Here is a 72,089-nt window from a genome sequence, read left to right as displayed (position 1 = left end):
CTCATATGAAAAAGAGGGAACAAAAAAATAATAATAATAGGGATCCTTTTTACCCAGGTATAGAGGTTCCCCTGTGTGAGAAGAAGAAGAAAAGAATGTAATGTAAAGAAGGGAAGAAGAGAAAATTCGAACACAGATGGAAGAGGGGGTTCGAATTTGGGTGAGATGAAGTGTTAGTAGATGAATAAATAAATAGAAGGAGATGAGAAAGAAGGAGGATTTTTGAAAATTAAATTTTGAAAAGGGGTTAGTGATTTTTGAAAATTAGGAATGAAATCAAATTAAAATTAAAAATTGAAACAATTAGTTAATTAAAAAGAATTTTTGAAAAAGAGGGAAGAGATTTTCCAAAATTAGAGAGAGAGAGTTAGTTAGGTAGTTTTGAAAAAGATAAGAAACAAACAAAAAGTCAATTAGTTAGTTGAAAAAGATTTAAAAATCAATTTTGAAAAGATAAGAAGATAAGAAGTTAGAAAAGATATTTGAAAATCAAATTTTTGAAAAAGATAAGATTTAAAAAAAAAACGATATGATAGAAAGATATGATTAGAATTAGTTTTGAAAAATATTTGATTTTTAAAATCACAATTAATGACTTGGTTCACAAGAAATCATAAGATATGATTCTAGAACTTAAAGTTTGAATCTTTCTTAAAAAGTAAGCAACAAACTCAAAATTTTTGAATCAAAACATTAATTGATGATGTGATTTTTGAAAATATGATATAAAAATAAGAAAAAGATTTTGAAAATATTTTGAAAAATATTTTTGAAATTTTCGAAAATAAATAAAAAAATGGAAAAGATATGATTTTTGAAAAAGATTTGAAAAAGATAAGATTTTTAAATTGAAAATTTGATTTGACTCATAAGAAACAACTAAATTTTAAAAAGTTTTGAAAAAGTCAATCCAAATTTTCGAAATTTTAAGAGAGAAAAAGGGAAAGATATTTTTTTGATTTTTTGAATTTTTAATGATGAAAGAGAAAAACATAAAAAAGACTCAATGCATGAGAATTTTTAGATCAAAACATTGAATGCATGCAAGAACACTATGAATGTCAAGATGAACACCAAGAACACTTTGAAGATCAAGATGAACATCAAGACTTATTTTTGAAAAATTTTCAAGAAAAGAAAACATGCAAGACACCAAACTTAGAAATTTTTCATGTATAGACACTATGAATGCAATAATGCATATGAAAAACAAGAAAAGACACAAAACAAGAAAATATGAAGATCAAACAAGAAGACTGACCAAGAACAACTTGAAGATCATGAAGAACACTATGAATGCATGAATTTTCGAAAAATGCATAAAATTTTTAGAAAAAAATGCAATTGACACCAAACTTAAAAATTGACTCAAGACTCAAACAAGAAACACAACATATTTTTTATTTTTATGATTTTATGATTTTTTTTGGATTTTTCAAAAATTATTTGAAAAAGGAAATAAGGATTTCAAAATTTTTAATATGAATTCTAGGAATCTTGTACTCTTAGTCTAAAACTCCAATCTGAGGGTTAGACATGGCTTAATAGCCAGCCAAGCTTTAGAAGATACAAATCAGTCATACAACAGCAAGTGGAATAGGAACAGCTAGCTTCCTCTTGTGATGATGGTTTGGAAGCCTAAGTCCAAAAGAATTTAGACATGGCTTTACAGCCAGCCAGGCTTCAACATGCTTCATGAAACACTAGAATTCACTCTTAAAAATTTTGAAATAATTTTCGAAAACAAAGGGAAAATTTTTTGAAAGATTTTTGAAAAATTTTTTTTGAAAATAAAACAAAAAGAAAATTACCTAGTCTGAGCAACAAGATGAACCGTCATTTGTCCAAACTCGAACAATCTCCGGCAACGGCGCCAAAAACTTGGTATGCGAAATTGTTACTCTCAGGTTGTAAAATTTGTTCTTCGTTCTCTCCCTGGTAATGGCGCCAATAACTGGTGCACAATACCATGGTCCAAAAATAACTTCACAACTTCGCACAACTAACCAGCAAGTGCACTGGGTCGTCCAAGTAATAAAACCTTACGTGAGTAAGGGTCGATCCCACAGAGATTGTTGGTATGAAGCAAGCTATGGTCATCTTGTAAATCTCAGTCAGGAGGATATCAAATAGTGGTGGAGTTTTCGAAAATTAATAATAAATAAACAGAAAATAAAGATAGAAATACTTATGTAATTCATTGGTGAGAATTTCAGATAAGCGTATAGAGATGCTTTCGTTCCTCTTATCCTTTGCTTTCCTGCTGTCTTCATCCAATCAGTCTTACTCCTTTCCATGGCAAGCTTTCTGTAAGGGCATCACCGTTGTCAATGGCTACATCCCATCCTCTCTGTGAAAATGGTCCAAATGCTCTGTCACGGCATGGCTAATCATCTGGAGGTTCTCGATCATACTGGAATAGGATTTACTATCCTTTTGCGTCTGTCACTACGCCCAGCACTCGCGAGTTTAAAGTTCATCACAGCCATCCCTTCCCAGATCCTACTCGGAATACCACAGACAAGGTTTAGACTTTCCGGATCTCAGGAATGGCCATCCATGGGTTCTAACTTATACCATGAGGATTCTAATATCTCGGACTCGGTCCTATGTATTAGATATCCAAGAGATATTCATTCTAGCTTGTTTGCATGTAGAACGGAAGTGTTTGTCAGGCACGTGTTCATAAGTGAGAATGATGATGAGCGTCACATAATCATCACATTCATCAGGTTCTTGGGTGCGAATGGATATCTTAGAAGCGGAATAAGTTGAATTGAATAGAAAACAGTAGTACTTTGCATTAAATCATGAGGAACAGCAGAGCTCCACACCTTAATCTATGGAGTGTAGAAACTCTACCGTTGAAAATACATAAGAGATGAAGGTTCAGGCATGGCCGAATGGCCAGCCTCCAATGTCTAAGGACTAAATGTTCCAAAGATGATCCGAAGATGTAAATACAATAGTAAAAAGTCCTATTTATACTAAACTAGCTACTAGGGTTTACAGAAGTAAGTAATTGATGCATAAATCCACTTCCGGGGCCCACTTGGTGTGTGCTTGGGCTGAGCTTAAAGTTTACACGTGCAGAGAATTCTTTTGGAGTTGAACGCCAAGTTGTAACGTGTTTTTGGCGTTCAACTCTGGTTCGTGACGTGTTTTTGGCGTTTAACTCTAGACTGCAGTGTAGAACTGGCGTTCAACGCCCTTTTGCGTCATCTAAACTCTGGCAAAGTATAGACTATTATATATTGCTCAAAAGCCCTGGATGTCTACTTTCCAACTCCGTTGAAAGCATGCCATTTGGAGTTCTGTAGCTCCATAAAATCCACTTTGAGTGCAGGGAGGTCAGAATCCAACAGCATCTGCAGTCCTTCTTCAACCTCTGAATCTGATTTTTGCTCAAATCCCTCAATTTCAACCAGAAAATACCTGAAATCGTAGAAAAATACACAAACTCATAGTAAAGTCCAGAAATGTGAATTTATCATAAAAACTAATAAAAACATCCCTAAAAGTAACTAGATCCTACTAAAAACTTACTAAAAACAATGCCAAAAAGCGTATAAATTATCCGCTCATCAAAAACCAAATCAAACATAAAAAAGCATGTAAATCATAAATTGCATTGAAAGGTAAATGGAGATCTACATAAGAATTCATAAAGCGAAAGGAAAATTGAAGCAAGAGAAGAAGTAGATCTAGATCTAAGAAATTACCCTAAACATAATCCTAATTCTAGAGAGAAGAGAGAGCTTCTCTCTCAAGAAACTAGCTTTCCCTCCAAAACTAAACTAAACTAAACTAATGTGATGTAATGTGTAATGTGTGTGCTGATTCCCCTTTAATCCTTCGGTTAAATAGCATCAGAGATGAATTGGATTTGGGCCTGAGAAGCCCAGAAATTGCCCCCCGCGGATTCACTTTAAGTGGGTCACGTGCGATCACCGATGCGTACATAACGCGGACGCGTCGCTTGACAACTTGCTATCCACGCGTACGCGTCATGTACGCGTACGCGTCACCATGTGACCTAATCTTTTCATGCATGCGCGTCTGTTGCGCATGCGCGTCGATCTCAGCATCCTAAATCCTTGTTTCTTCATGAATTCTCCACTTGTATGCTTTTTCTCTTCATCCCTTTGATCCATTCCTAGCCTTTCCATCCTGAATTCCCTAACAAACACATCAAGGCATCTAATAGAATCAAAGGTGAATTAAATTTATCTAATTAAGGTTTAAAAAGCATGTTTTCACACTTAAGCACAAATTAGGAGACAATCATGAATCCATGCTATTCTAGTGGATAAGTGTGGAAAAAGGGTGATAAAATCCCCTAAAATTTAGCATAGGATGCTCCACCAAATGGTGGTGCATCAACCCTATGGAAACACTTACAACCCTTCATGGAGGAATCATCCTAACCTTTTATGGAAGGATCAACAGAAACCTCAACATGGTTTTAATAACAACCAAGGTGGTAGGAACCAGAATAGGTTCCATAACAGACCACCATTCCCATCTTCTCAAGAGAATATGGATACCTCTAAGCAGAACCTTTCTGACTTAGCCACTCTAGTCTCCAGCCTCACTAAGACAACTCATAGTTTCATTAATGAAACAAGGTCTTCTATTAAAAACTTAGAGGTATAAGTTGGTCAACTGAGCAAAAGAATCCCTAAGATCTCTCCAGACACTCTTCCCAGTAATACTGAGGTTAATCTTAGAGAAGAGTGCAAGGCCATAACCATGGAGGTTGAGGCCGAATTGGAGGAGAATGGGAAGGCGTTGAATGCCAGTGAAGAAGCCTTCACTGAACGTTCAATGCCCACAATGGCAGCAAGCCTAGCGTTAAACGCCAGCAAGGAAGCCCTCACTGGGCATTTAACGCCCATCCCGGCAAAAAAGCTGGCATTGAACGCCAGCCAGGGAGCACAGGCTGGACATTCAACACCCAAATAGGAAGGCTTTCTGGCGCTAAACGCTAGTGTGGAACCCCTCACTGGGTGTTCAACGCCCACCAGCCCAAGGAAGCTGGCGTTGAATGCTAGCAAGGACATCCCTGATGGGCGTTCAATGCCCAGAATGCTAGAGGGACTGGCGTTTAATGCCAGTCAGGGGTGAACAGCAAGGGCGTTCAATGCCCAATAAGCTGACAGAGTTGGCGTTGAACGCCAACCAAAGCACACCTTCTGAGTGCCTAAATCCCATTCCAGAACCCTCTAGCCCAGAACCAAAGGAAGCCATAAAGACTATTAAGGTTCCTTTGAATGCACTTCTGCAGTGCATAAGTTCTGATGACTACTCATCCTCAAGTGAGGATGAAGACACTAGGGAAGAGCAAGTTGCTCGTTTCCTAGGATTCCTAACAAAGCTGAATATCAAGTTATTTGGTACAAAGCCTCTGGAGGGATAACCTTCACTGCTAACCAAAGAACTCCATGCTTTGGTTCAGCAAGAGCTACCTTAGAATCTTCCAGACCTTGGACGCTTTCTGATTCCTTGCACCATAGGCACTATGACCGTTGAAAAGGCTCTATGTGACCTAGGTCAAGCATAAAACTCATGCTACTCTCTGTAATGGAGAAGTTGGAAATCCATGAGGTACAAGTTGCATACATCTCGTTAGAGATGGCAGACAAGACCATGAAGAAGCTATATGGCTTAGTGGAGGATGTCTTGGTTATGGTTGAAAACCACTACATCCCTACAAACTTCATTGTCTTGGACATAGGAGAGGATGAGGATGATTGTGTCATCATTGGAAGATCTTTCTTAGCCACAGCTAATACTATCATTGATGTGGCTAAGGGGGAATTAACCCTAAAGTTAGGGGAGGATCACATCTTATTCAAGATGCCTCTTTCTAATTCTCCCTCTAAAAGAGAGATAACTGTGCAACACCTAGTGTGCTAACCCTCTCTTTTTGTGCAGAGCTCAGCAGAGTCCCCAGACATCAATTCTAAGTTTGGTGTTCGGTAGCCCTCAACAAGCTCTAAGCACAAAGGTACTAAAAAGAAAGTACCTAAAGGCTGGGGGGACAAGAAAGTATGAGATTGGGTAGATCACCCCTGCTTGCCACAACTTCAGCACCTCTTTTTGCACCACTTCATTCATTGTTGAGTTTAGTCTTCTTTGTGGCTGTCTTGAAGGCTTAGCACCTTCTTCAAGAAGGATTTTATGCATGCACATTGAAGGATAAACCCCCTTCAGATCTGATAGTGTCCATCCTATGGCATCCTTGTATTGTCTCAACACATTGATAAGCTCCTCTTCTTGCTCTTTACTCAAGCTTGAGTTGATGATAACTGGATATGTGTTGTTGTCACTTGAGAAGGCATACTTCAAGTTTGGAGGCAGGGTTTTCAACTCCAACTTTGGTGCCTCCACTTCCTTCTTGCTTGTCTTGTCCAACATGATTGAGTCTTGTATGATTTCTTGTGGTAGTTCACCACATGCTTGTTGATCTTGCTCCATGATTTCTTCACATTGTTCTTCTTCTAGGACTCCTTGAACTAGCTTCTCCATTGTGTTCACCATCATGCATTCACCAATGGACTCCTTTGGGTAACTCATTGCTTTGAAGACATTAAATACCATCTTCTCTTCATGAAATCTCAAGACTAACTCTCCCTTTTGTACATCAATTATAGCTCCAGCAGTAGCTAAGAATGGTCTTCCCAAGATAATTGATGTGTTAGCCTCTTCCTCCATATCAAGCACAACAAAGTCAGCTGGGAAGATAAACTCTCCCACTTTCACCGACAAATCTTTCACCACACCATGGGGGAATTTGAATGTTCTATTAGCTCATTGGAGTGCCATTCTTGTTGGTTTGGCCTCTTCAATTCTCATTCTTTTCATCATGGCCAAGGACATGAGGTTAATGCTAGCTCCCATATCACACAATGCCTTCTCAATGCTTATATCCCCTATGATGCACGGAATTTGGAAGCTCCCAGGATCTTTCATCTTTTGGGGAAGCTTCTTTTGTATGATGGCACTACATTCCTCTATGAGCACTACAATTTCTTTCTCTCTCCAGCTTCTTTTCCTTGTCATGAGCTACTTTAAAAACATGGCATAGAGTGGCATTTGCTCTAATGCATTAGCAAAAGGTATATTGATTTGAAGCTTCTTAAAGATCTCCAAGAATCTAGAAAATTGGCTGTATTTTCCACGTTTCCTCAGCCTTTGTGGGTATGGTGCTTTTGGTACATATGGTTTTAGGACTTGCTTTGGTGGGGCTGGCTCAGGTGCCTCTTCTTCCTTCTTGGTTGTTGAGTTATTTGCAACTTCTTCATCTTATAAATTGTGGCTTGAGGATGTCTCCTCCACAACCTTCCCACTCCTTAGTGTGATGGCCTTGCATTCCCCTCTTGGGTTGGCCATGGTATCACTAGGGAATGTATGTGTAGGCATTGGTATCTATTTAGACAAGCTCCCTAGTTGTGCTTCCAGTTTTGAAATTTCTACCCATTGGTTCCTCATGTTGGATCTAGCCTCCTCTTGGATTGTATATATCATAACCTCCCCTTGCTTGTCTCTCTGCAATAGTGGCAATAGTCCCTGTCAATTGTGCCATAGTAGCCTCCAATCTTACAAAATTGTTGCTGATATCACGTGGTTGTAAGGTTGAGGATGATGCATCTTGAGAGTGGTTGTTGTATGGTTGTTGGGTGGAGTGGTAGGGTGCATTTTATGTTTTGTGGTATGGTCTATTGTTGCTTGATTGTTAGTTGGAATTGTGGTTGTATTGGTTAGAGTGGTATAGTTTGTGATCTTGGTTGTGGTTTTGTTGGTTTTTCCACCCAAAATTTGCGTGGTTCTTCCAACCTGGGTTGTATGTTTTAGCATTGGGGTCATATGGTGGTCTGGAAAAGTTGTTCACATAGTTAGCTTGCTCCCATTCACTTTTAACTTCTGGGGTATCTTCTTCTTGTGGAAGTGCTTGAGCTTGGATAGCTGAGACCTGATTCTTCTCCATTTGCTTGGTTAGAGCTACCAGTTGAGCAATGATCACCTTGTTTTGAGCCAGCAGAGCATCAATGGAATTAAGCTCTATCACTCCTCTTTTTTGAGTTTTATCAGAGGCATAGAAATACTCGTTGTTGGCAACAGTTTCTATGATGTCTATGGCCTCCTCAATTGTCTTCTTGTTGAGAGAGCATCCAGAAGAGTGATCTAGGGCCTTCTTTGACTCATATGATAGCCCCTCATAGAAGATGTGCAGTTGCACCCATTCATTGAACATGTCCGGAGGGCATTTTCTTGTCAACTCTTTGTATCTCTCCCATGCTTCATAGAGTGTTTCACCATCTTGTTGTCTAAAGGTTCGCACCTCAGTTCTCAATCTATTAACTCTTTGGGGAGGATAAAATCTTGCTAAGAACTTCTTCACCACATCCTCCTAAGTTGTCAAGCTTTCCTTAGGAAATTATTCTAGCCACTTTCAGGCCTTGTCCCTAAGAGAAAAGGGGAACAAGAGGAGTTTGTAGGTGTCTGGGTGAACACCATTAGACTTCACAGTGTCACATATCCTCAAAAATGTGGTTATATGTTGCTTGGGATCTTCTTGAGCATTCCCTCCAAATGAGCAATTGTTCTGAACGAGAGTGATTAGTTTTAGTTTGAGCTCAAAGTTGTTCGCATGTATGTTGGGTCTCAAGATGCTACTTCCACAATTCCCAGGATTGGGATTGATGTAGGAGCCTAGCACTCTCCTTTCTTGTGGAGTGGCATGGTTACCAATTGCTTCTTCGTGATGATTGTGTTTTTCTCCTTCCAGAGTTTCTACTGGATTGTCTTCTACTTCTTCTTCTTCACCAATTACTCTTTTGCCTCTTGCCACTGCTTCTCTTTTCAATCTCAAAAATGTTCTCTCCGATTCAGAATTGTAAGAGGTTACAGCTCCTCTTCTCCCTGTCATACACAACACAAGACACAATCTAAAACAAGTGTTATCACCCCTTTTGGAAGAGGGGTGGGTAAGTCAAAATTAATTGATGCAACTTATCAAACAGTTAGTGTGCTTTTTGTTAGGATGAATATATATACAATGAACAATTAAGACTGAAATTAAAGAAACTAACAAACTAAAGAAAATGCTTAATCTAAATGCTCATCAACTTAACCATTGTCAATTCCAAAATCAATCCCCTGCAACGACGCCATAAAACTTGATGACCGGAATTCACTCCCCATACAAAAGAAATCCGTTCTTTGGCAAGCCATCAAATTATCGTTAAGTAATAACCCACTAGGAGTGGGGTCGAATCCACATAGATTGATTGATTGAGCAATTTTAGTTGATGAGTGAATTTAGTTAAGTTAATCAATGTAGAGAGTATTGAATGCAGAAATTCAAATAGCAGAAATGTAAATGACTTAAAAGTAAATGAAAGCAATAAACTGCAGAAGGGTAAATGGCAAGAATGTAAAGAACTGAAATATAAATGACTGAATTGTAAATGGGGAATGGGTAATAGCAGAAATGAAAGAAAAGCTATAAAGAATAGGAAGATAGGAGTAGGCGAAATTTATTGGGATTAGGAGATGTTGCTCTCTTTGGATTAAATTTAGATCATCTCATCTTCAATCATGCAACTCATTAACCTCTTGGCAATCATGATTGATTGAACCCCAATCCCTTGGTGATTCAATCTCTCAAATCTTGATAATCAGCCAATTCCTTGGTCTAATTGCTCATGAAGAGAGATATGCTTGGTCCCTGATTATACCACACATCCTCATAGATCCAAATGGTGGGTGGATTATACGTCACCATATCCAATCCCAAAACCCATATCTACTCAAGTGTGAGAATGGATTTCAAGCATGGTTTTATGTTTCCATTTCCAAGGTTCCCATGAAACCCATTTTGCATTCAACCTCTTTCCTAAGATGATTGAACACTAGCATGAAGAACGAAATTCCTTCTAGCAAATCAAAGAGAATATGAAGAGAAGAAGAAATTCACTATCATTAATCCATCAAGTACAACAGAGCTCTCTCTTTCAATGAGAGGGAGTTTAGCTACTCATAGCTTAGAGAAAAGTACCAAAGATGGAGAAGATGAAGTGTAAAAGTAAAACTAAAAGTTAACTATTCAATCCCACTTGCTAACACACTTTCCAATCCAACCCCTTTTTTCACTACTTCTAGGGGTTATTTTTACTACTCCTGTTAGTAAAATTAAGAAAATACAAAAGAGAAAAGAAAATTACAACTAAAAAGGAGAGGAAGAACTCCTAAAATGAAGCATGTGCCTGGCGTGTGGCTGGCGTTTGAGTGGCGTGCCACGCCTAGCTTCTCAGCTTGGCTTAGCGCACCAGACCTGGCTTGCATGTGGCATGCCATCTCCATCAACCACCCTGGCGTGCCACGCCTTCGAGCCCAAGTGGCACGCCCAGGGTCTCTCCATTGCATAGTTAGCCTGGCGTGCCACGCCTTCGAGCTCAAGTGGCACGCCCAGGCTCTTCCCTTTTGCTCTTTTTTCTGGAGCCTTGGACCAGCGTGGCACGCCTAGGTCTTGGCGTGACATGCCCATAGTATACACTCCATCCATCCTCTCTGGAAAATAATACTGGCATGCCACGCCCTTGATAATGCTTCAATCTCCCTTTCTGGAAAATAATACTCGCGTGCCACGCCCAGTATGTGGCGTGCCACGTGCTTTGATAGTGCATGAATGAGAAATGATTGGCATGCCACACCCAGCATTCAAGTGCCACGCCCATAGTTATCTTGCCCTGGCCTGCCATGCCATAAGTCTCAAGTGGCACGCCTAGTCTTCTTCTCCCATGGGTGCCAGAGCTGGCGTGCCACGCCTTCGACATCAAGTGGCACGCCCAGTGTTGGTGCCTAAGCTTCTTCAAGCATTAGCGTGCCACGCTTGGGACCCAAGTGACACGCTTGGGACCCAAGTGACACGCCCAGCATTGGTACTTCCTCCATACTCCTCTGGTAAAACATATTGGTGTGCCATGCCTTCGAGTTCAAGTGGCACACCCTTATTGGTGTGGACTTCTTCAGGCTTGGGGTGCCACGCCTGGAACCCAAGTGGCACGCCCAATACATGAGTAGAGTTGGCGTGCAACGCCTTCGACATCAGGTGGCACGCCCAGTGTGGAGCCTTCAAGTCCTCTTTTTGGACCAATGAACTGGCGTGCCATGCCTTCGAGCTCAAGTGGTACGCCTAGTGTTTATGAGGGGGTTGGCATGTCATGCCTAGCTTGGCGTGCCACACCCCCTTTGTGGTCTTCAAATATGCTCCCTGGAAAGTATAATTGGCATGCCACGCCTAGCCCTGGCATGCCACGCCCATGTTAAAGCTCCAAGAATGCTTCTCTAGAAAATATAGTTGGCGTGCCATGCCCATAGTAAAGCTCCAAGAATCCTCTTCTGGAATTATCAACTGGCGTGCCACGCCCTAGTGCTGGCGTGCCACACCCAGCTCATTTTTCTTGTCTCCTCTTTCTTTTGTTGCTCTTTTAACCTGAAGTTCAACACAAACTCATTTCAAAGCAATTTACCATAATATTCACCATTTACTTCATGAAATTGCATTGATTGAATTAGATTATGCTTTTTTTATGGTCCTTTTAGATAAGAGAAAGAGGTAGATGATGCAAGTCATCAACTTCTATCTAGGAATTCTAGCAAAGCTGAGTCACAATTTGAAAAGGTTCACCCAGTTAAAATTTCTATGGCATGAATGTATCCGGTGGTAATACTGGAAAATAGAGTGCTTAGGGTCACGACCAAGACTCAGAAAGTTGTGTTCAAGAATAAAAAATACTAAGTCCTGCTCATCTGATTGTAACTAAGCTTCATTTGAAACTTAGAAATGTATTGTATCTTAATTTTCTTTTTCTATCCTACTGTGTTTTTAGTTGCTTGGGAACAAGCAACGATTTAAGTTTGGTGTTGTGATGAGCGGATATTTTATATGCTTTTTGGCATCACTTTCTATAGTTTTTAGTAATTTTTGTTTAGTTTTTATTAAGTTTTGATAGGTTTTAGTGTTAAATTCACATTTTTAGATTTTACTATGAGTTTTTGTGTTTTTGGGCAATTTCAGTTATTTTTTCGCTAAAATTTAGGAGCTGGAGCAGAAGTCTGATTCAGAGATAGAGAAAGCACTGTAGATGTTGTCCGGATCTGACCTGCCTGCATTCGGAAGAGTGTTTCTAGAGTTACAGAAGTCAAAATGGAGCTCTCAATGGCTATGGAAAACTGAGTTTCAGAGCTTTCCAGAAATATATAATAGTCTATACTTTGCTTGGGATTAGAAGGCCCAAAATTGGCGTCCAACGCCAGCTTCCTGCCCCCTTCCAGGCATCCAGCGCCCAAAGAGCAGAGCCCAACTTCAAAAGGCCCGGAGAGGACCCCCTAGTTGGCGTTCCATGCACAAGGAACCTCATAGCACGTGGATCTCATCAAAGCTCATCCCAAACACTCATCAAGTGGGCCCCAGAAGTGGATTTTAGCACTAAATAGACTGTTTTACCCTTATTAATCATCTGTTTAGTATTTAAAGTGTATTTTACATGATTTTCGTGTGAGTACCTAAAAGAAAAGCACGAGCCAACATCTATGTTTATAAATCTCTCAGACAGTTAATCCACGACTTCGTTGGAAACTTCTCGAGACACCAGTTCAGCCGATTTCTGGGGAGATTAGGGTCTCCGTGGTATAGGCTAGAATCCAAATAAGCAACGTTCTCTGATCTTGAAGATTCGTCCTTGTCTGTAGCGTTTTGAGTAGGATCGCCAAGAGAATTGATAGCTATGCACTTCACCCTTCGTCAGATTGAGTAACCACGGCCAATGGCCACGGCCGTGTTCATTCTGTAACAGAGGATATCAATGACCACGGGCAATGACTTTGATCACTTACATCATACCATAGAACAAGATCATTCACAAGCAAGGAAGACAGTAGTATCAGAGTTACTTCAGAAAGACAAAGCAACTCCGACTCTCAACTCTATTCCTATCCCTGAAAATACTTGTTTTACAAATACAAATTATGAATAGTTTCCTCTAATCCAAAGACCTTTTGATTCTTCCTGACTAAGACCTGCAAGACAACCATTGCTTGCTTCAAGCCACAATCCTCGTGGGATTGACCCTAACTCGCTCAGGTATTACTTGGACGACCTAGTGCACTTGCTTGTACTGCTGCTATACGAGATAGTGTGGGTTTTGCGTACACGCGCACCAGTATTCCTTGGGGATGAATCTTATGGCTTTGTAGTTTGCAATGTCTGTAAACCAAGGGGCTATCCTTATTGGAAAGAGTTGCTCATCAGGAAATGTTTCAGATACCTCAGTAGAGGGAAGCGCAGTCCCTGCTACTGGCTCAATCTGAGATAAGTGGTCTGCCACTTAGTTCTCTGACTCTTTTCAGTCTCTGGTTTCTATATCAAAACTCTTGTAGTAGTACACATCTTATCAGCCTTGGCTTAGAATCCTGCTTGGTGAGAAGATACTTGAGAGCCGCATGGTCAGTGTATACAATGATCTTAGACCCTATTAAATAGGATTTGAACCTGTCAATGGCATAAACCACTGCGAGTAGTTCCTTCTCTATGGTAGTATAGTTCTTCTGTGCGTCATTTAAAACACGACTAGCGTAATAAATAACATGTAGGAGCTTATCATGTCTCTGCCCCAGGACTGCGCCAATTGCATGGTCACTGGCATCACACATTAGTTTGAATGGCAAGTTCCAGTTGGGTGCAGAAATGATGGGTGCAGTGATAAGCTTGGATTTCAGAGTTTCAAAGACATTCAAGCACTCCTTGTCAAAAACAAAGGGAGTGTCAATAGTTAACAAGTTACACAGGGACTTTGCATTTTTTGAAAAATCCTTTATGAACCTCCTGTAAAACCTTGCATGTCCCAGGAAACTTTTGATTGCCTTTACATTAGTGCGTGGTGGTAATCGCTCAATTATTTCCACCTTATCTTGATCCACTTCTATCCCTTTGTTTGAAAATCGATGTCCAAGAACGATTCCTTCAGTCACCATGAAGTGACATTTTTCCCAGTTTAAAACCATGTTCATTTCTTGGCAGCATTTCAGAACTATGGCTAGATGGTCAACGCAGGATTTGAATGAATCTCCAAAGACAGAGAAGTCATCCATGAAGACTTCAAGGAACTTCTCCACCGTATCAGAAAAGTGGAGAGCACACACCTCTGAAAGGTTGTAGGTTGATTACATAAGCCAAATGGCATTCTCCTATAAGCAAACACTCCATATGGGCATGTGAATGTTGTCTTTTCTTGATCCTGTGGATCCACTACAATTTGATTGTAATCGGAATAACCATCCAGGAAACAATGCATGCCTTCCTAGCCTCTCTAGCATCTAATCTATGAATGGTAAAGGAAAATGATCCTTTCTTGTGGCGTTATTGAGTCTCCTGTAATCAATACACATACGCCACCCTCTAATTGTTCTTATAAGAATCAGTTCATTTTTTTCATTGTGAACTACTATCATTCCTCCTTCTTGGGTACAACTTGGACAGAGCTCATCCACGGGCTATCCGAAATAGGATAAATAATCCCAACCTCTCAGAGTTTTGTGACTTCCTTTTGCACTACTTCCTTCATAGCTGGATTCAGTCACCTTTATGGTTGCACCACAGGTTTGACGTCATCTTCCATCCGGATTTTGTGCATGCATCGGGTTGGATTAATGCCTTTAAGGTCACTTATGGTCCACCCAAGAGCTGTCTTGTGCTCCTTTAGCACTTGGATCAGTGCTTCTTCTTTCTGTGGTTCTAAAGCAGAGCTTATAATCACAGGATAAGTGCTCCCATCTCCTAGAAATTCATATTTCAAGGATGATGGTAACAGTTTGAGCTCAAGTTTAAGAGGCTCACCCTCTTTTTTAGGAGCCTTTTAAGGTCTCCTTCCTTTTTATGGCGCCTCTAAATCAGGCTCGACATCATAAAGGATGTCCTCCAGTTTTTCTTCGAGTCTCCTGACTATATTTACTTCTTCCACTAGCGAATCAATGATATCAATGCTCATGCATTCCTCTGAGGTGTCTGGATGCTGCATAGCTTTAACAGCATTCAACACGAATTTATCCTCATTGACTCTTAGGGTTACCTCCCCTTTTTGAACGTCAACGAAGGTCCGTCCCATGGCTAGGAAGGGTCTTCCTAAAATGAGGGATTCACTTTTGTGCTCATCCATTTCTAGCACCATGAAGTCTGTGGGGAAAGAAAAGGGGTCCAACCCTAACAATCATGTCTTCCACCACACCTAGTGGAAACTTGATAGATCCATCAACCAACGGAAGGCATATGCGGGTTGCCTTGACTTCTTGAGTCAAGCAGAGTGATAAACCACTATTTTATGGTTTATCTTGTGTTCGATTGAGTGGTTTCATCAACTCTTTGCCCCCTTATTCATATGATTTGCATGATTTTACAATTCCTTCCTAGTTTTGTTATATGGTTGAAAACTTGCTTCCTAGAGATCTTTGCTAAGAGAATTGAGAGAAAGCTTACAAAAATGGAAGGAACACAAAAAACTAAGGAGATAACCAGCGAGCATCGACGCGCACGCATGGCTCACGCGTGCGCGCGACAAGGAGAAATTCGTAGCGACGCGTTCGCGTGCCTGACGCGTACGCGTGAATTGGAGTTTGCACAAAGACGCGTGCGCGTGGATGACGCGTACGGGTGACACGCCAAAAAGACCAGCGACGCGTACGTGTGACTGACGCGTACGCGTGACATGCGCGATCTACAGATATAACAGAAAACGCTAGGGCAATTTCGGGCCGAGTTTTGACCCAGTTTTCGGCCCAAAAACACATACTAGAGCCAGGGAACGTGCAGAGACTCAAGAGACATTCTCATTAGCATAGTTTTTAGTTTTAGATCTGGATCTAGAGAGAATTTACTCTTCCTCTAGGTTTTCTTTACATTCATAGTTTTATAATTTTATGTTTTTTCTTTTGGATATTGAAGAGTCATCACCTCCGTTGAAGTTACTGTTCAAGTTTGTTTTCTTACTTCCTATTTATTATTCCATATTCTTAATTCTTGTTTAGAGTTACAATTGGATTGTTTTTAGAATTTATTTATGCAAAGGATTACTTTTTCCTTTAATTAATTTTCAATCCCTATTTTATTTAATTTATCATGTCTTCTTCTTTTATTTTTATGAGCGTTATATTCATGTCAACGGAGTAGATTTCCTACTTGACATGGGGGTTGATTAAGAGGAGACACTTGAGTTGGAATGCTCAAGTGATTAGTTAAGTTGGAAGTTGTTGGCTAATTCTTTATTTACTAACGCTAGACCTTCCCAAGGGAGAGAACTAGGATTTACGAATAAGAGTTAGCTTAATCACTTGACTTTCCTTTATTTAGTAAGGGTTAACTAAGTGAAAATAACAACCTCTTTACACTGCACTTGAGAGGATTCCAACAAGGATAGAACTTCCAATTAATCATTCCCTCAGTCAAGGTATTTTATTTTGAATAATATAAATTCCTTTTAAATTTCATTGCACTTATTTACAATTGTTTATTTTTTTGTCATTCAACTCTCAAATTTCTTGAAAACTTCTGATTAATAAATTAGCACCCTTTTTGGCAACTTGTTGGGAGACGACCTGGGATTCATACTCCCAGTATTTTTCTTCTAATTTTGTGACAACCTTTCTAAATTGATGAGCGTTTTTCAGCTGGTTAAGAACTATATTTGCAACGCTGTTCTTATATTATAATTTCTTAATTGGCCGACTTCCGCCACCACATCAATTTTTGGCGCCGTTGCTGAGGAGTTGCAATTGTGTGCTAAATTATTAGTTGGTATAAATATTTTTATTTTATTTATTTGCATATTTTTTTTAAATTATTACCATGGGCTATATGTTTTTCTCATTGAATGACGTGTTCACTGCCTGATCCGAGCTTAGCCGCATTTGATCCTGAAATTGAAATAACTATTTCACGTATTAGGCGAGCTCGGCGTCGGTTAGCCTCTGAGGGGGGTGAAGTAATTGTTATCGATTCACCAGTCTCATCTGAAGGCAAATCTAAACCACCATCTGAGGAGGAAACAAGCTCCGTTACTACTGATTCAGTTGATTCACGTGCAAATAATATGGCAGCACCTTGGAGGATTACTCTCCAAGAAGCTGGATCCCCAGATTTTACACTACAACCGTATCAAGTGCATCATCCAACTCTGGCTGTAGATTTTAAGCTGAAAACTGCACTAATAAACTTGATGTCCAAGTTTCATGGCTTACCTGCTCAGGAGCCTATCAAGCACCTCAGGGATTTCTAGACAGCCTATTCTACTGTTAGGTGTCATGGTGCAAATAAAACTTCTATTCTGTTAACCGCCTTCCCGTTTTCTCTTGAGGGAAAGGCGAGGGAGTGGTACTACTCCCAACCTGAAGCAACTGTTACCAACTGGGATACGCTCAGGAGAGAATTCTTGGAAAAATACTTTCCAGCTAAAGTTACAAATAGATTGAGGAAAGAGATCTCCTGCATTGTTCAAGGTGAATCGGAGACTCTCTATGAGTACTGTGAGCGCTTTAAGAACCTTCTGGATGCATTGCCCCATCAGATGATTGAAAAGCTGGTGTTGATCAGCTACTTCACTCAAGGCATGAAGTCTCGGGATAAAACTACACTGGATGGTGCTAGTAATGGTTCTCTGAAAAAGAACAAGACCGTAGATGAAGCATGGCAACTGATCAGCGATCTAGCTTAGTCAACTCGGAATCACAAGCACAGAAACAGTCATTCAAAGCCTATTACAAAGGTTTCTTCTAGCAGTCCATGACGCGTATGCGTCGCTTGCGAAATTAGCCCTCCACGTGTGCGCGTCACCCACGCGCACGCGTGACCATGCAAAATCGACGTAAATGGGTGTATGGCCAGAGAGTTATGATGGTGTGGGGCTGGAATTGTGCTGGAAGCACAAGCCCTATCACGCGTACGCGTCCTTCAAGCGTCCGTGTCATTTTTCCAAATAAGGCCATTCACGCGTGCGCGTCCCTCACGCGCGCGCGCGCGTCCCTCACGCGCACGCGTCACCCTAAATTTTGGCAATGTGCGTATTAAAACAGAGAGTTGTGCATGCACAAGGCTGCTCTCACGCCAATAGCACAATTCAGGTCACGCATACGCGTCACCCACGCATACGCTTCACTTGAAAATAGCGCAAACCGCGCGTCCGCGTGCTTTACGCGCACGCATCACCTGCGTCGCACAGTCTAGCCAGATCAATAGCAAAATTCTTATCTTTTCTTCCCCAATCCTAATTTTTTCTTTACCTCTCTTAATTCCTTCTTCTTCCTTCTTTCTTCTTTATTCCTTCCTACTTTTTCCTTTCTTCTTTCACTCTTAATCTTCTTCATCAAGGTTCTTTTCTTCTTTCCTTTTTACTTTTCCATTATTACTTTTATTTATGTTTTCTCCTTCTTTTTCTTTTACCTTCATTATCTATGTTTTCTTTTTCTTTCTTTTTACATCATTTTAATTGGTGTTAGAAATTTAATTGGGTGATTGTTTTCTTCTATATTTGGCTTGTGGATTATTAAGGAATTGTTTGACAATTAATATTACTTCTTAAGGGTTGCTTACATGTTCAAATTTAATACTTTCAATAACATATTTACCATGCATGCTAAGTGTTTGTGAAAAAGCCCATATGGCATTGTGCATTTTTAAATTATTCTATCCTTATACTCTAATGCCTGTTTTTCACAAAACCCCTTAATTATTTTAATAATTGAATATAATTGTCAATACAAACGTGCTTATTAGTTTGTTATGAGTGATAATACATTTAAATTATTGATGCTTGATCTATGCTACTCATGCCTTTGCCAGCGTGCCAATAAACATCTTGCATCTAATTACCATAACATGCACTTGCTATATTTCCAGTGATGAACTGATCACATGTAGTCGCAACCATGTGTTAACGACATCCTTCTTTACCTTGGCATTGATTATCACTTGTACCATCCTCTTCCTTGCTAAAACCCATAGCTTTACATGTTACTTTCTTCTTCCCTTTTCAGGATGGCCACCAAGAAGGGTAAAGAGAAAGCTACTCCCAAACCACCGGCAAGGAAAGGAACAAAAAGAGCACTAGCTGCGGAACCTTCCTCAACAGCAGTAAAGCCCTCAACAAAGAGAGTCAAGAGGATTATTAAGGTCAATGACACAGAGAAAGCTAAGCCTTTCCAGCAAGGGACACTGCACGATTCACCAACCGCTACTGTGAGCAGATGTTTCCCATCCTGGCTGAGTGAAACTGTAACAATGAGCACCTTATCATCCTCTCGACCCACATTGTTGATTTTGTAGAGCCCCGAAATGAACGTAGAAAATGGGGATTCTTACGGAGACAGCCACGGCAGGTCAATCTCTCATGGGTAGTTGAATTCTACTCCAATTTTCACATGCCAACACTACAGTCTGTCTATGTCCGTCAGAAGCAAGTCCCTATAACTGAAGAGGCTATTCAGCAAGCTTTAGATCTTCCACCTGATCTAGAAGGATTGGACGCATTCCAAGAAGTCTCTTTCAAGCGCCAAACATACCAATTTGACTGGGACATCGTCTTCAGAGTTATAACACAACCTAGCAGCAGATGGATCTATGGATACCATTGATCCCGACCTAAGGGCATATTGCTTCAGCACTTACTTTGGAGGCTCGAGTATGGGCACAGATTATGTCCCATTACGTCTTTTCGAGCACTCACGAGTCCTCCTTGACTTTAGATATGGCTGTTCTCCTCTGGTGTATCCTTATAGACCAGCCTCTCAATTTACCAAGACACCTTCGGCATGCTATGGGACATGTACAGATCGCGGGCAACTTACCTTTTCCCGCCTTGGTTTCAGATCTAGTCTCAGCAGCCGGAGTCTCCTACAAAGCTGGGGACACCAAGACCATGATTCCATGGGATGATCAGATCGTCCTTAACGGGAAGTACATCAGACCAACAGCAACCACTAGTAGCAGGACTACAGAACTGGCCAAAGATATTCCTTCTCCTTCCACATCATAAGCACCTTCAACAAATCAACTGCTCCATCAAATACTTGAGAGGTTTGACCGGCTTGACTGGCAGGGAAAGCGAAGAGAGCGCCATAACAAGCACCGATTTACATACCTCAAGGAGCTGCTTGTTGGTAACCACCCACCTGAAGAAGACCAGACACCCCGGACTCCACTTCATTTACCAGCACAGGGAGCCATGACGGTCCCGATTGTGGAGAGAATGCTACCAGCCCCCCTTTGTTCCTGACTGATGGCACCGAGGACGGTGCCAAGCTATACGTGTGGGGAGGTCGGTTAGTACCTGACTTCCGGAGGTATTTACTCTTTCTCAACATCAATAAGTTATTTTTCTTTTGTTAGGATAGGATAGATTGCATAGTAATAGGTGATTGCATGAATGTTTTATTTGGTTGAAAAATAATAAGTTTCTTTTTAAGACTCTATTTTTTTAAAATTTCACTAATTTAAATCAAAACTTTTGTGTTAAAACTTGTTTGAAGATTGTAAATTGGAACATGGTTTAAAGCTAGAACACACAACCTGTGAGATTTGAGCTTAATTATATGGTTACACTATTTAACCATAATATTTTATTCTTGTGTGTTTTCTTCTCTGTGATTGTAATCTATATTTTGTTCCATCCTATATGTCCAATGTTTAATATATTTATATGCATGCATATGATTGAGGCCATTATTTGATTATTAGCTCACTTATCCCAAATAGCCTACCCTTCCATTTATCCTTGTTAGCCACTTTGAGCCTTTTAATCCCATTTGTTCTATATTTTACCACATCACAAGCCTTAAGTGGAAAAACAAGTAATTACCACAAATTGAATTTTTGGTTAGCTTAAGATAGAGATTGTGTGTCAATTAAGTGTGGGAAAACTGTGGGAACATGGGTTAATAGGGAATGTCTTATGTTTCTATTTCATTTAAATATTGGGAATTTGGGTACCTACTCATGTGAAACCAGAAAAATCAAATATCCATGTGCATTGATAAATAAATAAATAAATAAGGGGACAAAATTACCCCAATGTTAAGTTAATAAAAGATCAATGCATATGTGATACAAATTAAAAGAAAAGTTGATGCATGAGTATGTGAAATATGCAAAAGTGGGAATTTTGGGTAGCTAGGCATGAATTTAGAAATATATAGAGTGTGTGTATAGGTGAAAGCTTAGGTTGATCACGGATTCAATTTATAGCTCACTACCCTCACCTTTACCTTAGCCCCATTACAACCTTGAAAAGACCTCATGATGTTTGCATTGGTACATTAAATACTTGTTGATTGGTTAGGTGAAGAACAAGGTTTAGAAAGCATGACTAGAGAAGAATAGAGTGATTATCCTATACACTTGAGTGATTAGACTGCATATACACCATCAGTAAGGGTTCAATGCTTGATTCTATGTTCCCTGCTTTCATGAGCTGTCTTCTTACAAGTTTACTTGTCTTTACTGTATGATTTTAATTAGTGATATCTGATTTATGTTTGTCTTGAAGAACTTATTTACTTTTAACCAAGTAGGCATAATCATCTTGGCATATAGTTTCATACATAGGTTGCATTGCATTTCATGAGTCCTACTTTCCCTTATTTAGTCTTTTGATCTCCTTGAGCTAAGCATGAGGACATGCTAATGTTTAAGTGTAGGGAGGTTGATAAACCACTATTTTATGGTTTATCTTGTGTTCAATTGAGTGGTTTCATCAAGTTTTTGCCCACTTATTCATATGATTTGCATGATTTTATAATTCCTTCCTAGTTTTGTTCTATGGTTGAAACTTTGCTTCCTAGAGATCTTTAATTTGTGTATTTTAATTCTCCTTTTATACCATATGATGCTGTGATCCGTGTGTTAAGGGTTTTAGGCTATATAGGGCAAGAGTGGCTTAGAGAATTGAGAGGAAACTTGCAAAAATGGAAGGAACACAAGAAACTAAGGAGATAACCAGCGAGCATCGACGCGCACGCCTGGCTCACACGTGCGCGCGACATGGAGAAATTTGCAGCGACGCGTGCGCGTGCCTGACGTGTATGCGTGGATTGGAGTTTGCACAAAGACGCGTGCGCGTGGATGACGCGTACGCGTGACAAGCCAAAACGACCAGCGACGCGTACGCGTGACTGACGCCTACGCGTGACTGACGCGTACGCGTGACATGCGTGATCTGCAGAAATAACAGAAAACGCTGGGGGCGATTTTGGGCCGAGTTTTGACCCGGTTTTCGGCCCAGAAACACAGACTAGAGCCAGGGAACGTGTAGAGACTTAAGAGACATTCTTATTAGCATAGTTTTTAGTTTTAGATCTAGATCTAGAGAGAATTTACTCTTCCTCTAGGTTTTCTTACATTCATAGTTTTATAGTTTTATGCTTTTGCTTTTGGATATTGAAGAGTCATCACCTCCGTTGAAGTTACTATTCTAGTTTGTTTTCTTACTTCCTGTTTATTATTCCATATTCTTAATTCTTGTTTAGAGTTACAATTGGATTGTTTTTAGAATTTATTTATGCAAAGGATTACTTTTTCCTTTAACTAATTTTCAATCCCTATTTTATTTAATTTATCATGTCTTCTTCTTATATTTTTATGAGCGTTATATTCATGTCAATGGAGTAGATTCCCTACTTGACATGGGGTTGATTAAGAGGAGACACTTGAGTTGGAATGCTCAAGTAGTGATTAGTTAAATTGGAAGTTGTTGGCTAATTCTGTATTTACTAACGCTAGACCTTCCCAAGGGAGAGGACTAGGATTTGTGAATAAGAGTTAGCTTAATCACTTAACTTTCCTTTATTTAGTAAGGGTTAAGTAAGTGAAAATAACAACCTCTTTATACTACACTTGAGAGGATTCCAACAAGGATAGAACTTCCAATTAATCATTTCCCCAGTCAAGGCTTTTTATTTTGAATAATATAAATTCCTTTTAATTTTCATTGAACTTATTTACAATTGTTTATTTTTCTGTCATTCAACTCTCAAGGAATTGTAGGGAAGTGTTTTTACTATTGGTTATGGAAAAGTATCTTTTTGGCGTTTTTAAATGTTAAACAAGAAATGTAAATGACAAGAAAATAAACTAATAATTAAGGAAGCTCTTAGCAAGGACTGAGATTTAGAAGTCCTATCCTTATTATCATCATCAAATGTGATGGTAAATGTGAATTGCCTTCACTTCGTTAACCTCTAACCAATGGAAGAAGGTCAAGTGCACACAGTTAACTTGAATTCACAAGTCCTAGTCAACTCATAGTGAGAGACTAGCTTCAGTGGAGTTTAAGCTAACCGGCAATCTCAATTACCAATCAACAAAAGACTTTTGATAACTCAAGAGTCTTTAATTGATCAACCCAAGTTAAGAACATAGAAATCTAAATTAAAACCCAACCAAGCATTTTGCCAAACACTTGAAAGGCATAACATAAAAACATAGAAACCAACAAGATATAGCAAAAGCTAAGCCTAACAATTGCAAGAGGAAATAATAACAACAAATTAAGAAAGCAATCATAAACATGAGAACATAAATTGCATTAATATAGAAATTGAATCTAACATGAAGAGTTCATAAATTAAATTGGGAAAATAGAGAAATCAACAAGAGAAGTAGATGAACTAGAGTACTAGAACAAATAAAAGTAGAAGAAAAACTAAATTAAACCAAGGAAGAATTCTGAAAATGAGAAGAAACAAAACTAAAAACCCTAAAACCTAGAGAGAGGAGAGAGCCTCTCTCTCTGTCTCGTTAAAAAACTACATCTAAAATCTAACTAATGTTATATGAAGTTTGAATGATTGATCCCCCCATCCAGCTCCACTCTGCAGCCTCTAATCAGCATTTTCGAGCTTGGAACTAGGCCAAAGACAGCCCAGAAATTGCCCCCAGTGTTTTCTGATATCTGCAGCACGTGACGCTTTGTCACACGTACGCGTCGTCCACGTGTACGCATCGCTGGACTATGCGCAAGGACACGCGTACGCATCATGTCATGCATACGTGTCACTTGAAATATGGCGCAATCACGCGCACGCGTCTTCCACGCATGCGCGTCGGCATCAGCTTCTCAAATCTTCGTTTTCTTGTGTTCCTTCCACTTTTGCATGCTTCCTTTCCATCCTCTAAGCCATTCCTGCCCTATAAACTCTAAAAACACTTAACACGCATATCACGGCATCGAATGGTAATAAGAGAAGATTAAAAATTAGTAAATTTAAGGCCAAAGAAGTATGTTTTCAATCATAGCACAAAATTCGGAAGGAAAATGTAAAACATGCAATTTATATGCATAAGTGTGAGAATAATGGATGAAATCCGCTCAATTCAATACAAAATAAACTGTAAAATAGTGGTTTATCATGTACATTCAGGCAATAAATAAAGAAATGAGAAGGTAGATGTCTCTATACTAGGGTATAGAACATTTCTAGTGAAATGTCCTTGGGGGGACAAGAGGAATGGAGGTAGAGAGATGGAATTCGAAAATTATACATAAAAAGGGGAACTAGAATTAAAATGTTCTTGTTTTCATTTTATTTAATTAATTAATTTCGAAAGAAGGAAAGAAATTAGAAGCTAAAACAATTAATTAACTGAGAATAATTGAAAAGTAATTATGGTTTTCGAAAATAGAAGAGAGAGAAAGAAGAATTAGAGAGATACCAAACTTTCAAGATTAAAATAAGATAAAACAAGTAACTAACCAACTAACAAGAATTGAAAACAAATTAAAAGATTTGATTTTGAAATTTAATTTTAAAAGAAAGTAAAGACTTAAAAGTTTTAAAACTAAAAAGAAGATAAGATAGGAAGGACTTAAAGCAAGAAGGTATGATAAAGATTTGAAAAAATTTGTAAAGATAAGATTTGAAATTTGATTTTTGAAAAAGATTTTTTTTTTTGAAATTTGAGATTTGAATTTTAAATTTTGAATTTTAAAATTGAATTTTGAAATTTGAAATTAAAGTAAGATAAGATAGGATTTTCTAAATTTAAAGAAAGATAAAAAGATAAGATAAATATTTGAAAAAGATTTGAAAAGATAAGATTTGAAATTCAAAATTTAAACTTTACTAACAAGAAACAACAAACTTAAAATTTTTAAATCAGGATAGGGAAAATTAGTGAAGATTTTCGAAAAATTAAAGAAAGATAAAAGAAAATTTTTTTTATTTTCGAAATTTAAGGAAAAAGACAAACAACTAAGAGACACCAAACTTAAAATTTTAAGATCCAAAGACACCAATTTTTGAAAATTAAAGGAAAAACATCTAAGAGACACCAAACTTAAATCTTTTAGGATCAAACAAGAAAAATTACTAAGAACAATTCGAATACCTAGATGAACACTGATGAGCGGATAATTTATACGCTTTTTGGCATTGTTTTTAGGTAGTTTTTAATATGTTTTAGTCACTTTTTATTATATTTTTATTAGTTTTTAATTAAAAATCATATTTCTAGACTTTACTATGAGTTTGTGTGTTTTTCTATGATTTCAGATATTTTCTGGCTGAAATTGAGGGAGCTGAGCAAAAATCTTATTCAAGATGAAAAAGGACTACTGATGTTGTTGGATTCTGACCTCCCTGCACTCAAAGTGGATTTTCTGGAGCTACAGAACTCCAAATGGCGTGCTCTCAATTGCGTTAGAAAGTAGACATCCAGGGCTTTCCAGCAATATATAATAGTTCATACTTTGCTCAAGGATAGATGACGTAAACTGGCGTTCAACGCCAGTTCCAATGCCTGACAACCACCTCCATTCTACCTTCGATTGAATGAATATCTCTTGGATTCCTTAATCAGAATCTTCGTGGTATAAGCTAGAATCCATTGGCAGTATTCTTGAGAATCCGGAAAGTCTAAACCTTGTCTGTGGTATTCCGAATAGGATTCAGGGATTGAATGACTGTGACGAGCTTCAAACTCACAAGGGCTGGGCATAGTGACAGACGCAAAAGGATCAATGGATCCTATTCCAGCATGAGTGGGAACCGACAGATGATTAGCCGTGCGGTGACAGCGCACCTGGATCCTTTTCACTGAGAGGACGGATGGTAGCCATTGACAACGATGATCCACCAACACACAGCTTGCCATAGGAAGAACCTTGCGTGCGTGAAGAAGAAGGCAGGGAGAAAGCAAAGATTCAGAAGACAAAGCATCTCCAAAACTCCAACATATTCTCCATTACTGCAGAACAAGTATTTAATTAGTGCTCTTTTATTTTTCGCAATTCTAACTGATAATCATAATTGACCTCCTGACTAAGATTTACAAGATAACCATAGATTGCTTCAAACCAACAATCTCCGTGGGATTCGACCCTTACTCACGTAAGGTATTATTTGGATGACCCAGTGCACTTGCTGGTTAGTGGTGCGGGTTGTGAAAAGTGTGATTCACAATTTGTGCACCAAGTTTTTGGTGCCGTTGCCGAGGATTGTTCGAGTCTGAACAACTAACGGTTCATCCTGTTGCTTAGATTAGGAAAAATTGTCTTTTGAGTCAGAGTCTTTTACTTTCTTTTCAAAAATATCTCAAAAAAAAAATTTTATTTTTCTTTATTAATCTGTGATTTATCTTTAAGTCTTTTATTATTGTTCTTGTTAAAATTTTAGAATCCTTATTTCCTTTTTCAAAAATTTTTCGAAATTTGATTTTTTTTACTAATAATTGAGTTTAGTTTTACATTTTAAGTTTGGTGTCAATTGCATATTTTATATTTTCCTTTAAATTTTCGAATTTGTGTCCTTTGTTTTTCCTGGATCTTCAAGTTGTTCTTGTTTAATTTTTTTGTTTGATCTTTAGTTTTTCTTGTTCTGTTTCTTTTCTTGTTTTTCTTGTGCTTTTTCAAAATATTAGCTTTCAAAAAAATTTTATTCTTAGTTATCAAAAATACTTCTTCAAAACAAGTGTTACATTTACAGCTCAATTGGCTAGAGCGTTGGTCTATGTACTTGGTAACTGGGTATCTTCTTTTTAAAATCTTTTTCAAAAACAATTTTTCTTTGATTAAATCCAGTGCCAAACCTTAAGTTTGGTGTCTTCTTGTTGATCTTTCTATAATTTTCGAAAATTTTATTGTGATTTTCTAAAAATTTTAAGTTTGGTGTTCTTTCTTCATGTTCTTGTTATTCTTGTGAGTCTTCAAAGTGTTCTTGAGTCCTCCTTGTGTCTTGATCTTCAAATTTTTAAGTTTGGTGTTCCTTGGTGTTTTCCCTCCAAAATTTTCGAAAACAAGGAGCATTGGATCTAAAAAGTTTTAAATCTTGTGCTATTTTATTGTTTTTCTCTTTCCTCTTTAAATTCAAAAATATCTTTTCTCTCTATTTTAAAGCAAATTTTCGAAAATCAATTTTAAAAATCCATATTTTTGTTTCAAAATTTAAAATCTTTTTCAAAAATCATATCCAAAGTTTTTCAAATCTTCTTAATTAAGTAATTATTTTAGTTTTAAATTTTTGTTCTTAATTTTTGAAATTTATATTTAATTTCAAATTATTTTATTTTATTTTATTTCATTTTTCTTATTTATTTAATTATTCGTTCTTTTTATTCAAAAAAAAAATTTAAAAATATATTTTATTTGCAATTCACATCAATTCCCTTTCCTTAATCATGGACCTACGTGGAATTGAACAGTCCAGAAGGACTCTGGGGTCATACGCTAACCCCACTACTGCTTCAGATGGGAGCAGTATCTGTATACCCTCCATTGGAGTCAGTAGCTTTGAGTTGAATCCTCAGCTCATTATCATGGTGCAGCAAAGTTGCCAATATTCCGGTCTTCCACAGGAAGAACCTACAAAGTTTCTGGCATAGTTTTTACAAATTGCTGACACAGTACATGATAAAGAAGTAGATCAGGATGTCTACAGACTATTACTATTTCCATTTGCTGTAAAAGATTAAGCTAAGAGGTGGTTAAATAACCAACCTAAAGCTAGCATAAAGACATGGAAACAGCAGTCAGAAAAATTCCTGAATCAATACTTCCCTCCCACATAGATGACACAGCTAAGGCTGGACATCCAAGGCTTTAAACAAGGAGATAATGGATCTCTTTATGATGCTTGGGAGAGATACAGAGAGATGCTAAGAAAATGCCCCTCTGAAATGTTTTCAGAATGGGTGCAGTTAGACATCTTCTATTATGGGCTTACAGAGAAAGCTCAAACTTCTCTAGACCACTCAGCTGGTGGATCTATACATATGAGAAAGACAATTGAAGAAGCTCAAGAGCTCAATGATACAGTTGCCAGAAATCAGCATCTGTACCTAAGCAGTGAATCTTCCATGATAGAAGAGGCTAAAACAGTAACTGCTGAACTCACTCTTGCAGAACAACTTACTGAATTCAATCAGCAATTAGATTTTCTAACAAAACAGCTGGCCGAATTCAAGGAGATATTACAAGATATAAGAATGGCTAATATAAATATGGAAGTGCAGTTGAAGCAAACAGAACAGCAGTTATCAAAATAAATAACAGAAGAGTGCCAAGCAGTACAATTAAGAAGTGGGAAAACATTAAATACCTCACTTCAAAGCAGCAGAAAGCCAAGAAATGAACAAACTGCTATTCACAATCCCTCTGAGGACAGTAAGAGCCTATTGAGGAATAATTCTGGAGTTCAAACACCAGAAACAAGCAATGATTTGGCATCAAACGCCCAGTGGAAGCTCAGTTCTGGCGTTCAAATGCCAGGAACAAGTAAGGAGTTGGCGCCCAATGCCACTCCAGCTTCTGACTCTGGCAATCAAATGCCAGTGAGGGATTAGACACACACAAATGCTGATAACAATCCCTCTAAAAAGGCTTCTCCAACCACCTCTGTAGGAAGTAAACCTGCAGGAACTAAGGTTGAGGAATACAAAGCCAAGATGCCTTATCCTCAAAAACTCCATAAAGAGGAGTAGGATAAGCAATTTCCTTGCTTTGCAGACTATCTTCGGACTCTTGAAATAAAGATTCCGTTTGCAGAGGCACTTGAGCAAATACCTTCTTATGCCAAGTTCATGAAAGAGATCTTGAGTCATAAGAAGGATTGGAGAGAAACTAAAAGAGTTCTCCTCACTGAAGAATGTAGTGCAGTCATTCTGAAAAGCTTCCCAGAAAAGCTTAAGGATCCCGGGAGCTTTCTGATACCATACACACTAGAGGGTAATTGCACCAAGACAGCTTTATGTGATCTTGGCGCAAGCATCAATCTAATACCTGCATCCACTATCAGAAAGCTTGGTTTAACTGAAGAAGTCAAACCAACCCGGATATGTCTCCAACTTGCTGATGGCTCCATTAAATACCCATCAGGCGTGATTGAAGACATGATTGTCAGGGTTGGGCCATTCGCCTTTCCCACTGACTTTGTGGTGCTGGAAATGGAAGAGCACAAAAGTGCTACTCTCATTCTAGGAAGACCTTTCCTAGCAACTGGACGAACTCTCATTGATGTCCAAAAGGGGGAAGTAACCATGAGGGTCAATGAGGATGAGTTCAAGTTAAATGCTGTCAAAGCCATGCAGCATCCAGACACACCCAAAGACTGCATGAAAGTTGATTTTATTGACTCTTTGGTAGAGGAGATTAACATGGCTGAGAGTCTCGAATCAGAGCTGGAAGACATCTTTAAAGATGTTCAGCCTGATTTGGAGGATTCAGAAGAATTGAAAGAACTTCTGAAACTTCCTCAGGAAAAGGAAACACCTCCTAAACCTGAGCTCAAGCCATTACCACCATCCCTGAAATATGAATTTCTGGGAGAAGGTGATACTTTTACAGTGATCATAAGCTCTGCTTTAAACCCACTGGAAGAGGAAGCACTAATTCAAGTGCTAAGGACACATAAGGCAGCTCTTGGGTGGTCCATAAATGACCTTAAGGGCATAAGCCCAGCTAGATGCATGCACAAAATCCTATTGGAGGATGATACTAAGCCAGTGGTTCAACCACAGAGGCGGCTAAATCCAGCCATGAAGGAAGTGGTGCAGAAGGAGGTCACCAAATTACTGGAGGCTGGGATTATTTATCCTATTTCTGATAGCCCCTAGGTGAGCCCTGTTCAAGTTGTCCCCAAAAAGGGGGGTATGACAGTGGTTCGTAATGAAAAAAATGAATTGGTTCCTACAAGAACAGTTACAGGGTGGCGCATGTGTATTGACTATAGAAGGCTCAATACAGCCACAAGAAAGGATCATTTTCCTTTACCATTCATAGACCAGATGCTAGAGAGACTAGCAGGTCATGAATACTACTGCTTTTTGGATGGCTATTCAGGTTATAACCAAATTGCAGTAGATCCTCAGGACCAAGAGAAAACAGCATTTACATGTCCTTCTGGAGTGTTTGCTTATAGAAGGATGCCTTTTGGTCTGTGTAATGCACCTGCAACCTTTCAGAGGTGCATGCTCTCTATCTTCTCTAATATGGTAGAGAAATTTCTGGAAGTCTTCATGGATGACTTTTCAGTATTTAGAGACTCATTCAACTCCTGCCTTAACCATTTAGCACTTGTTCTGAAAAGATACCAAGAGACCAACCTAGTTTTAAACTGGGAAAAAATGTCACTTTATGGTAACTGAAGGGATTGTCCTCGGACATAAAATTTCAAGCAAGGGAATAGAGCTGGATCAAGCTAAAGTAGAAGTAATTGAAAAATTACCACCACCTGCTAATGTTAAGGCAATCAGAAGCTTTCTGGGAGATGCAGGATTCTACAGGAGGTTTATAAAGGATTTTTCAAAAATTGCAAAATCCCTGAGTAATCTGCTAGCTGCTGACACGCCATTTGTGATTGACACAGAGTGCCTGCAAGCATTTGAGACTCTGAAAGCTAAGCTAGTCACAGCACCAGTTATTTCTGCACCAGACTGGACATTACCATTTGAACTAATGTGTGATGCCAGTGACCACGCCATTGGTGCAGTACTGGGGCAGAGGCATGACAAGCTTCTGCATATCATTTATTATGCTAGCCGTGTTTTAAATGATGCCCAGAAAATTTACACAACCACAGAAAAAGAATTACTTGCAGTGGTTTATGCCATTGACAAGTTTAGATCATACTTGGTAGGATCAAAAGTGGTTGTGTATACTGACCATGCTGCTCTTAAATATCTACTCACAAAACAGGATTCAAAACCCAGGCTTATAAGATGGGTGTTACTTCTGTAAGAGTTTGATATAGAAATAAGAGACAGAAAAGGGACAGAGAACCAAGTGGCTGATCATCTGTCTCGGATAGAGCCAATAGAAGGGCGTCCCTCCCCTCTTTTGAAATCTCTGAAACCTTTCCGGATGAGCATTTATTCGCCAAAATCACCATGGTTTGTAGACATTGCAAACTATAAAGCTGTAAGGTTCATACCCAAGGAGTACAGCAGGCAACAAAAGAAAAAATTAATTACTGATGCAAAGTACTACTTGTGGGATAAACCCTATCTCTTTAAGAGATATGCAGACGGAATAATCCATAGGTGTGTGCCTAGAGAAGAAGCATAGAAGATCTTATGGCATTGCCATGGATCACAATATGGAGGCCATTTCGGAGGTGAGCGAACAGCCACCAATGTCCTCCAATGTGGCTTCTACTGGCCTACCCTATATAGAGATTCTCGAGAGCTTGTACGTAACTGTGACAGCTGCCAAAGAGCTGGTAATCTGCCTCATGGTTACGCCATGCCTCAACAAAGGATCTTGGAGATCGAGTTGTTTGATGTATGGGGAATTGACTTCATGGGACCTTTCCCACCATCATACTCAAACACTTATATTCTGGTGGCAGTCGATTATGTATCAAAATGGGTAGAGGCCATTGCCACACCCACTAATGATACTAAGACAGTGCTGAAGTTCCTCCAGAAACATATCTTCAGCAGGTTTGGTGTCCTTAGAGTACTAATCAGTGATGGGGGCACTCACTTCTGTAACAAACAGCTTTACTCTGCCATGGTCTGGTATGGGATTAGCCACAAGGTGACCACTCCATATCATCCACAGACAAATAGGCAAGCTGAAGTCTCTAATAGAGAACTAAAGAGAATCCTGGAACAGACTGTAAGTGCCCGTAGAAAGGATTGGGCAAGAAACTTGGATGATGCTCTGTGGGCTTACAGAACAGCATTCAAGACTCCTATAGGGACCTCTCCATACCAGCTTATGTATGGTAAGGCCTGTCATCTGCCCGTGGAACTGGAACATAAGGCCTACTGGGCAACCAGATTCCTTAACTTTGATGCCAAATTAGCCGGAGAAAAAAGATTACTCTAGCTAAATGAGCTAGAGGAATTTAGACTCACTGCTTTCAAAAATGCCAAGCTTTATAAGGAAAAATCAAAAAGGTGGCATGACAGAAAGCTGTCATCAAGAATCTTTGAATCAGGACAAAAGGTTCTATTGTTTAACTCTAGGCTCAGGCTATTCCCTGGGAAACTGAAATCCCGGTGGAGGGGACCATATGTGATTGCAAGTGTATCACCATATGGTTATGTGGAGCTTCAAGACATTGATTCTGATAAGAAGTTCATTGTTAATGGACAGAGAATCAAACACTATCTTGAAGGCAATATTGAGCAAGAGTGCTCAAGGCTAAGGCTAGATTAAAAGCTCAGCTAGGTCCAGCTAAAGACAATAAAAAAGCGCTTGCTGAGAGGTAACCCAGCCATTGGGGAAACTTTTTCTGTTATTTTGCCCTATTCTTGATTTTATTTGTTTATATAAAGTTTACTATTAATAAGGTAAAGAGTCAATTGCATAGGTTCACAGGGTTACAGAAGGATTCAGCACACAAAACAGAGAAAAAGAGCTCACTGGCAAGAAAATGCCAGTAAGAGGCACAACTGGGCGTTAAACGCCCAAAAGGAGCATCTACTAGGCGTTTAACGCCAGTAATGATAGCCATCTGGGCGTTAAACGCCAGAAAGAAGCAGCTTCTGGGCGTTTAACGCCAGATTGACAGCATCCTGGGCGTTCAGAAAAACGCCCAGTGACAAAGGGGTTTCTGGTGTTTAACGCCAGCCAGAAGCAACAGCTGGGCGTTAAACGCCTAGACCAAGTAGCAACTGGGCGTTAAACGCCCAAAACATGCAGCAGTTGGGCGTTTAACGCCAGGAATGTGGGAAGTAGGCAATTTTGTTTTCAATTCAAATTTTTTCCAATTTTTATATTTCAATTCATAATTTCTTGCACAAACATGTCACAAACCCTAATTTCTAAAAACCCTAATTTCAAAAAAATTCAAATGTATCTTAATTCATAAGCCCTTTTTCAAATCATTTTCAAAACAAAGCTATCTCTTTTCACTCTAAAATCTTTTCAAACCATCAATATCTTTTTCAAATCTTCACATCATCTTTTTCAAAATTCATATTTATCTTTTTCAAATATCTTTCATATCTTTTCAATTTTAAATCATATCTTTTTCCTATTATACTTATCTTTTACAAATCATATCTTCTATCATATATCCTTCTAAATTTTCGAACCCACCCACCCTTTTTCCCTTTAAATCCTCATTCGGCCTCCTCCTCTCCTCCACAAGTTGCGCTTGGCTCTCCCTCTTTCTCTCTTCTTTCTTTTCTTTTGCTTGAGGACAAGAAAACCTCTAAGTTTGGTGTGTTTATCTGTGATCACTAAGCCAATACCCACTAAGATCATGGCTCCCAAGGGAAAACAAACCGACTCAAGAGGCAAGAAGGAGAATATTCCAAAACCACTTTGGAATCAAGGGAAGTTCATAACCAAAGAACATTCAGACCATTTTTACAAAATAATGAGTCTAAGATCGGTGATCTCAGAAGTTGAATTCGATCTGAAAGAAGATGAATATCCGGAGATCCAAGAGAAAATTCGAAACAGGAGCTGGAAAGTCCTAGCTAATCCTGAAACAAAGGTGGTAAGAAACATGGTTCAGGAATTCTATGCTAATCTATGGCAGACGGACAGGCAGAGAATTGCTGGAACCGTATTCTATGACTATAGAACTCTGGTCAGAGGGAAGGTTGTTCACGCCCACCCTGACAAAATAAGGGAAATCTTCAAGCTGCCTCAACTGCAAGATGACCCAGATTCCTTTAATAGGAGAATGATGAGATCAAACCTGGGATTGGACAAAATCCTAGAGGACATATGCCTCCCTGGAGCCAAGTGGACAACCAACACAAAGGGTGTCCCGAACCAACTCAAGAGAGGAGATCTCAAACCAGTTGCCAGAGGCTGACTGGATTTCATTGGACACTCTATACTGCTAACTAGCAACCGCTCTGAGGTCACCATCAGAAGACCAGTGATGATTCATTGCATTATGCTAGAAAAAGAAGTGGAAGTTCATCAGTTGATTGCTTGTGAGCTCTACAAAATTGCAAACAAGAACTCCAAAGATGCCAAATTGGCTTATCCAAGCTTAGTCTCTCTGTTATGTAAAGATGCTGGAATAAAAATGGGAGTAGATAAGTATATCTCAGTTGAACAACCAATCACCAAAAAGTCTATGGAAGGACTACAAGTGCAGGATGACCCCATCAAGAGAAAAGCAGAGCTCCTCCCGGAAATCCCTCAAATTGAATACTGGGAGCGCCTAGAAGCATTTGTCACCAAGTTGCAAGAAGTTGTGGATCAACTGAAGGAAGAACAGCAAAATCAAAATAGCATGCTATGCAAACTGCTTAAAGAACAAGAAGAGCAGGGGCGTGACATAAAGGAACTAAAGCGCCAGAAGCTGTCTCTTGAAGGGCCAAGCACTCCACAGGCTAAAGAGGCATCTACCTCCCAAAATAAAGGTTGTTGAGTCCTAACTCTGAGATAACCTTTTATCTATGTTAAAATTATATGAGTATTAGAGTTAGAGTCATTTATTTTTATGTCTTTGATTTCCTGTCTTTTATTATTAAGTATCTTCTTTTATGCCTAATTTATATTATTTCTATTAAATAATAAATAAAAATTAGAGTCTACGCCTTAAAGTCTTGAATATCCTATGAATCCATCACCGTTCTTAAATAAAAAAATGTTTTAATTACAAAAGAACAAGAAGTACATGGTTTCAAATTCATCCTTGAAACTAGTTTAATTATTTTGATGTGGTGACAATACTTTTTGTTTTCTAAATGAATGCTTGAACAGTGCATATGTCTTTTGAAGTTGTTGTTTAAGAATGTTAAATATGTTAGCTCTTGAAAGAATGATGAATAGGAGAAATGTTATTTGATAATCTGAAAAATCATAAAAATGATTCTTGAAGCAAGAAAAAGCAGTGAATACAGAAAGCTTGCAAAAAAAAAAGAGAAAAAGCAAGCAGAAAAAGCCAAAAGCTTTTAAAACCAAGAGGCAAGAGCAAAAAGCCAGTAACCCTTAAAACCAAAAGGAAAGGGTAAATAAAAAGGATCCAAGGCTTTGAGCATCAGTGGATAAGAGGGCCTAAAGGAATAAAATCCTGGCCTAAGCGGCTAAACTAAGCTGTCCTTAACCATGTGCTTGTGGCGTGAAGGTGTCAAGTGAAAACTTGAGACTGAGCGGTTAAAGTCAAGGTCCAAAGCAAAAGAAAAATGTGCTTAAGAACCCTGGACACCTCTAATTGGGGACTTTAGCAAAGCTGAGTCACAATCTGAAAGGGTTCACCCAGTTATGTGTCTGTGGCATTTATGTATCCGGTGGTAATATTGGAAAACAAAGTGCTTAGGGCCACGGCCAAGACTCATAAAGTAGCTGTGTTCAAGAATCAACATACTGAACTAGGAGAATCAATAACACTATCTGAATTCTGAGTTCCTATAGATGCCAATCATTCTGAACCTCAATGGAATAAGCGAGATGCCAAAACTATTCAAGGGGCAAAAAGCTACAAGTCCCGCTCATCTGATTGGAGCTAAGTTACATTGATATTTTGGAATTTATAGTATATTCTCTTCTTTTTATCCTATTTGATTTTTAGTTGCTTGGGGACAAGCAACAATTTAAGTTTGGTGTTGTGATGAGCGGATAATTTATACGCTTTTTGGCATTGTTTTTAGGTAGTTTTTAATATGTTTTAGTCACTTTTTATTATATTTTTATTAGTTTTTAATTAAAAATCACATTTCTGAACTTTACTCTGAGTTTGTGTGTTTTTCTGTGATTTCAGGTATTTTCTGGCTGAAATTGAGGGAGCTGAGCAAAAATCTGATTCAGGCTGAAAAAGGACTGCTAATGCTGTTGGATTCTGACCTCCTTGCACTCAAAGTGGATTTTCTGGAGCTACCAAACTCCGAATGGCGCGCTCATAGATGCGTTGAAAAGTACACATCTGGGGCTTTCCAGCAATATATAATAGTCCATACTTTGCTCAAGGATAAACGATGTAAATTGGCGTTCAACGCCAGTTCCATGTTGCAATCTGGCGTCAAACGCCAGAAACAGGTTACAAATGGGAGTTGAACGCCAGAAACAGGTTACAACCTGGCGTTTAACTCCAGAAACAGCCTAGGCATGTGAGAAGCTTAAGTCTCAGCCCCAGCACACACCAAGTGGGCCCCAGAAGTGGATTTCTGCACCATCTATCATAGTTTAGTCATTTTCTGTAAACCTAGGTTACTAGTTTAGTATTTAAACAACTTTTAGAGGTCTATTTCGCACCTCATGATATTTTAGATCTGAACTTTGTACTCTTTGATGGCATGAGTCTCTGAACTCCATTGTTGGGGGTGAGGAGCTCTGCTGTGTTTCGATGAATTAATGCAACTATTTCTGTTTTCTATTCAAACACGCTTGTTTCTATCTAAGATGTTTATTCGCACTTCAATATGATTGATGTGATGATCCGTGACACTCATCATCATCCTCAACCTATGAACGCGTGCCTGACAACCACCTCCGTTCTACCTTCGATTGAATGAATATCTCTTGGATTCCTTAATCAGAATCTTCGTGGTATAAGCTAGAATCCATTGGCAGTATTCTTGAGAATCCGGAAAGTCTAAACCTTGTCTGTGGTATTCCGAGTAGGATTCAGGGATTGAATAACTGTGACGAGCTTCAAACTCACAAGGCTGGGCGTAGTGACAGACGCAAAATGATCAATGGATCCTATTCCAGCATGAGTGGGAACCGACAGATGATTAGTCGTGCGGTGACAGCGCACCTGGACCCTTTTCACTGAGAGGACGGATGGTAGCCATTGACAATGGTGATCCACCAACACACAGCTTGCCATAGGAGGAACCTTGCGTGCGTGAAAAAGAAGGCAGGGAGAAAGCAGAGATTCAGAAGACAAAGCATCTCCAAAACTCCAACATATTCTCCATTACTGCAGAACAAGTATTTAATTAGTGCTCTTTTATTTTTCATAATTCAAACTGATAATCATAATTGACCTCCTGACTAAGATTTACAAGATAACCATAGATTGCTTCAAACCAACAATCTCCGTGGGATTCGACCCTTACTCACGTAAGGTATTACTTGGACGACCCAGTGCACTTGCTGGTTACTGGTGCGGATTGTGAAAAGTGTGATTCACAATTCGTGCACCTAACACTCAAGAACAAATTTGAAAATTTAAAGAAGAGATGAACACATGAAGGGACACTGACGTGCGGAAAATTGCCGATTAAGAATTTATATTGAAAATAGCGTTGCAATTACAGTTCTTAACCGATGAAAATTCCACTTATCAATTTAGAAAGAGTTGTCACAATTCAAGAATAAAATACTGGGAGTAGAATTCCCAGGTCGTCTCCCAACGAGTTGACAAAAGGGTGCAATTTATTGGTCAGGAATTTTCTGAGAATTTTTAAAGTTGGAGAACGGGAAATTAAAATAATTATTAATTAAAGCAATGAAAATTAATGAGAGGTTTTATATATTTAAAAGTAAAAAGCCTTGACTGGGAGAAGATTAATTGGATGTTCTATCCTTGTTGGACTTTCCCGAGTGTAATGGTAAGAGGTTATTGTTTCTACTTAGTTATTCCTTACCAAATAAAGGAAAGTCAAGTAACTGAACCAGCTCCAATTCACAAGTCCTAATCCTCTTCTATGGAAGGATTAGCGTTAGTAACTAGAGAGCCAGCCAATAATTTCCAATTTTCGATTAACACTTGAGTATTCCAACTCAAGGGTATCCTTTTAATCAACCCCCAAGTCAAGTTGGGAGTCTACTCCATTAACATGAATACCATTTTCATAAACAATAAAAGGGAAAGAAAAGAAGGCACAGAAATTCAAATAAAATAATAACAGAAAATTAATTAAAGGTAAAAATAATTATTTGCATTAATAAATTCCAAAATCATAAACATCCATATCTGAACAGGGTTAATGGGTGATTAAAAAAGTAAGAGAATAAGGAAACAAACTAGAATGATCGAAACTTCAACGGAGGTAGTAACTCTTCTCAAGATCCAAAATCAAAAGCATAAAATTCTAAAACTACGAATATGAAGAACCCTAGAGGAAGTAGTATTTTCTCTTTAAGATTCAAAACTAAAAAAACTAAAACTGTGTAAATGTGAATGTGTGTTGAGTCTCTGCTTGTCCCCCAGCTATAGTCTGTGTTTCTGGGCCGAAAACTAGGTCCAAACTCAGCCCAAAATCGCCCCCAGCGTTTTCTGCGATTTCTGCACGTGGCGCATGTTACGCGTACGCGTCAGTCACGCGTACACGTCGATGGTCTTCTTCGTGTGTCACGTGTACGCATCAGGTACGTGCACGCGTCGCCATGCAATTTCGCTTTTCACGCGTACGCGTCAAGTACCCACACGCGTCGCTGTGGAAAGCTCCAAGTCACGCGCACGCATGAGCCATGCGTGCCCGTCGATCCTCGCTGGTCATCTCCTTTGTTTCTTGTGTTCCTTCCATTTTTGAAAACACTTAACACACAGATCACGGGATCAAATGGTATAAAAGGACATTAAAAATACACAATTTAAAGGTGTAGGAAGCAAGTTTTCAATCATAGAAAAAAATTGGGAAGGATTTGTAAAATCATGCAAATTGTATGAATAAGTGTGCAAATACTTGATAAAAACCACTCAATTTAGCACAAGATAAACCATAAAATAGTGGTTTAGCAATCTCCCCACACTTAAACATTAGCATGTCCTCATGCTAAACTCAAGGAGATAAAAGGAATGAATGGGGGAAAGTAAGACTCATGTAATACAACCTATGTATGTGAATGCAACTAAATGCTAAGATGTTTCTATCTACCTGGTCAAAAGTAACCAAGTTCTCCAAGACAAATATAAATTAGATTCCACTAATTCAAATCATACAATAAAAGACAAGTAAACTTGTAAGAAGATAGCTCATGAAAGCAGGGAACATGGAATCAAGCATTGAACCCTCACTAGTAGTGTATATGCACTCTAATCGCTCAAGTGTCTAGGGTTAATCCACTCTACTCTTCTCTAGTCATGCTTTCTAAAACTTTGTTCTTCATCTAACCAATCAACAAATATTTAGTGTACAAATGCAAACATCATAAGGTCTTTTCAAGGTTGTAATAGGGCTAAGGTAAGGGTGAGGATACATGTATGGCCAAGTGAGCTGTAAATTGAATCTTTGACTAACCTAAGTTCTCACCTAACACATACACACACTCTATATAATTCTAAAATCATGCCTAGTTACCCATAATCTCACTTTTGTGTATTTCACATACTCATATATCAAATTTTCTTTAATTTCACCACATATGCATTGATCTTTTATTAAACTTAATATTGGGGTAATTTTGTCCCCTATTCATTTATTTATTTATATTGTACTACTTGTTTATTTAATGGAATTTTTTTTTGAACATGAAAGCAAACATAACATATCAATTTATTTATTTATTTATTTATTTATTTATTTATTTATTTATTTATTTATTTTGTAATTTTTTTTTTAATTGGTAAACATGAAAGCAAACATAACATATTAATGCATATGGTTTTTCTGGTTTCATATGAGTATGCACCCAAATTTCCAATATTTTTGTTAATAGAATATAATACTTTTTTCATCAACCTAAGTTCCCACAATTCCCCACACTTAGTTGACACACAATCTCTATCTTAAGCTAACCAAAGATTTAAATGGGATAATTAATTGTTTTTCTGCTTAAGGCTAGTGATGTGGTAATATAAAGAACAAATAGGGATTAAAAGGCTCAAAGTGGCAGACAAGGGTAATTGAAATGGTAGGCTATTTGGGGTAAGTGAGCTAATAACAATTGATGGCCTCAATCATATGTATGCATGAATATACACTAAACAATGGACATATAGAATGGAACAGACCATAGATTGCAATCATAGAGGAGAAAACACACAAGAATAAAATATTATAGTTAAATAATATAACCATATAATTAAGCTCAAAATCTCACAGGTTGTGTGTTCTTAGCTATAAACAATGTTCCAAATTACAATCTTTAAACAAGTTTAACAAATTTTCAATTTAAATTAGTGAATTACTATAAAATAGGGTCTTTAAAAGAAACTCAACACTTTAACCAAGCAGAACATACATGCAAGCAATTATTATCATGCAATCTATCCTATCAAACAAAAGAAAAATTAAAATGTTGGTGTTAAAAGAGAGAGATTACCTCCGAAAGTCAAGGACTGACCTCCCCACACTTAAGTCTTGGCACGGTCCTCCTTGCCATCAATAAGGAGCAAGGTAGGGCTGGAAGCATCGCCTCCGCTGTCTGGTTCACCATGGCTCCCTGTGCTACTGGATGAGGGAGAGTCCGGGGTGTCCTTCTGTTCCGGAGGTGGGTGGGTACCAAGTAAGAGTTCCTTCAGATAGTTGTATCGGCGCTTGTTGCGGCGCTCCAATTGCTCCATTTGCTGGTCTTGTCGGTCGAACCTCTCAAGGATCTGAAGGAACATCTGATAGGTAGACGGTGCTTGTGGTGTGTATGATGGTGGAGTAGAAGATGGAGGATCAAAAGATGGGCCTGTAGGCTGGCTCGCAGAGGGAACTGGTGGCCTGATGTACTTCCCATTCGGGACATACTGGTCGGCCCTTGGGATCATGGTCTTGGTATCCCCTGCCCGATAGAAAACACATGCTGTAGAGACTAAATCTGAAACCAATGCGGGGAAAGGTAGGTTACCCGCTATCTGCACATGTCCCATGGCCTGCCAGATGTGTCGGGACAGCTTAAGAGGTTGCTCTGTCAGGATGCACCATATGAGAACAGACATGTCCGCTGTCAAGGTGGACTCATGAGTGCTCGGAAAGATATAGTGGGACATAATCTGTACCCACACACGAGCCTCCAAGGTTAGTGATTGGGCGGAGATGCTCTTGGGTTTTGATCGATGCTGCCCATAGATCCAGGTGCTGCCCTGTTGGGCTATAACTCCAAGGACGCTGGCCCAGTCGAACTAATACATCTGGCGCTTAAGAGAGGCCTCTTGATATGCATCCAGCCCCTCTGGGCAAGGTGGAAGCTACAGGGCTCGCTGTATGGCACTCTCGGAGACAGGGACTTGCTTCTGACGAACAAAGACAGACTGTAGAGTAGGCGAGTGGAAGTTGGAGTAGAACTCAACTACCCAAGATAGGTTAGCCTCTCACGGCTGCCTCCTCAAAAATCCCCACTGTCTCCTCTCGATGCGGGTGATAAATCCCATTTTTAAGGTTTATCTTGTGTTGAATTTAGAGGGTTTTGTCAATTTTTCTCCCATTTATCCAATGAAATAGCATGGTTTGTAAATTCTCCTTTAATTGTGCTTAAGAGCAAAAACATGCTTTTTAGGTCTTAAAATAGCTAAATTTAATTCACCTTGATTCTATTAGGCGCCTTGATATGTTTGTTAAGTGATTTTAGATTTAGGAGGCAAGGATTGGATTGAGGGAATGAAGAAAAAGCATGTAGAAATGGAGAACTCATGAAGAAATGAAGGAATCGCAAAGCTGTCAAGCCTAACCTCTTCGCACTTAATCAACCATAACTTGAGCTACAGATGTCCAAATGATGCGGTTCTAGTTATGATGGAAAGTTAACATCCGGGGCTTTAAAATGTTATAAAATTTGCCATAGTTGCATTGCGTTTAGGGATGCGCGCGCACTGTACATGTACGCACCGATGTTGCACGTGACTCACTAAAGTGCAACTCGTGGCCAGCGATTTCTGAAGCATTTTTGGCCAAATCCAACTCATTTCTGATGCTATTTAACCCAATGATTGAAGAAGGATGAGACATCTAGACACTTAGTTTTAGTTTAAGTTTTGGAGGGAAAGTTAGTTTCTAGAGAGAGAAGCTCTCACTTCTCTCTAGGATTAGGATTAGGTTAGATCTATATTCGGAATTCTTAGATCTAGGTTAATTTCATGCTTTGATTCACTTTTCCCTTTGTAATTATTCTTCTTCTACATCTCTTCTCTCTAGTTTAGAATTTAATTCTTGTAATTCTCTACTTTTATGTTGATGCACTTTTGTTCTTCTATCTCTCTTTAATGCAATGCATGTTTTGATTTCCTTTATTGTTCATTTGATTTGTTGTTGTTTAATTCCTTGCAATTGAGTAGTATAGATTTACTTTTCTTGAAATTTTACTATGCTTTCCTTTTATGCCTTCCAAGTGTTTGATAAAATGCTTGGTTGGATTTTAGAGTAGAATTTTATGCTCTTGGCTTGGGAAGGTAACTTAGGAACTATTGAGTTACTAATGTCCAAGTAATTGATGATTGGGAGCCATTAACTCTAGGTCTCACTAATTGAATTGGTGGAGAGCTAGGACTTATGGACTTGGATTGGTATAGCTCACTTGACTTTCCTTTGCTATTAGTTAGGAGATGACTTAGTGGGATTGATCCTTGCCAATTCTCATGTTGTGGTTAGTGATAAGGATAGAGATCCTTAACCACCAAACCTTGCCAAGACCGTTTTATCATTTACATTTCCATTGCCATTTATTTTTCTTGTTTCTTATCCAAAACCCCAAAACATACCTCGTAACCAATAGCAAGACACTTTATCGCAATTCCTAGGGAAAACGACCCGAGGTTTAAATACTTCGGTTTATAATTTTAGGGGTTTGTTTTAGTGACAAACAATCTTTTGTATGAAAGGATTATTTGTTGGTTTAGAAACTATACTTGCAACGAGACTTCAATTGTGAAATTATACACCATCAATCTTCCAATCATCAAAATGGCGCCGTTGCCGGGGATTTGTAATGGTGTCATGTTATTGGTTATTTTATATATGTGAATACTGTGAATAGCTTGATTTTTGGATTTCTTGTTAGTTTTTGCTAGCTTTAGGACTTTGTTTCATTATTTCTTATTAGCTTTTGTTTCTTATTTTCTCTTTTTATTATGAATTCTCACTTTAGCTGAGTTTGGTTCTAACTATGTTGTAGGAAATGAGGGCTACAATGAAGATGTGTATCAAGGATGGGATAATCAAAGGTGGGAGGAGCGATATGCATATGATCAATCTTTATGGCAACAACCTCCACCAATGCACCATGAACAAGAGCCATTCTATGATGCATACCAATCCAATGGCTATGGTGAATCTCCTTGTGACTTTCAAGAACCACCACCATATGCCTATGAGCCATATCCTCAAGATAACCCTCAACCATACTCACAAGCCCCTTTTCACCAACCACCTTCATATGACCCTAATCCATATCCGCCATTCCAATAACCATTTGAGCCATATGAGCCAAATATTAAACCACCACCCTTCCAACCTCAATACCTCCAAGAACCACCCCCTCCATATTATTATCAAGATGAACCACCTCCAATATATGAAAATTTTCAACCACAAGAAGAACTCTCCTTCCCACCACAACCTCCCATGGACAAATACTCATGTCCATTGATCCAAGAGCCATATGGTCCTAATAATATTATCCAAGAAGAACAAGAGTCAAGGGATCAACTCAAGGAAATATTGGATTAACTTCAAGCAACCATGGAGCGTGTTGTGCAACAAGTGGAAAGAACAAGAGTCAAGAGATCGTCTCAAGAAGCATTGGGTCAATTTCAAGCAACCATGGAGCATGTTGTGCAACAAGTGGAAATAGTGGAAAGTATTAAACCACCACAACTCTACCAAGAGGAACCACCTTCCTACTATGAGTCCTTCCTTCAAAATGATGAACCCTTCCATCCACCCCAACCTCCGATGGATGACATCATTGATGTTCTTGTTCAAGGACAAGAGGAGATGAAAAGGGATGTGGAACAATTCACGGCCGCCTTGGACGAGCTGGTAAACCGGTTAGCATCCCAATGCTTGAACACTCAAGGAACTCCCAGCTACATGTGGAGAAACCAATGAAGAGCATAACATGAAAGAGAGATTGGTGGAGAATGAGGGAAGTTTCTTTATATTGGAACAATTGGAGGAAGATATAATTGTTGAAGACAAGGAAGAAGTAGTTGAAGACTTAGGAGATGCGGAGCCTCCATGGAAACATAGAGTTGAGGAAAACCCCTCCAAGAAGATTGACTTTGATGCTAAGGAGGAATGTGCACAACTTCAAAGGCATATTCCATATGAAAAATTGGACAGGATAGAGCAAGAATTGAGTTCCCTTGGAATTGAAGATCATGCATCAATTCTTAGTGGTGAAGAATCCTTTGAGCATGAAGAACCTTTTCCCGATAAGATAGAAGGTAATGTGGAGGTAAATTGCTCTCATCCTCCCATTTATGATTTGAGTAAGGGAAAAGGCTTAGATAAAATTGTTGAACAAAGTATTACATTTGAGAAAACTTGTGAAGAGGTGGAAGTCCCTAGAAATAGAAGGACGGGAGTTGGTTACGCTTTCTCAAGATCTTTGGAAGCCTCTTTGCATAGGTTGCCATCTACTCCCTCATTTGAGTGGGTGAAATTCATTTCTATTAGCTTTATTATCCCATTTGAATATGGTTTGCTTGAAATGGATGGCCAACTTAGGGAACTTTGTGGGATGAAGCGTAAGCGAAAAAGGTTTTGTGGTTGGCGTTGCAAATCAAGGCTCATTATGGTTGATGCATCAAACATGAGATATAAAGGTTGGAATAGTGCTCAACTAGATGGGTCTAGGAGGACTGTTGGTCACTTTATTGAGAATTCATCTTACTTGCCACCCGGATGGATTAATAATTATCAACTTCAAGACGGGTGTGAAAATAAAGTATAGGATCCTGGATCGCCCAAGGAGAATCAATTTTGGGAGCCCATGGTTTGTGAGGAACTCCACCCAAGCTTGGAGTTATTAATTTTGAAGAATTGGAGACTCTGGAGACTCAAGCATTGGTGGATGTTCCAAGATGAGTTTAAGCACAAGCCACCTTGAGAGGAGCTCCCCATAAGTCCAACTTAAGGACAATAAACAAAAGTGCTAGGTGGGAGACACCCCACCATGGTAAATTCTTTTTATTTTTTTTCCTTTTTGTACATATTGGTAAAGTAGGTTTAATCCCATATTTTGATTAATTTGTTGAGATTATTTGGTAGTTTGGTATGTTAAATAAGGTTTCATGGTGTTCTGGTAACTGTTTGGAGGTTTGGAAGGCTTAGTTTGGTGCAAGAACTTGGAAAACTTTTGAAAAACAGAGCACCAACCCACGCGTGCGCGCACTTGGCGCGTACGCATAACCCAAACATTTTCGACCATCCACGCGCACGCGTGCATGGCATGTATGCGTAAATGCAAAAATTCCATCCCCAGCCAAAAACCCGAGAGTTAGGCCTGCATTGTGTGAACATTGAGCTTAAGGCATAAACTAACCCACGCGTGCGCGCACCTGGCGCGTACGCGTCCTTGATTCTAGTTGCGCAATGCACGCGTACGCATGTTGTACGCGCGCGCGTCGATTGCACCACCTGCATGTTGTGTCAATTCTTATTTGATCTTGATGCTCAATATGCTCTTCATGCTTTGACTTTACTCTTGCATCAAGCATAATGATATGCCTTAGCTTACATTATTTTCTCACTCACATGTTGTAACTACCATGTAGTAGAGAAATTTATTCCTATTTGGCATTAGCCCCCGCCTATGTTCTCTTTACTTTGATATCTTTGTTGTAGGCTTAATTTTCTTTCTTTTTTGCTCTTTTTAGGCTGGCCACCAAGAAAGGAGAAAAAGGAAAAGCTTTTAAATGGGGCAACAAACAAGTCATCCGCACAATCTTTTGACGGAACTCATCAGTTGTAACAACCCATCCACCTTGCTTTTCTTTGCATGCACCGAGGACGGTGCAATCTTCAAGTGTGGGGAGGTCATCCGACCGATCTCCATGGGTAACAATTCCTTTCTCAACACCAATTCTTGATCTTCTTCGTTAGTTAGCTATTGCATTGCATGTTAGGTTGCATGCCAGTTAGAATTTGTACATACTTTGCCACTTCTTTTTATGATTAAGACTACTTGGTTAGGGTGATGATTTCTTTTCCAAGAAAATTATTTTAGGGCACCCTACCAATTTGAAAGAAAAAATTTTGATTGAACTTGCTTGAAAGAATTTATTTTGGAACATGGTTTTTGAGCTAAGAACGCAAACTTGTGAGATTTGAGCCTAATGGTGTGGTTACATCTTATAACCACTTATTTTCCTTCTTGTGTGCATTATTCTCCTTCTATGATTGTGATCTTTGATTTGTTTGATTCTTTATGTCCATTATTTTGTGTATTCATGCATTTATATGATTGAGGCCATCATTTCATTTAGCTCATTTACCCAAATAGCCTACCTTTTACCTACCGTTGTTAGCCAACTTCGAGCCTACGATTAACCCACTTTGTTCTTTAATTTAGCACATTACAAGCCTTAAAGCAAAAAACAATAAATGTCCTTAATTTGGATCTTTGATTAGCATAGGCTAGTGTGACTGTGTATCATTCAAGTGCGGGAAACTTGGGACATTGGTTGGGATAAAAGGGTGTATTGTATTGTTGTTGGTAATATTGGGAATTGGGTACATACTCATGTGTCGATTAAATGTAAAACCATATGCATTTATCAAAAGAAAAAGAAAAAAAATAGAAAGAAAAGAAAAAAAAGAAAAGTAATAAAAAGGGGACAAAATGCCCCAAGTGAAGCTCAATAATAATCAATGCATATGTGTTGTGATCAAGGAAAAAAATGCATGAGTATGTGAAAAAGTGAAGAATTGGTAGTTAGGTTTGTTTAGAATTGTATAGGTCGCTATGTAGGTTAGGTGGGATGTTTAAGGTAATCAAAGATTCAAAATTCAAGTCCACTTGACCAAATATGCATCCTTACCTTGACCCTAGCCCCATTACAACCTATGAAAAGTCCTCATGATAGTTGTATGCATGCATTGAATAAATGTTGATTGTTAGATGAAAAACAAATCTTGGAAAGCATGATTAGGGGTGAATTGAGAGAATGGACCCTATACACTTGAGCGAATAGAGTGCAATCACTTCCGGTGAGGGTTCGATGCTCAATTCCGTGATTCCCGGCTTTCATGAGCTTTCTTCTTGCAAGTCTACTTGAACTTCATCTTGATATTTCAATTGGTAGGATTCATGAATCGTTATAGGATCTTGGCCCTACTTGTGCATGTATGTCTTGGAGATTGATTTACTTTTAACCAAGTTGGTAGAATCATTTTGCATTTAGTTGCATTCATATAGATAGATGCATTTAGGTTATTTGCATTGAATAAATGTCCATACCCCTTCTCTTATCCTTCTTAGTTTAGCATGAGGACATGCTATGGTTTAAGTGTGGGGAGGTTGATAAACCCCATTTTTAGGGTTTATCTTGTGTTGGATTTAGAGGGTTTTGTCAATTTTTCTCTCATTTATCCAATGAAATAGCATGGTTTTGTAAATTCTCCTTTAATTGTGCGTAAGAGTGAAAACATGCTTTTTAGGTCTTAAAATAGCTAAATTTAATTCACCTTGACTCCATTAGGTGCCTTGATATGTTTGTTAAGTGATTTCAGATTTAGGAGGCAAGGATTGGATTGAGGGAATGAAGAAAAAGCATGCAGAAATGGAGAACTCATGAAGAAATGAAGGAATCGCAAAGTTGTCAAGCCTGACCTCTTCGCACTTAATTAACCATAACTTGAGCTACAGAGGTCCAAATGATGCGGTTTTAGTTGTGTTGGAAAGCTAACATCCGGCTTTAAAATGATATAAAATTTGCCATAGTTGCATTGAGCTTAGGGATGCGCGCACGCACTGTACGCGTACGTGCCGATGTTGCACATGACTCACTAAAGTGTAACTTGTGGCCAGCGATTTCTGAAGCATTTTGGGCCCAATCCAACTCATTTCTGATGCTATTTAACCCAATGATTGAAGAAGGATGAGACATCTAGACACTTAGTTAGTTTTAGTTTAAGTTTTGGAGGGAAAGTTAGTTTCTAGAGAGAGAAGCTCTCACTTCTCTCAAGGATTATGATTAGGCTAGATCTAGATTAGGAATCCTTAGATCTAGGTTAATTTCATGCTTTGATTCACTTTTCCCTTTGTAATTATTCTTCTTCTACATCTCTTCTCTCTAGTTTAGCATTTAATTCTTGTAATTCTCTCCTTTTATGTTGATGCACTTTTCTTCTTCCATTTCTCTTTAACACAATGCATGTTTTGATTTCCTTTATTGTTCATTTGATTTGTTGTTGTTTAATTCCTTGCAATTGAGTAGTATAGATTTACCTTTCTTGTAATTTTACTATGCTTTCCTTTTATGCCTTCCAAGTGTTTGATAAAATGCTTGGTTGGATTTTAGAGTAGAATTTTATGCTCTTGGCTTGGGAAGGTAACTTAGGAACTCTTGAGTTACTAATGTCCAAGTAATTGATGATTGGGAGCCATTAACTCTAGGTCTCACTAATTGAATTGGTGGAGAGCTAGGACTTATGGACTTGGATTGGTATAGCTCACTTGACTTTCCTTTACTATTAGTTAGGGGATGACTTAGTGGGATTGATCCTTGCCAATTCTCATGTTGTGGTTAGTGATAAGGATAGAGATCCTTAACCACCAAACCTTGCCAAGACCGTTTTATCATTAACATTTCTATTGCCATTTATTTTTCTTGTCTCTTATCCAAAACCCCAAAACATACCTCGTAACCAATAACAAGACACTTCATCGCAATTCCTAGGGAGAATGACCCAAGGTTTAAATACTTCGGTTTATTATTTTAGGGGTTTGTTTTAGTGACAAACAATCTTTTGTATGAAAGGATTTTTTGTTGGTTTAGAAACTATACTTGCAATGAGACTTCAATTGTGAAATTCTACACCATCAATTTTCCAATCATCAGCGGGGCTCCACAAAATCTACAAAATGTGTTGGGACAATGAGTAGATGCTCATTATTGTAGTTCCTCTCAGCTAGGATGGGGAACATCTGCTCGCAGTAACGGTTAGTGAACCGTGTGGAGTCCCGTGCGGGAAAAGCTTTCTCTGCTTCATCAACTTTAATGATCTGCTTCACCCGCTTTGTTGGCAGCCTGACGCTGGTAGATGGTGGTGCCTTAGCCGGTACTCTCTTGGTTCCTCTCCTTGCTGGTGTCTTGTCAGTGGCCTTCTCTTTTCCTTTCTTGGTACCCATGCCTAAGGAAGAAAGAAAGAGGAAGAGTGTTAAATATATATAATCAAAAACCGGAGGGAGAAAATTCCAAGTGATAATGAATGCCAAAGAAAAGATAATAGCTTAAATACATGGTAGCTACAACATGTAGGTAAGACATCAATTAAGATCAAGAAGGCAATTCATAATAATTAGATGCAAGAGGGTAAAGGCATGCAAGTAATAGGCATGAGAAGCATAACTCAAGCATCAATCAATAAATGTGTCAAATCAAGGAGCACTTGTATGATGACAACTGTGAATGATAATTCCAAATACATGTAGATTACAACTGTTGTGAAAAAGAGGCATTAATATGTAAGAGTAAAATAAAATAGGATTGAAAATGCCATAAGAGCGTTTCCACAAACACTTGGTGTGCAATGTGAAAATAGGAATTAAAAATAATCAATCCAAGTGTATATGAGATCCAAAATTAAATGTCAATTGTCAAATAACTCCTCATAATATCCACAAGATCAAAATAATAAAATAGTACCCAAATAAAGCTCCAACACCAACATAAAAATGCATGAAAAAGAAACATAAATAACTAAAGAAAAAGGAAAATTAAGAAGAAAGGAACAAGGTAATTAAATGCAATAAATAAAAGAAGAAGGAAAGAGTAGAAGGGAAGGAAAAAAAGAACCTGAGTGAGAAGATGGAAGAGGGAAGAAGAAAGTAGTAGATAGTAAGAAGGAATAAGGAAGAAAGAAGGAAAAAGAAAGAAGGAAGAAAGAATTAGGAATGAAAAAGAATTAGGATTGGGAGGGAGAATAATTGAATCTGGGCGGCATACTGGTGTAACCACGCGGCACATGCGACGCGTATGCGTAAGACACGCGTACGCGTGGGTCGCGTAAAATTCAAACCACGCGTAAGCGTCTGGCATGCGTGCGCGTGCCTTTGGTTGTGCGAATCGCGCGAAGGCAACCCCGCGCACGCACAACTCTCGGGTTGAAATGCATGAGAGCCAAAAAGACATACGACGCGTGCGCGTCATGTACGCGCACGCGTGGATAGCCACATAGTGAAAATTACACGCACGCGTCAGGGATGCGTACGCGTGATGAAAATTGTGCTTCTAGCACAGTTCCTGCCCCAAACCATCACAACTCTCTGTTCAGCACGCTATTTACGCCGATTTTCAGGGTCACGCGTACGCGTCAGGGATGCTTACGCGTGGGCTTGCTTGTGCGCAAAGCACGCTTCCAGCGCCACTCCTACCTAACTCTCTGTTCAATTCCTATTGTTCTCGCATTCACATATGACGCGTGCCCGTCCTAGACGCTTGTGCGTCGAACATACTTTTTTTTATTCAAAATGCAGATGATTATGCAGAAATTATGAATGAATACTGGGAAAAACAAAATAAAATAAAACTAGGAATGAAAAGAAATGATCATACCATGGTGGGTTGTCTCCCACCTAGGACTTTGCTTTTACGTCCTTAAGTTGGACGGTCCACAAGCTCAGTCTTCTTCTGTTGGTGGATCCTCCAAGAGGAAGATCTCCAGCTCCTTGTTGTGCTTCATCTTTTCATCATGATACAGCTTTAAGCGATGTCCATTGACCTTGATGAATTTGGAACTTGAAGAATGACTCAGGTGGAAGACTCCGTATGGCTCTGCCTTCTCTACTCTATAGGGACCTTCCCATCTTGATCGCAGCTTGCCTGGCATGAGCCTCAATCTGAAGTTGTAAAGGAGAACCAACTCCCCTGGTCTGAACTCTCTTCTCTTGATATGCTTGTCATGCACAGCTTTCACCTTCTCTTTGTATAGTCTGGAGTTGTCATATGCTTCGAGTCAAAGGTTCTCCATTCTGCTAGTTGCAGCTTCCTTTTAGCACTGGCTTTCTCAAATTCCATATTTCATTCTCTTACAGCCCAGAAAGCCTTGTGTTCTACCTCCACTAGAAGGTGACAAGCCTTTTCGTATACTAGGCGGAAGGGACTCATTCCAATGGGTGTCTTGTATGCTGTCCGATAAGCCCAAAGCGCGTCTACAAGCCTGGTGCTCCAGTCCTTCCTATGAGGCTTGACAATCTTCTCTAGAATGCACTTTATCTCCCTGTTAGACACCTCTGCTTGCCCATTGGTCTGGGGATGGTAAGCTGTTGCTACCTTGTGCACAATGCCACGTTTCTTCAGTAGACCTGTCAATCTCCTGTAACAAAAAAGAGTGCCTTGATCACTCACGGTTGCTCGTGGTGATCCAAAGCGACAGATAGTATGATTTCTAACAAAAGAGACAACAACGTTAGCATCATCAGTATGGGTAGGAATTGCTTTCACCCATTTAGAAACATAATCAACAGCTAACAATGTGTATAAGAAACCACTAGAGTTTGGAAATGGACCCATGAAGTCAATGCCCCAAACATCAAAAATTTCACAGAACAACATAAGTTGTTGGGTCATCTCATCCCTCTTGGATATATTTCCAAACCTTTGGCATAGGGAGCAAGATTTACAGAAGGCAGTAACATCCTTAAAAAGAGTGGGCCACCAGAATCCACAGTCTAAAATTTTTCTAGCTGTTCTTTGAGGACCAAAATGTCCACCACTCTCAGAGGAGTGGCAGGGCTCTAAAATTAACTGGAATTCTTATTGAGGCACACACCTTCTAATTATCTGGTCAGTACCATACCTCCATAAATATGGGTCATCCCATATATAGTATTTGGACTCGCTTTTTAGCTTGTCCCTTTGGTGCTTAGTAAAATTAGGAGGGAAGATATGACTAACTAGATAATTAGCTATAGGTGCATACCAAGGAACTACCTCAGATATTTCAAGCAAGCTATCAAATGGAAAATCATCATTGATAGGAGTGGAGTCACTGTTAATGTGCTCTAGGCAACTCAAGTGGTCCGCCACTAAATTCTGGGAACCACTCCTATCTTTGATTTCTAAATCAAATTGTTGCAGTAATAATATCCAATGTATTAACCTTAGTTTGGACTCTTTTTTAACTAACAAATATTTTAGAGCTGCATGGTCTGAGTATACTACCACCTAAGTACCAAGTAAGTAGGCATGGAATTTATCCAGAGAAAAAACAATAGCCAGAAGCTCTTTTTCAGTGGTAGTATAATTAGACTGAGCAGTGTCTAAGGTATTAGAAGCATAAGCAATTATAAAAGGGTCCTTACCTTCGCGTTGAGCCAGCGCCACTCCTTCTGCATGGTTGGAGGCGTCACACATAATCTGAAAAGGCTGGCTCCTGTCTGGTTCTGTCACAATCGGAGCTTGAGTCAAGGCGATCTTCAGCTTATCAAACGCTTCCATGCAGTCCTCACTCGGCTCGAACTCAACATCCTTCTGCAGCAGTCTGGATAAAGGCAATGCTACCTTACTGAAGTCCTTGATAAATCTCCTGTAGAAACATGCATGACCAAGGAATGAATGGACTTCCCTCACGGAGGAGGGGTAAGAAAAACTAGAAATGACATCTACCTTTGCTAGATCTACTGAAATACCAGTATTAGAAATAACAAGTCCTAGAACGATACCTTGTTTTACCATAAAATGACATTTTTCAAAATTTAATACAAAGTTTGAACTAACACACCTGTCTTATACTCTAGCTAAACTATCCAAGCAAAGGTTAAATGAACTACCATACACACTAAAGTCATCCATGAAAACTTCCATACAGTTCTCAAGAAAATCTGAGAAAATGCTCATCATGCATCTTTGAAACGTAGCCGGTGCATTACATAAGCCAAAAGGCATCCTCTTGTATGCATACGTTCCAAAGGGACATGTAAAAGTAGTCTTTTCCTAATCTTCAGGAGCTATATGAATTTGAAAATAGCCAGTGTAACCATCTAGAAAATAGTGGTGTGATTTACCTAACAAGCGATCAAGAGTCTCATCAATGAAGGGTAGGGGGTAGTGATCCTTGCGAGTAGCCTGCTTGAGGCACCTATAATCAATGCGCACACTCTAGGAATTCTGCACTTTAGTTGCCAGGAGCTCTCCATGCTCATTCTTCACTGTTGTTACTCCAGATTTCTTGGGCACCACTTGTACTAGGGTAACCCATTCGCTATCCGAGATTGGATAGATGATATCAGCTTCAAGCAGTCTGGTCACGTCCTTCTTGACAACTTCTAAGATGGTGGGGTTCAACTGCCTCTGAGGTTGATGAATAGACCTTGCTCCCTCTTCTAAAAATATCCGGTGCTCACAAACTTGAGGGCTGATGCCTACTATATCCGCCAAGCTCCACCCAATTACTTTCTTGTGTCTTCTCAGCACACTAAGCAGTTGCTCCTCTTGTTGGGAAGTGAGTTCCCTTGCAATAATAACTGGGAGCTTCTGATTATCCTCAAGGTAAGCATACTTGAAGTGGGGTAGAAGGGGCTTCAACTCCATTTTCTGCTCATGGCTTGGCACTTGATCTTCTGGAGCCATTGGTGATGGCAAGGTATCTTCAGTAAGCTCAGAGGGTTTCCCCACACTTGCACCTTGCTCCATGTGCATCTCTTCTGCTTCTTCTTGGTGAACTGCAGCTACAGTCTCATCAATGATGTCGCACCGGAAGATGGAATGATCTTCCGGGGGGTGCTTCATAGCTTCATCCAGGTTGAAGCTCACTGCTCTGCCATCTATTTCAAAAGAGTAAGTTCCTGAGAAAGCATCTAATTTGAATCTTGAAGTCTTCAGAAAAGGCCTTCCAAGTAGGATGGATGATCGTCTTCCTGAGTCATTAGGGGGCATCTCCAAGATGTAGAAGTTAATAGGGAATATGAGCCCCTATATGCTCACCAGCATGTCCTCAGCAACTCCAACCACAGAGATTATACTTTTATCTGCCAAAACAAAACGTGATGTCGACCTTTTTAAGGGAGGGAGCCTCAAGGCATCATATAAAGATAATGGCATAATACTCACACACGCACCTAAATCACACATGCAGTCAAAAAATTGTACACCCTCAATAGTAATAGTAACCATGCATGGACCCGGATCACTACATTTTTCCGGTACAGCACCCATTAAAGTAGAAATAGAGCTACCTAGGGGGATAGTTTCTAAATCATGTATTTTATCTTTATTCAGGCATAAAACTTTTAGAAACTTAGCATACTTAGTACCTGGCGAATGGCATCAAAAAGGGGAATCGTTACCTCAACCTTTTTGAAGATCTCCACCATCTTGGGGTCTAGATCCATCTGCTTTCTGGATTTTCTAGCAAGGTGTGGAAATGGAATGGGAATGGCTTCTCTTGTAACTTCATCTTCTTTTGGTACTCCATTCCTTGGTTGAGCCTCTTCTTCTTCAACCATGTCTTGTACTTCATCTTCTTCTTCAGCATCCTCTACCTCAACAATGTCTTCAACTTGAATGTCTTCCTTTAAGCTTGGCTCTGCATGATTCCTCTCTTGCAGTGTGGTTCCGGACCTCAAAGTGATGGCATTGATTCCACCTTTGGGGTTGGGTAAAGGTTGAGAAGGAATTGCACTGGAGCTTGAAGGTTGATTGTTGGGGGTAGATAGTGAATCCATCTGGGAGATGAGACCTTGTAAAGTAGCATTCAGACCGTTTATGGTAGAGTTGAGTGTATTCTAAATGTCTTAGTGTCCTTGCGCAAGAGAGCGAAGCATCTCATCATTAGAAGAGGAAGGTGGGTAAGTGATTTGAGGGGCCTGCTGTTAGTTGTTCTGAGGCGCTTGGGATTGACTTTGGTGAGGTGCTCGGTAAGGCTGGTTTTGGTTTTGCTGTTGGTAAGAAGGGTTCTGCTGATATCGGTCCTGCTGGTTGTTGTTGTTGTTCCACCTCTGATTTCCACTATTGTCTCTGCCTCCTCGGTTATAGTTGTCCCTCCATCCTTGGTTGAAATTATCTCTCCACCCCTGGTTGGAATTATCTCTCCAGCCTTGGTTGGAGTTATCTTGCCAAACTTGATTGTAGTTCCCACCTTGGTTATAATTACCGCCTTGTTGATAGTATCCTTGATTCGGTCGATCATAGAAATTATGGGTAGCTGCCAAGGTGTTGTCTTCTTGTTGGAGCTGCGGACACTCATTAGTGTAATGAGTATAGCAGGCACATATTCCGCACACTCTCTGAGGAACCAGCTGTTGACACTATTGTTGTGGGGGAGGCTAAGGTTGTTGTTGATTCAGCTATAGCTGCTTCAGTATGTTGGTCATCTCTCCACCTTGGTTGTTCCTGTGCCTGGCATTCTGGGTAGACTCAGCTAGATCGGCGATCAGCTGCCATGCTTCTATCGCCATCTTGTACTTCTTCAGAGAGCCATTACTCGCAGCATCTAATGTAGTCTTATCCTAAGGATTCATGCCTTGTGTGAAGTAGCTAATCAACACTAACTGGTCAATCTTGTGGTGGGGACATGAGTCTAGGAGACTCCTGAAACGTTCCCAATACTCGTAAAGAGTCTCTGATTTGCCTTGGATAATGCAGGAAATTTCTTTCTTCAGTCTATTTGTAACTTCAGCTGGAAAGTATTCGTCTCCCAACGAGTTGACAAAAGGGTGCAATTTATTGGTCAGGAATTTTCTGAGAATTTTTAGAGTTGGAGAATGGGAAATTAAAATAATTATTAATTAAAGCAATAAAAATTAATGAGAGCTTTTATATATTTAAAAGTAAAAAGCCTTGACTGGAAGAAGATTAATTGGAAGTTCTATCCTTGTTGGACTTTCCCAAGTGTAATAGTAAGAGGTTATTGTTTCTACTTAGTTATCCCTTACCAAATAAAGGAAAGTCAAGTACCTGAACCAGCTCCAATTCACAAGTCCTAATTCTCTCCTATGGAAGGATTAGCATTAATGACTAGAGAGCCAGCCAACAATTTCAAATTTCCGATTAACACTTGAGTATTCCAACTCAATGGTCTCCTTCTAATCAACCCCCAAGTCAAGTTAGGAGTCTACTCCATTAACATGAATGCCATTTTTATAAACGATAAAAGGGAAAGAAAAGAAGGCATAGAAATTTAAATAAAATAATAACAAAAAATTAATTAAAGGTAAAAATAATTCTTTGCATTAATAAATTTCAAAACCATAAACATCGATATCTGAACAGGGTTAAAGGGTGATTAAAAGAGTAAGAGAATAAGGAAACAAACTAGAATGATAGAAACTTCAACGGAGGTAGTAACTTTTCTCAAGATCCAAAATCAAAAGCATAAAATTCTAAAACTACGAATATGAAGGACCCTAGAGGAAGTAGTATTTTCTCTTTAAGATTCAAAACTAGAAAAACTAAAACTGTGTAAATGTGAATGTGTGTTGAGTCTCTGCTTGTCCCCCGGCTCTAGTCTGTGTTTCTGGGCCGAAAATTGGGTCCAACCTCAGCTCAAAATCGCCCCCAGCATTTTCTGTGATTTCTGCACGTGGCGCATGTCACGTGTACGCGTCAGTCACGCGTACGCGTCAGGTACGTGCACGCGTCGCCATGCAATTTCGCTTTTCACGCGTACGCGTCAAGTACGCGCATGCGTCGCTGTGGAAAGCTCCAAGTCACACGCACGCGTGAGCCATGCGTGCACGTTGATCCTCGCTGGTCATCTCCTTTGTTTCTTGTGTTCTTTCCATTTTTGCAAGCTTCCTTTCCACCCTCTAAGCCATTCCTGCCCTATAAAGCCTGAAAACACTTAACACACAGATCACGGCATCGAATGGTATAAAAGGACATTAAAAATATACAATTTAAAGGCGTAGGAAGCAAGTTTTCAATCATAGAACAAAATTGGGAAGAATTTGTAAAATCATGAAAATTTTATGAATAAGTGTGCAAAGACTTGATAAAAACCACTCAATTTAGCATAAGATAAACCATAAAATAGTGGTTTATAAAACACCAAACTTAAAAAATGACACAAGACTCAAACAAAGAAAAAAGATTACTAAAGAAAAGAAAAGGTTTTTGAAAATTTTTTTTTTTGTAAAAGAAACAAGAAACACGTAAGACTCAAAACAAGAAAATCAAAAGAAAATAAATGGTCAAAAATAGATAAAGGTTTTGAAAAATCTTTTTGAAAGAAACAAAAAACACAAACAAGAGAGCAAATAAACCTTAAAAAGTACCTAATCTAAGCAACAAGATAGTCCGATAGTTTGTGAATCTCAGAACAATTCCCGGCAACGGCACCAAAAACTTGGTGTGCGAAATTGAACTCCGCACAACTGAACCAGCAAGTACACCGGGTCGTCCAAGTAATACCTGAGGTGAGTGAGGGTCAAATCCCATGGAGATTTTTGGATTGAGCAAGCAATGGATATCTTGTAAATCTTAGTTAGGCGATTAGAAAAGATGGTTGTTTGTTAAGAAACATAAACGAAATAATAAAGACCTAAGCAATCCACTCCCCTTCGCGATCCTACTCAAAACGCCACAGACAAGGTCGAATCTTCTGGATCAGGAAACGCTGCTTCTCATACTCTAGCCCTAAAGCCACAGAAACCTCAGTAACCCATGGTCAACGGGATTATATGTCACATATCCAAAGTCGCCCAAGCACGCTCTTGGAATCCGTAGTGCATTCTGTAGCTTGTGGTTCAATGCTATCTGGGAAGGACTCACACGGAACCCATGTAGAACAAGGATGATTGTCACGGGTCACCCTCAATTCATGAGATGAAAAACGAAAATGCACAAGAGAATAGAATTAAACGTGTATTAAAATAGAACAAATCCATGAGAATCAGTAGAGCTCTTAACCCTAACTTAGGAGGTTTAGTTGCTCATGCTTTATAGAAAGTAAAATGTAAAAAGGTAAAGATGACGCAGAAGATTCTAAACATGGGTGATCTTCTCCTTTAAATACTAATCTAATAACTAAGAAGTACAAAAAAGTATGACAGACTAGACTAGAGGTGCGAAAATCCATCCTTGGGCCAACTTTGGTTGAGTACTTGGGCTGAGCTTGGCGTCCAACTTTGAGGAATGGTCGTTGAGCGCCCATTAGGGGGTGATTGGCGCTGCCTCGTGTCTTGGTGGGTGTTGAACACCAGGAATGGGGTGGTTCTTGGGCGTTCAACGGTGGCTTGTCTCCTTGGGGAGTTGAACGCCAACCAGGGGGTAGCTCCTTGGCGTTCGAGGCCCATTATGGGCAGGCTCCTTCAAAGAACAGTATAAACCATTATGTATTGCTGGAAAGCTCTTGAAGTTATCTTTCCAACGCCGTTAAGAGCGCATCATTTAGACCTTTTGTAGCTCTAGAAATGCTCATTTGAGTGTACGGAGGTCAAATTTCCTTGCCTCTGAATCAGACTTTGCCAAAGCTCCTTGATTTCAGCCAGAATTTACCTAAAATCACCATAAAATACAACAACTCAAAGTAGAATCCAAAAATATGAATTTAGCACCAAAACCTATGAAAACATAATAAAACTTAAACAAAACATAACTAAAACAGTATGAAAATGATGCTAAAAAGCGTATAAAATATCCGCTCATCAGTCCATTACTACTATTTTTCTTTGTTACTTGAGGTCAAGTAACCATTCTATGTTTAGTATTGGAGGCTATGCTCTACATAGCCTAAAAGGTTATGAAGAGGATGATGAGGAAGATAAGGAAGAGGATGGCAATGATAACTAAGGTCGTTGAAATCTATTTGCCCCCTTCTTTTTTAATTATGTGCATATATGTTATCTGGTTCTATCTTATATAATGCATTTGTGATTCATTGAAAGTATCTATCCTGACTCGTTCATCACAATCCACAATTATAATTGTGCTTGCTTTGCTTCATAAAGCAATCGAGGATCAAGTGCTAAGAAAGAAACAAAATGAAACAAGAAGTTAAATATAGAGAGCATGACAATATGAGTTTAGATGGCCAAACTAATTGAAATGTTCAACATTTACTGAGCCAAATTGCTTGAGGCCTTAATCTAGAGGACTATTATGGGATCCTTATCATTAAAAAATCCTTGGAGAAGCAAAATATAATTAATAATAATTAACAAAAAGGGTGTTGAAAGAGAAGCCAAAGGCTCTGAACACCTCTGACTATGGAAATCGAAAGAAAATAAGCTACAAGAGCCCCCCTAAGTCAAGTACTTGTGGTGCTTATGTATCAAGAAAATGCTTGAAAATAAAGTATTTAGAGTCACAGCTAAGCTCAAAGGTGCAAAGCACCCCCTAAGAAAGAGAAGACAAAGGCTCTGAGTACCACTTATGGGAGAATGTCAAAGAAACATTGTAAGCTCAAAGAGCTCCCCAATCAAGTGGTTGTGGTGTTTCCGTGTCGTGCAAAGCTTGAGCCAAAACATTTAAAGTCATGGCTAGGCTCAAGGCGCAAAGTACCCAAAAAAAAAAGAGAAAATGTGAAAAAAAAAGTAAATAAGCTTGCTTCAAGGTAATGAATCAAGGAAGGGTTCTAAATGTATAGCTTAGTGAAAAAAAATCATAGGCGTAAAAGAAAGGGCACTCTGACTTATCTATTGGGAGAAAATATACCATTTCCTTGGGATCAGCTACAACTATTTCGTAATTTCTCTCATCCTCCCGACTTTCACATAACCTATGGTGCCTACGGAAGGTCTCGGCATACTCACTATCAATAACGGGAACGGGAGTAAGAACAGAAATATCTACCCAGGTCACATGAGAGGGGACTTTGGTAAACATGTTGTGAATAACAGATCGAGACATAAAGCTATACCTACAAATGCAACAAACAAATCGTCATAAAGAAGTCGGACACCAAACAAAAGAAATCGGGTTTTCAACAAATAGTGTGGAATATACGATTTCAAATGGTTTCTTTTTCACAAGCAAAATCAAGAGTTAGAAATGGCACACTTCTGAAATAGCAAAAAGTAACACCATTTGGGAACAACACAATTATGATCCATAGTAACGAAACAGCAACAGTTTTTCAATAAATTTCAGAACACAACAAATATAGACAATGTAAAAAGGAAAAGCAAAAGTCTTCGTCAACATTTCAAAAACACTAACTCAATGTATCATCCAAAACAAGCAAATAGAAGTACTCAGAACAATCGAAAGACAAAAAAACCCAAAAAAAAAGGATAAAAGCACCAACCTTGATGAAATGCTAAAATGAAAAGCCACGTCAAGCAACAAGAAAACTCAGAACATTTCTCTTCAAAGTGCCAAGAAATCTTTAAAAGAATCAAGATGGAGAAATCTTGAAACTGAGAAACGGTTACGAAGCAAGAATAAAGGAAATGAGTTTTTTTAGGAAAGAACTAATGAAATGCAAAGCGTTTCAGAAACGAAAAAGAAGGAAGAGATGAGGCTTTTATAAGAAAGAAGGGACAAAAGGGACATTTCACACTTCTTTAAAGCCATGTGCGGATTCCTAGGAAAATGCCACGAAACGTTTGCCATATCATTAAAGAGGCAACGTTTTAAAATTTTGAAACACGTCGAGTGCCTGACCTCTTGAAGGCAGCGTACCCGATGATAGAAACTGAAGCCACGAATGCTTGGACCTGACCTCATGGAAAGCTCGGATTCAAGCAGGGGCACTGTTCACACACTAACCCACGGCGAAGCTAGGTCCAATAAGGATAAAAGGCCCACCCAAAAAGGATGGCCTCTCCAGCTTACCCAACCTCTTAAGAGGTCAGGTCCAGTTTTACTTATCCAAATAGGTAACGGTCTCCCCGAATCTCTCCTACTATCTCTATCTCCACTAAAAGATAGACTCTAACAAACTCCCAAGATAAAGGGAACGGTTATCCACCGATAAAGGTGAAACTACTCCAAAAGGTGGTTACCTATTCTATTATAAATATACTGACACCCTTTAGGTATATTTACGCCCCAATCTACTAAAAACCTACCTAAAGCCCTTGCTAACTTAAGCATAGGAGTCTCTTGCAGGTACCACCCCCCACCTCCTCACGAGGAACTTAGACGACGGCACCTCAGCACTAGCACAAGTCGGATGCTGCCTCAGAAAGAGTCTAGACCTCACGTTCAAACCCAAATCACTGTTTCAGGTAGCCCTCGAAACACCACCCTACTTGTTCAATGATAAGAAAAATAAATCATTTAGTTGGAAATTACACAATTAAGATATTTCTATGTAACGATTAAGAAATTTCGGTGTCAAAATTAGGAAACTTAATGTCACGGTTAAAAACTTTCGATACTATTTTTTAATAAGTACTGCATAATTCAAAACTCCTACCCATTCTCATCTCCATCATCATCTTCTTTTCTTGTTCATCTTCTCCTTGTTCCACCTTCTCATAATTCTTATTTTAGTAATTTTACCCACTTAATAAAAATAAAAACATAAAAAAGAAAAAATACATAATGCTGAAAATTACGAAGAGAAAAAGAAAAACTAAAATGCAGTAACAGCCTCAAGAATAAAAGAAGTAACAGCCTCAAGAATAAAAGAACGACGATGAGGAAGAAACGCAAAAAACAAAAAAGAATGCAAAGAAGCGCAAGATACAAATTTGGTTTTGTAGGTGCATCTTAAGACGCTCTCGCTAATGAAACTAGTTTTCGTTAAGTTTAAATCAACTTGGTTGGACTTAATTGCCAAAAAAAACTTGAATATATAGCGAAAGTACTCTATATAATTATATATACAATGCTTTTCCACTTGAGCGAAAAAAGTGCATTTAAAATAATCACGAGAAACGTGAGAAATAATGCTACAAGGAAACATTTTCTAAGCATTGTACTCAAAATGACCGGCTACCTCGTTGTAAATATACAAAATTAGAAACAGGGTATTTAAGCAATTATACGGGAACCTCATTTTATGACCCAAAGGGGCCAAAATTACCACCAAGCAGACTAAAGCAAAAAAATATATCTGCACAATGTCATCAATGATAAATACTACTATTCGCTTTATCAAGAGTTGCTATTGCAATCATGTAACTCACAGTAATGGCCTCCACCCCTAATTGCCATCATTCACGTTCATACAATATAAACATGTTGGTACAATAGGCTCTTTTCTATGTATCAGCAGCATCCATGTGGTGGAGGCACCGGTTTCTCCTCTTCCATATCATCTGTAACATCCCTGCTGCAAAGAGTGGCATGTTTGTTTCTTAGTATGTCAGCAAAGAACAAAACAAGTACTAAATTAATTTAGAATGGCTAGAAGAATTTTGCATAAAGCTGTGATTGCATACCCTAAGGATGTAATCACAGATTTTTGTCTCTAAAGATGAGTATGCAACTATATATACTCTAAAGTAAGAAAATTTGTAAAGCAAGTTATGAGTGGTTAACTATCTTTGGATCAATAACTTCAGTCCAACAAACAATTGAAGGATGACATTTTATAAACTTATTGACTTTAGGGATCTAACCTGTCCCAAAACATGCCCATGTAGCAAAAGGGACTAATATACTAAATGGTTTTGTGCTCAAGTTTTAATCAAATACATAACTGATACCTCATATAGTCATTTAAGTTTGAGGACTTTATATTAGCCTTTTCGTCTTCATCATGATCAGAATCATAATCATCACCACTCCATATGCGAGGTTTTGGTCTTCTCTCCATGTCCTCTTCTGCCTGAATCCATAATTAATACGTCAAACAAAAAGTGGAAAATGACAAGGATAAAGGACAATAACTGCAACTTTACAAAGCACAAACCACTTCTGGAACTGGTATGGTTGATGGTGTTGTCTGAAAAGGAACACTGGGAGCATGTGGAAGCCTGGAAATCTGTTCTAGTAGTGTGTTCCTGGAAGATCAAATAGAAGGTAAGAAAATTCGGTCAACATTTACTTCATGGGAATGCAAGCAACTCCAGAAGCAAGGTAAAACCCATGACACGATAATGAAAAGGAAAATCACTCATTTAAAAAATGATCACATACACAAAGTCCATGTTGGACAGATTGAAACGCATTCAAAATACATGAGAGACAGTAGCACATAGAGGATTAGAGGAACAACTTCCATGCTGCCCAAAGTGCACATAAATATTTAAGTCCAGGTAATCTGATATCTCTTCACAACATAAAAAACAACATTCAAGGTGCAAAGCATGTCTATGCAACCAGTCATCATCATTTGAGAAAATTCCGTGATTTGTATGCAGCATATGTAACACATTAAAGTGATTGCATTTAATATTATGTATGGGCTTTTTCTTTAACTCTTTTATTTTGTTTTCTGGAACGATTTATGGCCTTTCTTTTGAACTCCATTTTGCATCATGGGAATTCAAGCAATCAACCTGAGCAGAAAATTAACATGTGCATGAGAACAAAAGGCAAATCTCTCATTCAAACATGAGAACAAAAGGCAAATCTCTCATTCAAACATGACAACAAAGTCACATACATGAAGCTCCATGTTGAAAGAATGAAACAGCATTCTAAGTAGCGAAATGATGGAAGCTTAAACTTTGATATGGTTTGGTCCCTGGCCAGTGTCCTCTAACATATACAGAGGCCACAACTTTGGCTTTGACAAATATATTAAGCAAAAGATAATACAATATGATTTCATATTTGACAAGAATGCAGCAATTATGACAACCACCATAGCATGGCCACGCAACTATTTATAAGATTTTGTGAAACATCGTCATTTATGAAAATGATACGACTTTAGATACAGCAGAAATTAATGCATTAAAGTAATTGAGTTCATAAATATCATGTCCTTTGTTTCAATAATTATGAAAAATAAAATTGAAATCAGAAAAATAAAGCCAAAAACAAATTGATAGTAAACACACCTTATTTTTTCCATATCCTTGGCCGTGTTTAGATTCTCCATGTTGCTTGGATCCACATGAAGAGTATAATCTGGGCCAAAATACTCATAATATTCATTATAAGGTAACTTATTATCAGGCTCCACTCCTACTGCGACTGCTGTCTAAAACAACGAAAGAGCATGTAATAAAATAAGTACATTAAATTAGTGCAAAAGTGCCTTATTCATAATTCTTCCCAAGAAGAGAAAGAAAGAACCTCATAACACCAACAACGAGCAACGTTCCGAATTGTATATCCTCCCCCACCCAACACCATTAGAGGAACATTGAAAGATCTAAGGAAGCGAAGGCAATCTGCATGACCTTTCACAGACAAATTGAAGCAACCCAACCTGTCGCCAGACAAAGAATCAGCTCCACATTGAAGAACGACGGCATCAGGTTGATAAACTTCCATGACTTTTTGAATGATAGGTCGAAACAGAGCCCGGAAACTCTCATCATCCATTCCATCATTTAACGGGACATTGATAGCATAATTCTTTCCTGAGCCAACACCAACGTCTTTAATGTGTCCAGTCCCAGGGAAAAAGTCCCCAAACTTGTGAAAAGACACCGTCATTACCCTATCAGTTGTATAAAAGGCCTCCTCAACACCATCACCATGGTGAACATCAATATCAACATACAATACACGCTGGTAAAAAACATAAAAACAGATGGTGAGAAAATATATTCAGTAAAAAAGAAACACAATAACAAAACAAGCATCTATATTACAACTTTAGAAGACACTGAGTTTCTGTACAAGTAAAAATGTAGTTTGAAATTTAACAAGAAGAAATGCTGCGAATAAGAAAAAGGTATAATGTTGTGTAATTTAAAACCGAATAGGATAAGTAAAAAGGAGCAGAGCAAATCGTAGCTGTAACCACATGTCCAACAAGCATTAAAAGTACAGCCTCCCAATACTGTGGAATGTTTTTCTTTTTAGTAACCACAGTTGATGTGCAGAAGTGATTACTGTGGAATCAAAATCAGAATGGAAATGTACACGGTCTCGTGGAACGGCCACGTTTCCAATGCTTGATTGGATAAGCCAGTCCTAGACCATCAACACTGGCCATAAATGGAGTTCAGAAACACAACATAAATGCGTCTACAATTCATGAGAAGCTTGCTTAGCTCATAATTCAAATGTTTTAAACCGTGAGACATACAATATCAGGGTTCGCCACGGAAAATATTTCACCTGTAACCACCATTTAAAGTTTTAAACCCGAAATTGTACCAACAATTAATCAAAAAAATTGTTGACCAGTGCCCAAAGGAAATGGCCCTAAACCCTTAACGAAATGCCCCAAACGGTAAAAATAAAATAAAATAAAATAACAAGTGTGGAAAATAAGTTTCATTCCTCAAGTAACAGGTGTTGCAAAATCATGGTTAGGTAGTAAATTAAAATTAAAATCCATGTATAATTGTTCAACACAAGCAAAGAAATAAGCATGTGAAGTGAAGAAGAGAGTGTTGGTTACCCTGTGATATTTGAGAAGCTCGAGAATACCGAGGACAATGTCGTTGACGTAACAGAATCCAGAGGCTTCGGACTTCTTAGCATGGTGGAGGCCACCAGCCCAATTGACAGCGATATCAGCGTCCTGGCGGTTGAGCTTGACGGCGGCGCCGATAGAGCCGCCGGCGGAGGCCTGGCAGAAGGGGAACAATCCATCGAAAACAGGACAGTCCTCCCCGACGTTGAAGCGCTTGAGGTGGCGGGAGAAGGCGGGGTCAGCGAGGGTGTCGGGGGAGACGGAGGCGAGGAAGTCGACGTAGTCATCGGAGTGAAAACGCCTGATATCGTCGGGGGCGGCGGGGAAAGGGCGGTTGATCTCCATGCGGCGGTGGAGGGAGTAGTGAACGATGAGGTTGTGAGCCATCCGGATTCGGTGTGGCTTCATTGGGTGACCCTGACCGTAGTAGTAGTCTCCGATGCTGGGTTCGTAGAAGTACGTAACTCTTCTTTTCTTCCCGTCCTGCCCGCCGGGCAGCGACGCCCCACTCTCTTCTTCTATCCCCATCACTCTCCTCTCTTATTCAGATCCAATTCCAATGCCCTTCTCTAATTTATTTATACCTTCGATTGTATAATGTATAATGCTAGGGCCTAGATTTGGAATACCGAGGGCACGCTGATGCTGCTAGCGTTAGGTTTCAGGTTTGGGGTTTTCAACTAAGTTTCAACTCGCCGCTTTGGGTTTTTCTTTGTTTTCTCTGTTTCAAGGGACTCGCCCACTATATACCAGATACACTGACTACACTTATGTATACGTGTCTAGGTTTTGCCTCAAGTGAAGAATCTACCTTGTCATTTTGTTTTTAATGTTAATTAACACAATTTTGAGGAGTGAAGTTTCGATTTGATGTCTAAAATAAGTAGATTTGTCTCCAAAATCTTAACCATCAATGTTGGACCATGGTTTCTATAAATTCAATATCTACTACTAATATATATAGGCAATGGATTCTTTACTCCCACGTATCATTAGTCAACATTAAAATAATTATAAAAAGAACTCCATTTTTTATTTTTGGAAAAACCAATAATTAAATATTAACCCTTTTAATTATTTTTTTACACACTTTTCTTTTTTTTTTTAAATTTCAGATTCAAAGTAGTGGTGAGACATTTGTTCTGTTAGAATTTTCTCCCTCTTTCAATCATCGTTGCTATTTTCTCTTTCTCTCCCTCCGCAGTCTCTCACGTTCGCTTCAGCTGTCGCCGCAACCAGCTTCCCCTGATGCCGCGCAACCCGCTTCCCCGCCGCCGCGCAACTCGCTTCTCCTGCCGTCGCAACCTAATTTTCTATTAGGTATCATTTTCACCATATCTCTTGTATACGATATATTTTATTGTTAATTGCCCCTTTATGTGTTTTAATCTCCTTTAATTGCTTACGTACTCTTTGTTTAATTCAAATGTGCAGTTGTCCTTTAAGCTTTTGATTTTGTTCTTCAAAGTCTCGCTTATTTATTTTTCTGAATATTATACATTAATTTTCAATTCTCTTTGAAGTCATATTGTTATGGCTTACGAATAAACTTGTGTCAATTTTATGTGAGAAATAAAGGATTCGACAGATCTAGCATGCACACACAAGTGGTACTAAAGCTGCAAAATTACTATCTAAATTTTACTAACATTCAATTATATTTTTGTTTCTAAAGCAGTGTCTCTTTTTTGTTTTTGTCATATTAATTATATCACAACAACACTACATAATTCAATTGAAATACTCATTGATGTATATTTCTGGAACATGAACAGGAAATCATTCTCAATTCGTATTACTGTTGATCGCTGGTTTTAGAGTTTCAATAATCTAAAAATAGTCGTGATCTCAAAATGAAAATAAAAATAATACGTGGGATTGTGTTTTTTACTTTTAGGTACTATTATATGTTTAAACCATTTCAGATATGCAAAGGCTTGTTTGTGAAAAGGTGTGGAAATGTCATTCACTTGTTCAATAATAAAGAGAAGTGATATCTTGTATGGCAAATTGTGATTGAAACAATGTAATGTCTATTAGGTGAATTAGGTTTGAAATCATATTGCATTTTAGCTATCTCATAAAAAATATGGCCTTTGTTCTCTTCGTTATGTCATTAATTTACATAGCTGTTGCTGCTGCTGTTTTTGTTGTTTTAATATTGCATTGGACTTACCTGATGCTGATCTCAAATCACTAGATTTTCTTTTTCTGTGTTTATGCAGCAGGCACTGTGATAGAATAAAACCAAACTTTTGAATATCAGTGTGGTTGGTTTACACCTTCATCTTATCTATGACAGCTTTGTTAGAAATTAGAATTGGTTTTGATTTAGTATTTTTTTCTGATTTAATATCTATATAGAATTATGGTAATGAGATTTCTTGCTCCAGCCCTTTTTTCTGTGTAACATGAGGTAAGTTGGAGATGGCAGACTGACCAGGATATTTGCGTTCTTGCCTGAGCACGGGAAAACTTGCCTTTTTGGCAATCTTAGTCTCTGGGGAAATTGTCTTGAAAATTTTGGTCCGTGTTCTTCTCATTGTTAATAAATGCATCACATCTTATTGGTAACAAAGTAATTGTTGCTTACCTAGTTGCATATGTGTTATGTGATAAGCATGTGCTTTGTATAATAATTGGTGGTCGATGCTAAGTGGTGAGATAAAGCATCTCTGTATTTATTTCTTGAAGATTTAAGGGAATGAGATGTTAATGTGACCGAACATTCCTGGTTTGTTATTACATTTGGTGTTTTGATCTCTTGCAGCTATAACATATGTGCTACTCCCAATGCCTCTGCTGTTCTTTGCAGGGTCTAATGGTTGTTCTGTATTTTCTGAATCTGATAGCAGGTAAATTGTTATTATTCAAGCATTAATTGAAAAATAATTTAAGAAGAAAAAAAGATAAGATTGTATACCGAGCCAAGGTTATTAATCATTTAACTTTTTGTTTTGTGGTCTGATGAATTATAGAGCAGCTAGGTGAATTTAGCTAAGTTCTTGACTAGATTCTCAACTATTAGAAACATTGCCATTCCAAGCATTCTAAAACATTCTGGTGTTATTAGTTGGGGAGCCTTTGCAATGGAGCTTTCATCTTTCTTCGTATTTGTATTAGCCATATTGTGTTTCATGGGATAGGTGATGAAGATGACTATTACAGTATGATATGAGATGAAAATATACTAGGCATAATTTCATGTGTAAAAATGAATTTATTCTTTGTGCGCGCTATTGATTTTCTTGCTTTTATAAGCTTTCACCTAGACATTTCCCCCGTTTCAAACCATTGAAATTGAATGCCATTACCATGTTGCTGAAAATGATTTCCAAACCTCAGCAACTGTAGGGGAGCTTTCGGCCAAAACATACGGGAACTTGACGTACTTTGTATATGTATATATGATTTACCCGTTTACCGTCAGTTGGGGAATGAGGCAAGTGTTATTATCATAATTGAGTTATGCTTGTTTAGATAGTAGATCGCCACTTCAATACAATCGTGAATTAAACTCTTAGGAAAGGAATTTAATCAATTTATCGTAATTACGGTGCCCTATGTTTTTTTTTTACAGAATTAAGGCTAATGATATTTTCGTTGAAATTGATTGAGAAATTGGATTGATATTTTAATAATTGTTTATGAAGGAACTTGTTAATGTGGGATGAAGTAAGGATAAAGATTTTTTCATTTGGTGTAAGTAAGGATAAAGATTAAGAATGTGTTTAGAAAGTATAAAATTAGAATTTTCTTGACAATTAAATTCTTTTTCTTGCTTTTAAAACATAAAAATTACATGAATTTAAAACTTTTTGAGAATTTTAATTCTCATCTTCAAGCCCAAAATAAATCATAAATTCAACCTAATAAAATTTGAATTTAAAGTTAAAATATCTAAACTAATTCTAACAAAATTTGATTTTTCAAATATTCCCATTTCTCTTTTCTTTTCTCCCTTCCCTCAGTATGAGGATAACATAATAATATTACATATATTTTAACTATTCCTTTTTCATTTAATTCTTTTTATTTCAAATTTAAGAAGTGGGGTGAAAATTGAATTGCAAATCAATTCTTTCTAAAATTCAATTCAATTTCATCTCATTAAACTATTAAAGTTTCCAAACACACTCTAATTAAATGCAAATTCTGAAACTAAGCAGCATTCGCAATAGCCACCAAAGGGTTCAAGAGGACCGATCATATGAATGTTAGTACGACCAACGAATTCATTTGCCCATGGCAGCAAATCTCTCTTAAGTCTCTAGACTAAGAAAATCACTAACAAAATCTGAATTTTCTGACCGCAACAATCACCTTGGAAAGATCATGCATGAGCAAACAACTCAGAACATATGCTTAATCTTTGCCCTTTTCTCACTTTCTTCTCTATTCCGCATTCTATAAAATATTTCCAAGTAGCATTTAGAAAATGCAGCATAAAAAGAGTAGGACCTCCACAACTCAAACCACCACAGATTAAAGCCTCTGAATGGATGAACAATTCTAATTATTTACATAAAGATTCACATCAATTGTATTCTCCATTTAAAAAAGCACAATAATTTGTTCTTTGCACACAACCACACCACATAACCATTGCACTGCACATTAATTAGGAAAAGATTAACACATAGCACGCCCAAGTCAACTAAGAATCTAAGATATACTGTACAAAGTCAAAAATTGTCTCAGAATCAGAATTTACAGAGTGATAGTGAATAATGCAAAGAATATAGTTCATTCACAGTCACAGTTAAAAGGAACAACAATTAGGAATACTGAAATTCAACATCAAAAGGAGCTAGATTTTGTTTGAAACAGAACCTCTAACACAAAAAATTACATAAATTCTCAATCTTTTTTTGAGCTTATGGTGTCAGAAGACAATGCAAAACTGCGGGGCATTGGATTCAACGGCGGGGAAGAACTCTATCCCTACAGTATTTTCACTACAGTATGATCAGCCAAGGCAAAATTTCTGGGGGTCAACAATCAGGTCGATCCCATCCTACCCAAGAGCTTCCTCCGCAGCATAACCATACAGATTTTTGGCACTCCGATTCCTACAAAATCATTGCAAATCAAATCAAAGAGAGTGAAAGGGAGGAAAAAATTCTAAATGTAGGTCCCTCACTCCCCACCATTCATGCAATCAACAAGACAAGGACAGAACATATCAAAACCAACATGCACATCCATTTTTAGCTAATACGGATTGCGCTGCGAAAATGAGCTGATGGTACGCAAATTGTTTGTTATTAATTAAACGGCGCCAACAACTTGGTGTGTATAACGTGATCTCAACACTTCTTCACAACTCCGCGTAACTAACCAGCAAGTGTACTAGGTCATCCAAGTAATACCTTTACGTGAGTAAGGATCGATCCCACGGAGATTGTCGGTTTGAAACAAGCTATGGTCATCCTTGTAAATCTCAGTCAGGCGGATTTAAATGGTTATGAGGTTTTGATAATTAAAATATAAATAAAATATAAAATAAGATAGAGATACTTATGTAATTGATTGGTGGGAATTTCAGATAAGCGTATGGAGATGCTTTGTTGCTTCTGAACCTCTGTTTTCCTATTGCATTCTTCCAACCATGTGTTACCTCCTTCCATGGCAAGTAGTATGATCCTCTCGGATGAAAACAAATCCATATACGCTGTCATCGCACGGCTAATCATCTGTCGGTTCCCGCTAGCGTCGGAATAGGACCAATGTCCTTTTGCACACTATCACTGCGCCCAACATTCGCAGGTTTGAAGCTCGTCACAGTCATCCCTTCCCAGATCCTATTCGGAATACCACAGACAAGGTTTAGACTTTCCGAATCTCAGGAATGCTGCCAATGGTTCTAGTCTATATCACGAAGGTTCTAATCTCAGATTCAGTTACTCTATTGTCAGGAGAGGCAACGTGAATCATTGATTAAGGACCTAAGAGAATATACTCCGGCTGTCGTCCAATGACTACGTTGAACATCATGTAGATCGCTTTGTGGTTGTCAGGCACGCGATCTTGGCTAAGCGAGTAACGAAGATTGGGTGATTGTTATGGGTTACCCCTTCATTCTGACTTCACTAAATTAAGAACAAGAGTATAGCTTGGAGAAGAAGTAGGTGTGAATTGAATAGAAAATAGTAGTAATTGCATTAATTCATGAAGAACAGCAGAGCTCCACACCTTAATCTATGGGGTGTAGAAACTC

General features: G+C 38.6%; 1 protein-coding gene and 1 long non-coding RNA gene across 3 annotated transcripts; one reads left to right on the top strand and one right to left on the bottom strand.

Moving 5' to 3' along the window:
* Nucleotides 53,638-68,814, top strand: LOC107631852. Its single transcript, XR_002362185.1, has 3 exons — nucleotides 53,638-53,647; nucleotides 68,490-68,528; nucleotides 68,640-68,814. It is a non-coding gene; the product is annotated as an uncharacterized LOC107631852 (long non-coding RNA).
* LOC107631836 (histone deacetylase 6) lies at nucleotides 62,271-66,412 on the bottom strand. Of its 2 annotated transcripts, none has more exons than XM_016335409.2 (6): nucleotides 65,855-66,412; nucleotides 64,573-65,013; nucleotides 64,335-64,477; nucleotides 63,239-63,329; nucleotides 63,033-63,154; nucleotides 62,271-62,656 (listed from the first exon to the last, which is right to left on the bottom strand). In XM_016335409.2, the coding sequence occupies exons 1-6, from the start codon at nucleotides 66,395-66,397 to the stop codon at nucleotides 62,593-62,595; spliced, it is 1,404 nt and encodes a 467-aa protein (XP_016190895.1). In that variant the 5' UTR covers nucleotides 66,398-66,412; the 3' UTR covers nucleotides 62,271-62,592. The 2 variants fall into 2 exon arrangements, with proteins under 2 accessions (XP_016190895.1, XP_016190902.1); XM_016335416.2 differs by having other exon boundaries at nucleotides 62,271-62,653; nucleotides 65,855-66,397.

Source organism: Arachis ipaensis, chromosome B01 (assembly GCF_000816755.2).
Source record: "Arachis ipaensis cultivar K30076 chromosome B01, Araip1.1, whole genome shotgun sequence".
In the NCBI taxonomy this organism is placed as follows: domain Eukaryota; kingdom Viridiplantae; phylum Streptophyta; class Magnoliopsida; order Fabales; family Fabaceae; genus Arachis; species Arachis ipaensis.
Note: the sequence above shows the minus strand (reverse complement) of the source record. Positions and strands in the feature narration are given on the sequence as shown.

Excerpts from the sequence above, each read along its gene's own strand:
- LOC107631836 (XM_016335409.2), bottom strand. The coding sequence starts at position 66,397 with ATGGGGATAGAAGAAGAGAGTGGGGCGTCGCTGCCCGGCGGGCAGGAC. Across the intron at positions 63,155-63,238 it reads CCATACCAGTTCCAGAAGTG|GCAGAAGAGGACATGGAGAG; the intron begins GTTTGTGCTTTG and ends TTATGGATTCAG. Across the intron at positions 62,657-63,032 it reads AACTTAAATGACTATATGAG|CAGGGATGTTACAGATGATA; the intron begins GTATCAGTTATG and ends CACTCTTTGCAG.